The sequence below is a fragment of the Epinephelus moara genome, chromosome 19 (assembly GCF_006386435.1).
Source record: "Epinephelus moara isolate mb chromosome 19, YSFRI_EMoa_1.0, whole genome shotgun sequence".
NCBI classification, from domain to species: domain Eukaryota; kingdom Metazoa; phylum Chordata; class Actinopteri; order Perciformes; family Serranidae; genus Epinephelus; species Epinephelus moara.
In genome coordinates, this window is record NC_065524.1 from 29,878,170 (window position 1) to 29,939,445 (window position 61,276).

The following is a 61,276-nucleotide window of genomic DNA, read 5'->3' on the forward strand; positions in this document are numbered from 1 at the left end:
GTGGTTTAATTCAGTGGTGTTGAAATACTGAAGTGTGTGACTGAATAAAGATGCTGCTGTAACCAGAGCTGAGCTGTCAGACAGACGGCCCTCATGCAGGTGGATTACATCTGAAGAAAGGCATTCACAACCCCCATGGCTCAAATATACTGAAAGTACTGTTGTATTCATGCAGACCATTAGTGCTAGTTAAATATGACTAATCATGGTGACGTGAGTCAGGAAATATCTAAGTCCTTAGTCAACATAATGTCTGCATTAGGTGAGCTGTATCACTGCTGTTCTAACATTTTGACTGCTGCTTTTTTAGGTCACACTGTTAGCTGTGATGCTAACGGATGTGGACTGACTAGTGACACATCCTGTTTTGACATTTTAGTTTTAATAAAAGCTCAAGCTCACCCTCTGTGATTCTGCTTGAACTATACATCTTTGTTTTGTATTCAAGTCCCTGATGAGTCTCTGCTGGCCGTCACTCCACCATAAAAATATGGGACATCCATGTCAGAGGTATGCTGGTATCTTCCAAAGTTACAGTTAGGGTTGAGTAGAGGATTCCTTTTTTGTGTTTCCCTGAACAGTCTCTGCACTGAGCTGCTGTGGAGGAACAGAAACACAAAAAGGGTGAACCGCTAAAGTTTTATTTAAACTTTGGATAAAGTTTGGAGTAAAGTTTGTACACAGAACGAGGACTGACTCCTGACTATTGTGATCAGACTCCAATACATTCCTATATATTGGCGTAAAGGTATTTACTCCAGTATCTATGTATTTCTATGTCCTAAGCATTTTCAATGCATTCTCACTCCGACCTCATCACATATCGACGTTTGGTCACGGACTTTCCACGTCCACATATGACGTGCAAGGTTCCCTGGGTGTGTTGGTTGTTGACGTTCTAGGACGTTGTGTCAAGTTCTGCCTGTTACATGCATTGTCTTCTCTCAAAATACACTTCTGTTTTCACAGGAAACGTGTATATACAGTCTCTTTCAAAATAAATGCACTACGTCTGTACAACGCAAATTGATTTTTTTTCCCTTCAACAACAAAAACACGTGGTTAGGTTTAGGAAAAAAGAACAGGATTTGGCTTTAGAATCTTATGGGACGTGAACACCGCTCTCACAGGTGAAACTCGGTGTTTGTTGGACCCATCCGCCACAACTCCCGCCGGCCCCATTCTGACTTTAGCCAACTTAACTTTCGTCCTTGCCCTGCCATGTTTCCCCCGATGTTCCCGGGCGCCTATAACGGCAACCGGCTGCGTATCATGCCGACATTAAAGGACACCTTTTTTCGTTGGTTTCTGAAGCTACAAGTCACTGCCCAAGCCCCGGATTTCGACGACTTCAGAGTGAGACCGGACTTGCATTTTGGATGGCTACTTCATTATTACAAAAAAAATCTGAAGGTTTGGTGAATCAGTGGTTCTAGCTAGCAAGTTCATTCACAGGTTAATCACATAAGACTACACTCCACGCGACAATGAGACCGACTTCATGATGGAAGTGACTGTGTGTGTGACTGCTCCACTGCAATGTGTCGGCCCTGGATAGTCAAAGGTTTTCTTTAAAGCCTTTAGGTTGTGAAGACCTTATTTTTCATCAAGTGTAATGTATGCTCCATTTTTATGACTTTTTGCTTGCTTGCTTTTTTTAATTACCAGTTTTACTTGTACTTTTACCTTCAATACTTACTACATATATTATAACAGAATTGCTTTTGATACCCAAATACAGTAAACATCAGATAGTTCAGGTATCTGAACAAATGGTCAATGCTGTTGCTTTTCTTGTCATCTAAGTCCTAAAATTAGTCTAACAGTGACAACTGACTACAAGGAATAGTTATCTTCGAGCATATAGGATAACAGACCATTTTCAAAAGTTAGATTTACATGCAAAGTGACACACAAAATGCACTTTTAAAATCCATGAAAGTACTCAGGAAAATGCTAAATATTTTTATAATGTTAACACTAAAAAGCAGTGGGGACAATATTGATACAGAACGAAGAACTGAACATGTTATTTTGTCTGTTTAAAGTCATCACTTCAGGTACTTTGCAGCCGCAGCGGCAGAAAACAACTTCAAAACAACAAGAATAAGGAAGCCTGGGGTCAGAGGTCACGGCATCCTGACCTTCTTACAAACTTAACAGGATGTTTAAAGGGAATTTAAAGTTCAGCCAGAGTTGAAACTGAAAACAAATTTAATCCTTAAAAATGCCTCAAATCCCTTCATTCAGTTTGTTTAACAATAACATCTGTCATATGATCAAAGCTCTGATTTAAACCTCTGCTCACTGCGGTCCACACAGCCCTTAAACTTTATAATACTCATTCAAAGGCTTTGTCTAATAATTAACTGATAGTCTGATCAATCAGATTCGTTTTAAATGTAATTATTGAGCACTTCAGCAGTTATTCACACCTCCAAATCACACACACTATAAGGATTTATCATGTGTTCAACAAGAAAGAAGATAACAAAACCTATTTTGGTTTTTGTGACAAAACCGAGAAGAAAATAAAAAGTACGTTTTGAAAACAAAAATGATGAAATAGGTTTCACTTTTTTGTCAATGCGTAATAATTGGGGTCCATGTCATTGGTCCGACAGCCCATTGGTTCGACATCCCATTAGTCCAACTGTCCTTGGTCCGACAGCCCATTGGTTCGACATCCCATTAGTCCAACTGTCCGTGGTGCTGAATGGCTAGCGGCGGGCGTATGGTGCGCCGCGACCGGCTCTGGGTCAGCTGGGAAAGGCTTGAGGCGAAGCAGGCTCACAGCTTATGTGTTTGTCACTTTCTTTTTCATTTTAACCCACACCATGATCTTTTCCTGACCCTAACCAAGTGGTTTTTGTGCCTAAACCTAACCAGACCTTAACCACAGGGCATCATGATGATTTCGGAACGGACTTCGGAACAATGAGTTTAATATGGCCGGAACAATGGGATGTCGAACCAATGGGCTGTTGGACCAATGGGCAGTTCCCAATAATTGAAGCCATGAAGCCAAATTAACCAATCATTGTTTAAATGCAAAGTCTTTAACGGCCTGCGTCTGCACAACCACACATTGCTACTCCTGAAAAGATTATGAACACAATTTTTATAGGCAAAAAAACAGCTTCTTCAGGGACAAACTAGGAGGACATGCAGACGAGCACACAGATAAAAGGTAAGCTAACGTAACATTAGCGAGGGCTGTGCATGTTCAGCCCTGTCTCCTAGAAACGATGTTTATATACAGCTGTGAATGTGAAACACCAATATGTTTTAGACAGAAATGTAACGTCGAGTTAATGACATTTTCTGTGAACATAATGAGGGAACGTTGCTTTTATAAGATAAGATAAGATAAGATATACTTTATTGATCCCCCAGAGGAGAAATTCAAATATCTCAGCAGCACAAGACAGAAACAAAAAAGACATTAAACAGAATAAGATAAAAGAGAAAAAAAAAACAAAACATAAAAATTAAAAATAATTTATTAATTAATTAACGTAATTAAAATTAATTAACGTATCTGGCAAGTCGCAAAAATGTTGGTCCTGAAAGTATCAGGAAATCACTGACAATGTATTTTATTTGTTTTCCACCAAAATAGGCAATCGTACAATCTAATATTCACTTGAGTGACTACAGCATTATTTTTCAATTATTATCTTTTTTATTAACATTAAACTGAAATAATGTGGATGTTGGCATTAACATGATGTATTTCAGGTTGTTCTCAAACACTGTTCGGTGTTTTCCTTTAAAAAGTAATGCACCAAAATTCGTACATTCTTCATAATCATTAGCCAATAATTTGTGCATAACCCACATATTTTGGAGGGCTGCGATCATGTGACCATGCACTGATGGGAGTAAGGAAAGAAGCGGCTCAGAACAGTCCAGTTAGGAGGCAGATTGGGCTGGTGGATGGGTCACAAAACACAGGACTTTCCCCCAGAGACTGGGGTTCAGAGTCATTTTAAGGTACGTCCTCTCCATGTTTCTTTTCCTCAACCTAACGACAATAACTTTACTTGCCAAAACCCAACCGGTAACAACGTAACTTTCCGTTAAGGACGTAACATCATTCGTGAGGCACTAATTCATAGGATATCATATGAAGGGTTGTATGAGGATATGTTGGACTGTAACATGTCAAAATGTCTGCTGTTAAAAAAAGGCCTTTAAACAATTAACTAAGTGATTCTGTTTTAACAGTTTGTGAGCAACAAAATAAAGAATAAACAAAAACAAAAACAAAAATTGACCAAATGTGACTAAAAGACTAAGATTAAAATTCAATGAAAATAAGATGCCAAAATTACCTCTGGGTTTGACTGAAAGGAGTCTTGGAGGTTGGATTCCAATGATTTTGCATCTACACTCCCAAATAAAATATTGAAGTTGGATTTACAATTTAAAGAGACAAGGTTTCATATGAATATACGCACTCTGTCGAGATGAAAAGGCATCTGAACTTGCAGTTAGTTCTTCATGAGACACTAAAACTCCCCCAAAACCGAGAACATGGTAACAACCATTATGATGATAACAATAATGTCTGTGGGCTCCACAGAATAAAAACATCCCCTGAGTTCAGCCCACATACATCAGAACACACACCGTGTGTCCTCCATCAATACTCAATTGTCTTTTGTCTGCCATCATGTCAGGTATTTCCGCCCGTAATCTGTTTGATAGCGACGATTTCAGAGATCAAAACATGCGCCTGCAGACATCGTCTCTGCTGCTTCCTCGACACTCGGCCCTTTCACGCTTCAGTGAGCCAGAAAGGCCTTCAGGATGGACACACACATCAACGGCACGACAAAGTCCCCTATAGAAGCCGAGGGACACTCACACACCACGAGTCAGGTGTGTGAAGTATAGAGAAGACAGAGATGGTGGTTCAGAATGAGGCTGCAAAGTTTTATAAGATTAGTTCAGTAGTTTAAAATGGAAATCACGTGTTCTGCAACATCAAGAGTTCTGAAATATTATGTTGTTTTTGTCTAAAAATATTGTCTTCGGTTGGTGTAAGTAGAAGCGGCCATGTTTTGTCTGTTTCCAAGAAACTGCCAACTGTTAGTTTTATAACGAATTTCTGCATCAAACAAATGTATGAATGAACTTTACCTGCAGTAGGAGAGATGTATTATATCATATTGTAATGTATCTTCATTCTAAAGTTGATATGTTATTATAATTGTGATGTGCAATATAGGAGAATGTGAGCTGTTTGAGATTAACATCATAACTGGTGTTCTGGTATTTGTTATGTATTAAAATTCAAGGACCCAGGATCCAAACTAACAACTCTGACCAGCTCTAAGACTTCAACTGCTTCATAAAATACTTGACATAACACTGTCTCCTGGTAATTAAGCTTACATGTTATTAATTTATAACAGCAAATAAGTTTAGAGAGAAACGTAATAGGCCTGCAGCAGATGGTAAGACTTGTTTTTAGCTGAGCTGATTTCTGGACAACATGCAGCCCCTACCACCTGGTTGAAAGGAATGAATCAGAATCAGAATCAGAAATACTGAACTGATCCCCAGGGAGAAGATATGATTTGCTACAGCTGCTCCGATGTAAAGAATAGAGAATTATAAGAAGTAAGGATAAGAGTATGAAACAAGAGTGTAAATATGAAGCAATAAATATAAAAGGAGTAGAAATTAAATTTGCATCAAAATAAAAACTCTCTCTATTTGCCAGAGAAAAAAATGAATATGTCCAAAAAAGCTGAGTTGGAAAATAGTAAGAAAGATAAGAAGCTATCGGGAGCAGCTGCAACAGACATCTTATCATGTTGGATCCTGCTGATACAAGAGCAGGAATTTGTTCCTCACTCTTCTCCTTTTGTGTTTAACTCAAACGAGCGTCACGTTGTGCGAAAAAGCTGCTGAATAAATGCTGTTACGTTTTGCTGCTTTGATGGAATGTTTTCAAGTGTTTTTTTGTGGCGACGCACATAAAGTGGCCCCTCTGGGCATCTGTACTTGTCGACTGGTGTCTCACGCTGCAGTCTCTGGTTTCAGATTGGCAATACAGTTTAAAAACACTTAATTATGAATATTGGGAGCTGGTGGTGGTGGAGCGTCTCCAGGGGACATGACGATGGAGCCCGACTATGTTTGACTACGTTGTGTGTGATGAAAATTTAAAAACTGAGACATGGTTTCAAACCATGTCTCATCTTTGGTGTCTGGTTTCTGTCACGCTCAACTCCCTTTTATTTACCACACAGCAGGGCCGACACAGAAGAAACACTTTGATATTTATAACATACACTTCAACATGGAGCCAAAACCTTTTCATACCCCACATGAATTTCTCCGCAGTTTGTCTCCTGAAACCCATTAAGACAAACCGCAAAGGCTCTCGATTTCACAGAGATCCCTGAGCAGGTTTGGGGCCAGTGGAACAATGCATACACACCTGGACGTGTAATTCCTCCATACGAGCCAATGAAGCACTGAGAAGGTTTTACCGGCTCATTTCGCCCTTCACTTCACTTTACTGTTGGTCACAAAGTTATTTTCGGTACAGCACGGGAAAAAGACTACGGTACACACTGTTAGCAGCACAGCATATTGGCAGACATCACATGCTACATAGCTGTGATCGGTTCTCAAAGGTTTTCCTGAGCTGTAGATTCTGTTAGAGAGAGGAGGCCATGGAAAATAAGGTATGTCATTACCGTGTTTCTTTTACTAAAACCAATCACAGTAACTTTACTTGCTTAAACCTAACCTCCATAACTTTACATTATGTTTGTAACACTATTCGAGGGGCAATTATTCATAGGATATCATACGAAATATAGGTTGACAGATGGTAGTAAAGACCAGAGGTGGAAGAAGTCCTCAGATCTTTTACTTAAGTCACAGTAGTAACAAAGCCGTGCAGAAATACTCTATTACAAGTTAAAGTCCTGCATTCAAAATCTTACTGAAGTACAAGTACAAAAGTATTAGTATCAAAATATACTTAAAGTACCTGAAGCAGAGGTACTCGTTATGCAGAGGGTCCATTCAGTATAAGATATATTTTGGATTATAATGCATTAATGTGTTCATCACTTAACTATTCCAGCTGGTAAAGGTCTTGGTAAAGACTTTTTATACTGTTGGGCAGATAATCTGCAAAGTTACTAAAGCTGTTAGATAAATATAGTGCAGTAAAAACACAATATTTCCATTTGAGATGTACTTTAAAGTATAAAGCATAAGTTATGATTTTCCTTAAAGTCCTTGTTAAGGTTTCCTCAAAATAAAATCAGTTGCACAAAACACCCTTAAGTCTTCTCCTTAAGGTATCCTTAAAATGGCCACTTAAGTATTTCTGGTTTTCTCCTTGTCGTGGTCTTATACTAAAGGAATCCCCAGACTGTTGCACAAAAGATCTTAGCAACAAAAGCAAGGTGAAAAAAAAAAAAGCTTAAGGTACCTCTGACTCGTTCTTAACTGCAGCATGACTGAGTTTATGGTGATAATGAGAAAAACTATCACACTCTGAGAAGAGCGTTCTGCGACCAGGAGAACCCAGTGGAGACACTTTTGATTTTACACTTTAGATTTGACTGAATTCATTTTCGTTGTAATTTCTTCCTACAATTAGTAGTTTGTGCTTTCTATGATTGTGTTCCTCCAGAAGTTTAATCTTTTCCTCCTCTGACCAGTGTGGTTTTCTTGTCTTCTTTTCTTCTGCAACTTTTTCACTATCTAACTATAAGACAACTTTGTGAGACGATAACAGGCATCACAACTGTGAGTCCAATCTCCATGGAAACTTTTAATGCTGTAAAATCTCTTTCAATGCAGAAAGTGAGTTAATGTTTTTCCTTAACTAAGAAAACCTTTGAAGGGATTCTGTGCAACTGTGTAAGTCCCTCAGCTAAGGAGAAACTAAGCCTCAGTGTCATACTACTGTTGAAAACTTAAGGTGTTTTGTGCAACCGGTCCCAGTACCTTAAAACTGTACTTGAGTAAATGTACTTAGTTACTTTCTACCACTGGGAAAGACTGAGTCAACACCTGCTTCAAAACAGACTTATCTCTCTTTCAGGATGTTTGTTTGTTTCCAGCTGTGCCTTGGAAGCTACATCTGATGTGGTTAACTGCTTCGGCCTCCTTACAGTCACTCAATCACTTAAAATGACAGGATGAATATAGATGGATGACATGTTGGATGTCAAAGGACTGTTAAGGAAAGGTGAGTCAGGAGACTGTCCCTTTAACATGTGCATCTAGCCTACATCTCCACAACACTTTTATTCAAAATTCAAACCAGTGTTTGAATGTGGGAAAAATGTATTCAGTCTGTGCTTATGTGTTGAAATGAAACATTTACAGTGAATGTGAACTTGGGGCATTGCCGTACAAGAGCTTAATGCTCAGCCAATTTTCCCTTAAAAAAACAATGTCTTGAACTGAACTGATAACATACCTATGATGTCAGTTTTGGGGGTCATGCTACTGACACACTGCCACTGTATTTAATGCTAATAACAATATATTTTAAGTGGTATATCAATGTAATCTTTAGAGGACGGTGTCCTGATAAATACAGGAAACATTAATGTTCATCTACCTCAGGGTGACGTCTACAGCGCCCATTGTTTTCTTGCCTTCTTGGAAAAAAGTTTGTCTTTTGATCAGTGAGACTTTTAACTGGTTACATAAAGGAGAAGAAAGAAAACAAATGTTGATTTAATGTTTTCAGAGAAAAACTTGCACTTTACTGTGCATATATTATTAATATCATCAACATTATTGTGCTGCTACTCACCGTGAGTTTACATCATGAAGATTCAGCCTGAAACAGAAGAGCAAACACGTCTCTTAAAATGAGATCATCTTACATGAAGCAGATTCAGTCGACATGGTTTAACTTTTTTGAGGTAAATCAAATTTGTTCACATATAACAAAGTCATTAGGGTGCACTGTTGATATACAATAAACCATTTAATCTTAGGAAAGGATCACTGTTTATTGACTTGGGACTATTACGCTTAGCTTAATTTAGAAATCTTAAACTCAGAAGTATTGAAGTATTGTGGACGTCAAAAACTCTTAGCTTCCAAAACGTATGTCAGTCTCATAAGAGATTGGAGCAATTGTACTTCATAAAATCATCCAGACATTGTTTAAAATCCTTAAATTCAAGTGCTAATACATTGTCAAAGTTTCTGTACTAGTGTGAAAATGCTTCTTCTTTTCTTAGTTTCTTAGACTGAGAGTTTTTCTACAAAATCCTTTATATAACAAAAGAATCCAAAGTGTTGAATGTGTCAGCTGAACAAGACCTTTGCCCAAACAAAATCTGGCCTAAAATTAAAACTACCTAAAGAAAAGCAAACAAGCTCACAAATCTGCATAGACAGTGAACATCACGTCATGATTCTGGTGCTACGAAAACATTTCTAGCCAAAGTGTTGAAGTTGAGCCCATAGCCTTGCAACATGTTGAGGTGTAAAGGAGTAGGACACGTTTTTTTGGTGGCGTGCCTTTGTGCTGAGGTTTATTCTGGTCAGTGGCCTCTGAGCCTATGTATTAAGTGGCATCTAATCTGCTGCAGAGCTGAAGTTTAAAGCGCGACTGCTCGGGCCGCTGACCCCCGCGCTGCTAAACAAAGACCTTCACAGGTCATTAGCACCCTGGACTTCCACTCAGCTAATCCCGACCTGCACAGCTCGCCGTTCTGACCGACACCAGGACGGGGAGGAAAGAGTGGACGAACATTTGAGGGTCAAAGCTGCGAGCCAGAAGAGTCTGCATCACCACAAACATGGAAAAACTCCTCAGGGCTTCGTTAACAAAACACTGATGAAAGTTTCTTTCCAAAAGTAAAGAAAACAGCTTAAAGATCAATTCCTTATCAAATATTAGTGAAGTTAAGACTAAATAATCAACAATAAACATTTAAAAGTATCATTAAACTGTCGTGGACTGAAATCTGGATGATGAATTTTGAATTTTCTCAGTTTCAGATAAATTATTTAGCTGGATGTTAAATGTTGACTTGAATATGTTTGTTATGTTTGTATCCTCTCTCATCAAATACTTCATTTATACATTTTCATACACTTTAGCAGGGGCTGCTCATTCTTAAAAACTCCAACAAGTCAAACACTAAATGATCCTACAAAGTGCTGTTGGAGATCATGAGTCGAGGTCACAGCATGAAACTACAACCTGGATCCAGCAGGGCAGAAAATCACACTTGCTGCTGATATAATTAAAGCAGTTTCACATTATTCTGTTATTAACATCGTCTGTTTCTCGTCCTGCAAACTTTTATTAGCACCACATCACGCTGCTGACACGAGCAAATCCTGAGGACTGTTCATCGTCGGTTTGCTACAAGGACTTTAATTCTGCTCGTCACAATAGTCATGTAGTTAAAATGCTGTTTGAGTGCCGGATTAAATATTAAAAATCAAATATATTCAGATTTTTTACAGCTGTTTCTGTATGACTTTGTGCTGCAGAGCTCACGTGTTTAATATCACAGTTATACAAACTTTCAAACCATTTTAATCTTTTATGCTCACTGTAATGATTTTGTTTCCCTGAGGATGGTGGGAATCATCAACATAATGGCTGCACTGTGAGACTGGTGGAAATAAAAAGAAGTTAAAACACATAAATATATAAATATTATCAGTTGTTAATGTTCTATTTTATGTCTTACAACTTAAAGCTGCTCTGCATGTGTCCAAAATATGGTTAGAAATATGTGCTGTTTGTATGAATTTTAAGTACTTGTACTTTGAGTATCGTCCTTTTAGGAGAGAAATATTGTTCTTTTAACTGCACACTCATTTCAGATGTATTAACTGGTATCAGATGAGTGTTTTAACATGTAAAACATCAGTTTGTAAAATATATATTGTTGTAGATTAAACTATGAAACAAGTTATACTATGACATTAAATGCTGCTCACATGTGCACATGAATGAATCAGTATTCCAATAATAAATAAATAAATAACAAAATATAATTTACAGTTTTGCATCATGAACACTTTTATGTTTGATACTTTAAGTGCATTTTGCTTTGATTTAGTCTGATTTTAAATGCTGGACTTTAATATAACAGTTTCTTTTTAATTGTGTTGCTATTTTTACTTTAAAGATCTCAGTTCTTCCTCCACCTCGGGCTGTTTCCTCAGATTGCCTTGCATGGCTACACACACTGGAGAGTTGATATTATAACATTTGCTGGGTCCTGTTGCTCTGCGTGGCTCATGAGCTGGAGAATGCTTATGTTTGTATTTTTAAATCTGTCACTTGATCGGTTTTATACCACTGTGGCACAGACTGCAGTTGAAACCCGAAACGCTGGCATGTTTACGGAATTGTTGATTAAAGTGTTTTGTCCTTATATATAAAGAAAATATGGCAGAAAGCAGACAGACTCTGGTGCTTCAGTCTCGGACTGCGTTCACACTCGTAAAAGTCTGGCACATTCTCTTGTTTATTTTATTCAGGATTTGTTTTCTGTTGAAGCTTCACAGAAAATAAAAATCATCACCTACCTGTCACTGCTGGTGAACACACACATCTCCTCAGTCTGGGTCCACTTTTTAAAAAAACGTACTAAAAATGCATCAGCTGGGTTTTTCCACTACAGTGGCCGAAAAAGGGACAACAACAACAACATGTTAAATTTGGACTATTTCATTTCCTAAATCTTCTGGAAATTAATTACGGCCATCGAGGGACGTTAAAACTCTCCTCTGAAAGCAGACTGCACCTTCAGTTCAGTCACTCAAGTTTCAGCTCAGTGCCGACTTAAATCAGAGCTGATAACCTGATGATGATAAAACATTCATACAACTGTTTTGGATTATTTGTACAATTTTAAATGTTCCATCCTGTAGCGTCTTTACAGGCCGAATTCAATGTGTTTGTGTTGTTGCATCATCTCATTGTCCCTCTGTGATATATAAAGTCTCACCATTTAACGATCAGACGGTGTTTTTGGATGGTACAAAGCCACAAGCTGCTCGAGGAGCAACAACAGGAAGGAAAAATATGCAAAAAATGACAGAAAATACCTTGAATATCTGCAGCTCACACTTTTTTCACATCACATGAAGCAAGTCTGAGACATCCAGGCTGAAAAACAACTGAAGACCCTCAAATCAGCAGCAGAGTATATTTGGGGACTTCAGAGCAGCTCTGAGGGTCTCAGTGACGGTGATGTGTTTTTTAAAATTATACAACAGGTTTTTAAAGGGTTTCATAAGCCCGAGGGTTCACATGAGGTTTCCACCTGGAGAGGGGGAAAAAAATAATCCCTCAATTTTAGCCAAAACAAGACAAATCCCCAAAGTGGGAGCGACTGAACAGCTGTGAATCTGGAAACAGAAAAAACAGCAGAGAAACTTCTTTGCTCTCAGAGAGACACAGACCTAAAACAATGACAAGAACTGATCATAAAACTTAAAAGTCTGTGTTGCACTTTGCAGCGTGACAGAAAAAGTGTGTGAAGGTTTATCGTCTTCATGTTATTTCAGAATAAAAGTGATGGTAAAACACTGAACTCTGCATCACAAACATCACTGTGAGGAGCAACAGGAGTGCCAACACACTTCAGGTCGAGCTCATCATCATTAACACACAAGCACACAGTCGCTGACAGCTTGTGTCACATCATGTAATCTCCACGTTGTTGTTGTTGTTTATGATTGACGTCTGCGGAGCTGTAAATACCCGGATGGATGTGCTGCTTTTCAAAGATGTGAAAGTCCAGAGGAGGAGAGGAGGAGAAAGAGGACAGGAGCAGGATTACTGGTAAGACTGCACATCTACTGTGTGCTTCTCAAAACACGCTGCAGTAGACATTTAGTCCCGTCGCAAAAAGTTTTCTGAGATCATTTTAATTGTTTGCATGTAACTATTTGTTTCTAGCTGAGCAGGTGTTTGAAGTTTCTGCCTCATTTTAGCTCTGTTGTACTTTGTAGACAGAAAAACTAACCAAAATATTCAGTATCAAGTCTCTAAACCTGTTTTTGTTCAATGACAAAAGCCAACAAAGATTCATTTCAGATGTTTTTCAGTTATTATCTTAATGTGGGTGAAGCAAACATCCTTTCTGGGGCTTAAAATATCTTCACGTGTTTCAGAAAAACTTCTTAAAATGGACCCTCTGAGAATAAAATAAAAAGTTAACTGGTAGGAAATCTCTTTTAGGTTCTGATGCCAAATATGCAGATTATAATACAGCCATTTAATCCAGCAGTAAATCTAAAATTCTGCCTGCTGGGTGAGAGTGGGATTTGACTGAAAGCAGTCTGTTGTAGTTTCCTGAATCAAGTGAATCTTACCTCTGCAGGAGTCAAGTTTTCGTCAACTTGTAGCATCTGTCCAGTTTGTAAATCTGTTTTCAGAGCAGCTAGAGCAAAAGAGAAACACAGTAACAGGCAGTGAGAAATCAAATGTCAGTAATCAACGCAGGAAATTCACTCTATGTGATGAAAGTTATTCAGTTTTCCACCTTTTACCACCCAGAGAGGTTTTAAACAGCAGAACAGGACTGTGAATAAATGCTTCACTGGTGAACTAAATGCATCATAACATGGGTATTTCCTACCCTGCTAACAGCCAGTGAATGCAGCACAGTGTTGTTGCAGTAGGTCAGATTAAATGAGACTGATGTTTGTAGTTTATTACATTCAGATTGACGTTTATGTCTAATATAATATATAAAGTATTTTCGTTCCCATCAAAACCTTTTAATGATTTTAACTGTTCACTTTTTTGGGTGAATTTATTATGAAGTTAAAGAGAAATGTGTCTTTTTGTTTTTGGGGAGGAAATTCTGACCGCAATTGTTCCAAGTATTCACTTTTCAAAATGCTGAACTAAAATGAGAAAAAAAAAAAACACTAAATACACAAACTCCCTAAAAATCACCTGAATGCCAATTTAACCTTTTCCTGCAGTAACCAGATGAAATATTTCCTCCTCCATCATGTTTGTTACTGTGTGGTTTTTTTCTGTTGTTTCAGTGGGTGGAGCCTGACGCTTCACACACTGCAGACATGGAGTCAGTCAGTTCTCTTTAGAGACAATAAACACACTTTAACAGGAAAGTTTCATCTTTATCTTTAAGAAACTCGTACAGCTGCAGAAACAAGCAGTGTTGCAAACTCTGCAGGAATCTAACAAAAAGAAAAACCCCTTAATTAAATAATTAAATATATGTTAGTCTGCAGCGTACAGCTAACAAATGTTAACTTGTGAAGATATGAAGTGATTTTTAAAAAGGCCACCAACACAAAAAGATGTAAAAATGAAAATTAAATCAAGTTTTAAGTCATAATTGTATTTACTTTACTAAATAATTTTTGTATAAATAATTGTCTGTTATTATTTTTGGCGATAAAATGATTAACGCAAAAACAATGAATTTTTTCAAACTCACCTCCCGTCTAAACCTGCTAATTGTATTGCAAGTGGGTTTGAGGCATTGAAATCATGTGTTTTAGAAGAAACATAAATAATAATTCCTCCAAAGCTGCAGCTCTTTTTTGTGTTTTTGTCCGCAGTTTAAAACATTTAATTGAAAATTAATAAACATGCAGCAAAAACAGATTTGATGATGTGACAGAGAACCATTTATACATAGAAATAAATATTAAATTTGATACCGTACATTTGCAAATGATTGTAAAGTTTATGACAATTTAATGGGATTTTGTAAAATAAATATGTGTAAATTTATTTCAAATCAAATAAGATATTAAGTATATAAGAACATTAACAAATACACTGCAAGCATTATGTAAAAAGTGTATGTATATGATTATATATCTACAAGAGATTGCACATCTTTACATGAATATATGAAAGAATCTGAACATGAAATCTAAATGTTGACTGAACTAATGGGCATAAAAAAAAGAAAATCAGGAGGAATGTGGAGCAACACCAACCCCCCTCTGTCTCTCTCTCGCTCACTCACACACACACACACACACACACACACACACACAGCTCTGCTATTTACAGAAAAGCACACACATGCTTTAACCTTGTGAAGGCCACCTTTAAATCACGTATAGCTGCTTATTCTTATATGAAAATAAATGACTCTTTGATCACAATATGTAGAAATCAATTTTTAAAAAATGTCCAAACTTTGACCTTTTTATAAATATAATATGTGAGTCCCTACACCCAGTGGAAACACAGATATTCTCTCACACCTTGGACTACTTTACACAATATTTTGGTTTAAAAATTCAGCTATTTGCATAAAGCCATGTCATACAAAGAGGAAAAAAATAATAATCTTGAATATATAGTATGATGACTGTTTTTAAAGTGGTTTAGAATTTTCACTAGGGGGGCAAAATGTCTTAAAAATGCTGAAAATTGCTTTGAGTTCACCCTTAATTTGGAAGATTATGGGTCACGTAGTTTGAATAAACCTTAAATTAAGTTATCAAAACCTTTTATTTTCAACATTTCAGACTTCACATTCAGTTGTTTGAACACTTAAAGTTACTGATTCCTTGTTTGCTTCACCTGAAGGTTAATATGAAAAGTTTAAAGGGCTGATGTGGCGTAAAAAATTAAAGCGCTGTGTTTCTTAAAGTAAAAAGGTTAAATGTGCATTTGCATCACACTGGAGCAGTTTTGACACATCAGAAGGATTTTGTTCCGTCAGGAGGAGCACTGACGTCCGGGCGGCGATGCCGTGACTCGCCTGTTTTTGTTTTATTTTTGGACTTCAGTCAATTGAGCAGCGGGTCGATGTATTTTGGCCTTGAACTCTCCGTGTCCTGATTTAAGGGCATGAGCTTCAAAATGCAGCAAAACTGTGCTGCAGTATTTTCAAACAAACAACGCAGGAAATGAAAAAAAAAAAGAAAAAAAAAAAGAAAAGAGCCGTGACCCGGCTGGCTGCGGCGCCCGGCGCTCTCTCCCACCCCGCCCCCTGGTGAAGATCGCGTGCAGAATCCAGGCAACCCTGAGCGTGTTGAGGGAGCGCTCGCTGCTGCACACCCAGGCGACGTGACCTTCCATTCGCCAAACAGCCCAGTGATGCGGGGGCTGCCCGACTCACTGAGCATGCCCAGTAGCATCCGCAGTGTTTCGTGACAACACTAATAGTCTGCATGGATCACTGGCACGCAGAGTCACTTCTAATTAGAATTATCTCAATCTTCCACCAGGGTTTTATGGGGTTTTTTCTATCGTAGAGCGCCGCCGCCTGAGTGGCTCGCCAAGGTGCCAGTTTGAGCGCCAACTCCGCCCCTGATCCCTCCTCCTCTAACCTCCCCTCGCTTTCACCTCTGTCAGAAGGCCGGACTTCCCTCCTCCTCGGACCCCTTCCCCCCTTTTTTCTACAAACGAAACAAGAAAATAAAGAGGGGAGGAAGGGGGACATCCCGACCCGCTCTTCATCCTCACCTCGTGGCTTCACGCTCTATTATGTATGCATGCTTTCATTTCTGCTGCGTCTGTCGTATGTTCTTTCTCTTTTCCTTCCTTCCTTTCATCCTTCCTTCCTCCCCTTCCACCCTACAACCCTCTGCTCTGAGAGGCTTTTCATGGAAATCGCCGCACGTTCTCCAGATGTACAGTAAAGGCGCAGTCAGTGGCCTTCCCTCCCGCTGACATGCTCCTGAGACGACGGCCATTTTTAACCCACTTTCTCCTCCTGCCTGTTGGGCCACAGAGCTAAGCTGCTGCGGTGGAAGCCGGCGGGGGGTTGAATTTTGAGGGGAGGTGGAAAGTGATGGATGTCACCCAACCAGCTCCGATTATAACCGTTACCTCGCCCAGTAATTGACTTCATTTAAGAGAGGAAGGAAGCGATTTATCCTCGTCCGCTTGGCCGCCGCTCGCTTGACGCAGCCACAGATTTAACAGGATAGTTGCGGAGCGAAGTCTTCGCTTCCTTTGAAAACACTTTAGCTCGTTCTTTTTGTTCAGGTTTAATCTGCGTTTCCGTCGCAGACACTTTAAAGTGACCTGCAGCCAGCGTGAAATCACAAAAAGCTCCGACCTCCAGGTCTCCAGCTTTACAAGCAGGAGGTCAAAGGTCAGAGACACAGCCAGAATCCTGTGCTGGAATTTCATTCATGATGCAGCAAAAACAGACTGATTAGAACGATTTGAGAGCAATAAACATTTAAATATTGGTTTTTATTTATGTTTCTCTGAAGTGCAAGACATGTTTTTGTTTTTTATTGACAGAAAAGTCTTTAAATCATTCAAAATGACGAGACAAGATCTGAGACAGGATAGGGGGCAGATAAAGTTCAGCTGACTGTCTCTGATTTTTACAAAATATACAAAGAGGCAGGAAGAGTTCAGGAGGGAAGGTGAGACCGGATTTAAACTGTCCTTCCACAGACAGGCAGACAGACAGGTTGGACAGGCCGGCGCGGCCCGGATCGACAGACGGGGAAGAGGAAAGAGACAGAAACGAGAAGAAAGCATCAAGTCGGACAGACGGCCAGTCAGTCAAACAGACAGAGAGACAGACAGGTGTGTGAGCCAAACAGACAGTGGGATTTAAACAGGCAGGCGGACAGACAAACTGCCAAAGAATTCGACAAACTAACCGAGAGACATCCGAGAACAGTCCCAACAAAAGCACTGGTTTACTGCTTCAAACTGGTCATTTAGCCTAAAAATATTCAGGTTTATCCCGAGAGGAAGCTGTGGTGCGTTATGGTGAGTTTGTGTGTCACCAAAAGTCAGTTGAGAGTTGAGTTGGTGAAAATTTAGCCACAGTAAGGATGTGAAAACCAGGGACACACTGACCAGAGAGGACACTGAGGTCACGTCCTTGAACTGTCCTCCCAAAGTCCTCCTGAAACTAAATTACCTGATGACGGTTCAGTATCTTCTCTGGGTTCAGACGAGGAACCGACAGCTCTGACGAACGTTGTTGCATGTTGGAGAAACAGACACGCGGGCTGAAAGACAGAGAGACACGGAGACAGACAGACGGGTCATTCTGAAGTCAAACAAAGAGGCAGAGCTGCTTCCTGGAGGAAAATGGCAAAGTGACAGCAGGAGGTGAAGGATGTCGAAGAGGAAGAGGAGGCAGCAGGTTGCACAAGGTCAGACAAAGTTCTCGTGAAAAGCGATGCCTCATTACATCGATACCAACTTGTATATTTGATTATCAAATTAAAATACAAGAATTTGGGGTAAGATCTGGGTTAGATCAACCGATAGGTTTACGGTTGTTAATGTTAATGCTTTGAGAGACGCTAACAGGTTTTAGCTTCCAGTGTGAGGCTTTTATCTTAAATGAACCTCTGGATTTGGGACTGCTGATCACACAAAACAAAACATTTGAAGATGTCACACTTGGCTTTTAAAATCATGATCCGCATTTTTACCATTCCTAACATCACAAAGAAACAATTCATTGATTTCTCGAGACACGGGCAGCGGGGAATACACAAGGCCACGAGGAGAAAGAGTAGGACGAGGATAGTAAAGATAGTAGGCGAGGAAGAGGAGATGGAGGATGGTGAGGGTGGAGGAGGACGAATAGAGGCAGTAGCAGCAGGAGGCGATGGCTGTGGAAGAGATGAAGATGGCGAGGAGTTGGAGGAGGGGGAGAAAGAAGAGTAGGAGGTTCATGAGAGATGGCAGAGGAGGAGGAGAAGCTGAATAACGAATAGAGGAGGAAGGAGAGGTGAGAATGGAGGATGCGGAGGTGAAGGAGGAAAGATAGGATGACAGGAGAGGCAGGAGGTGAGAGGAAGGTTCTGGAATTACTATAATAATAATAATAATAATAATAATAATAATAATAATAATAATAGTAATAATAAATAATAATAATAATAATAATAATAATAGTAATAATATTAAGAATCATGTTATGTTATGGACACCAGTTTAATTATTTCAGCTTCGTTTCTTCGGATCTAAATTCTACATTATGGCGAGGAAAAGCAGCGCCCACAGCTCCAAATCTTAAACCATGTTTTGGGTGTGCGGCTGTGACAAAGATCAAAAAAAGACATGATCGGCAACAACAATATCCATGAAACTTGACGGCCGTTGTTATGAAGAAGAAGCTCGTTGGAGGCGTCACACGAGAGGCAGTAAATTCAAAACGGTTGCGATCAAAACAAGCTGCCACGGTTATTGAATTCAGGCAAAACTGATTGCTTCAGCTGGCCATTAGCGGAGCATGTCACAAGATTTTAAGCTCTGTGATTGGATGTTTCTGCCTAAATGCACCTTGGGAATTGTAGTTAACCTCTACCCTGAAGTTCTCATGTCCACAGTCTTGTACCTTTTACTTTTTAGTCCAAAAACCAGTCCTTCATCGTTTGTTCTGATGATTCAACCAGGAGAGTTTCACGTCGATCCGAACTGTGAAAGAGCTCCAGCTGTGCGTCACCAACATCCTCTGCGGGAACAATAAATGGGACTGTGACTGAAACAACTTTATACGTTAAACATACTCAGCCCTGCTTCCTCAAGATTATGTTTTTATGTGTTGCCAGTTATATTCTGAACGCAGAGACGTGTGTATTTAGGTTTAGGCAACAGTACTTTGGTTAAGGTACGGTGAAGATTGTGGATTCAAATAAAGGGACAGTGAGAAGGATTCAGTGTCATCAGGCCATACGGATAACAGATTGCAACCAACTGAAACTGAACTCCAGGTTAAGATTCCTTCAGTGTTCGTTGTTCAGGAGGTTTTTACAGGGACTTGAATTATCCACAGAGGTCTCCTCCTCTACAAAACAAACGGACCAGGTGATTTAAACCAGTAAAAACACTGAATAAACCAGTTTCACGTTACAAAACAGTGTGTCTTTGATGTTGTTCAGCTCATCGCAGACAGCCGTTAGCCACCTGCTAATGTGTGCTCCAATTATTTCTCTGAAAACTTAGGATCCAGACGTTTAGGAGCCGAATTATCCACAGAGGTCTCTTCCTCTCCCAAACAAACAGACCCGGCTGGTGCAAAAATGCGAATGGCCCTATCTTGAGCCAGTGTTTGGTTTGTCTGTTCTGGGCTACTGTAAAAACATGGCAATCTCTGAAGATGAGGACCTGCTCTCTATGTAGATATAAACGGCTCATTCAAAGGTACAATGATTCTTATTTTCAGGTGATTATACACTAAAGAAAATATAGTATTATATACAGTATGTACTGGTTTCTAGGAGACAGTTAGAGAAGGTGAAAGAAAAGAAAACTGAAAGAGATGGGGTGAAAAGATGAGCTGTTAGGAGGTGCAGAACTAAGAGGGGAGGAGGAGGTGGAGAAAGAAGGAAAGGCAGGAGGCGAGTGATGGCTAAATAAGGAAGAGATGGATGATGGTGACGGAGGTAGAGGAGGAGGAAAGAGAAATGGAGAGAGAGCAACGACAGGAGGACGAAAGAAATGGAGGACAGTGAAGATGAGGAAGAGGAGGTGGAGAGGAGGAGCTGGTTTGGGAGGCTGCGGGGCTCCAGCAGGAGGAGGCGAAGCAGGGGGTCAACACGGGATAAACACTAAAAGCTGCTGAGTTTTAACGGGGCGTGGCCTGTTTGACCTTCCTCACCGACACCTCCTCCACCACCCCCACCTCCCTCCAGCCCTGGGTGCTCCTGGGAACCAGCACCAGCCAATTACAATCTACTGGGAACCGGCTTGTGAGCCAATGAGCGGGAATCGTCCCTCCCTGCACTCCTCTTCACCTCCTTCCTCCTCCTCTTCTTCCTCTGTGTATTTTAGAGGCCCATTGCGTGACAACTAATCACCTCAGAGGGCGAATCGACGCGAGCAGCCGGCCTGCCGCAGCAGCTGCGATCAGCTGATCCGCTCAGCTCGGCTCGTGGTTAATAATGCATCAGCGAGGTGTTTTAAACCGAAAGAGCATCCACTTTGCTTCTGCAGGAGTCGCCATCTGAGGGGTCAAAGGTCAACACCGGAGCTCAGACCTCGTAGTAAACAAAATCACATTTACTGTAAATGTTTGTACAGCGGCCTGTGACACAGCTGAACCTCTGATGTGACAGGATGGGTTTCATAATGTACAGAGAACTATTACAGGTAGAGCTACTTTTTATAAGGAAATATAATAATATAAACTACTTCTCTTTCATCAGATCCCATTTTTTCATCCTTAAATGCCCATCTTGGCCTGATAAAGTATATTGTTTGACCTAAATGAGATTTTAACTCCTGGTGAAACACAAATAAAACTTTATATTAGTGCTTTGTGATGTTGAACATTTTATTTCTTCATTTAAACAACCAGCATGCTTTTAAAACATATTTCTGTATTTCAGAAATGTGGATGTATTTTCTTCTACCGTTCCAAGCAGCTCTTTATTTCTGTATAATCTAAAAGTTAATTTGCAAACTGTTGAAACTTAACTCAAGTTGTGTTGTTCCTCAGAGGCAAAATTAAGTCTGCCTTAATTTCTATAATAGTATTATTTCTGAGTGGTAATGCCATGCAGGGTTTGCAGGGTAACACTGCCAAAAGTTAACACACACTTAATGTTCACTGTGACAGATCAGTGACAGATTTTCATACCAAAGCGTTAAGAAACCAGTGAAATCCAGGAAACCAAGAAAAACAAACACCCACATTACAAAATGTGAAACTGAACCAGCCTGTGTGTTAAAATGGCATCAATGTAAAATCACATGATCTTTATGAAGAATTTTCCTTAATTCTTGAAAAAATATTTATTTGTTAGAAACAGTTGAACCATGTCACACACACACACATGTGCACTCACACAAACAACTACATACCTATAATATGTATATATAATAATGTTTATAATGTCTTACTGTTCACATTTCTATTACTGCGTACTGTTTAAATATTTGGATAAATTGAATTTTGATGCCTTGGCAACACTGGTCTTAAAACTTTCATGCAAATAAAGTCCTTTGAAATAATTAAAATAAATTAAATAATCCTTGAAAATACTATTATTAACATTATTATTATTTTAGAAGCAGAAGTGAGGCTAAAACAAACTGAAAATCATGTTAATAGTCCGCCTAATAATGGTATTTATTTACATTAAGTTTTAACTTTTTTAATTTGTATATTTGACTTAACATATGTACATTTTGTGCAGCCACCATGATAATATAATAACACACTGTTCCACTCTATTTTTATAATTAAATATCATCTAACTCACTGGTTATTAAATCATTTTCAGACATCATGACCCTTTTTTATCCCATAGTTATTGGTATATAGAGGCCCTGCTATTAGCAGCCTGGTAGTTTAATAGTTCTAATAGTTAAATACTGCATGTCCTGTGTGGATGAACTGTATCACAGATAAATAAATATTTTTCTCTCATATATTTTTTGCTATAAATATAAATATATTTAACTTTATATTCATTAATCAGCTCAGAAGTAAATTAACTCTTCAGGGAAAAGTTTATGTATACAAGTGTTAATAAATATTTTGTTTTTGAGTATTTTTGGCGGAGTGTCTGATCACTGTGGAGCCGCAGAGAGGAGCGTTTAGTTAATATCGCTGTTAAGTTGTTATCACCTAATTATCGCGAGGCTTCATGTCCATACAGCGATGTGAAGATTTGGGTGAAGTATCTAGTTCTTTCACATTGTTTGTGAGTCAGTCTTATTTTTTATTTTACCAATTTAAACGAACCGAATTTTGTTTTTAATCCTTGGCATTTTTATTAATTTAATTTTATTATATTATGGGCTGTATGTATTTTTTATTTCCGTTGTGGTCTTGACCCGCCAGCCTCTGCGTGGAGTAAAAAGATGTTATCATGTTCCATCTCTTTCTCTTTCAACCTCCAAAACTTGAGAAGTTTTTTTCTCCCAAGTTTAGAAAATAAATAAATATATGCATTTAAAAAAAAAAGAAACACGCTGTGAACGGAGGCGCGGCATGTGGCGGATGTTCTTCTCTTTTAGTTTTACCGCGTCCAAAATAAACTTTAAATCATTAATCAGCGGAACAAAAGTAATTTTTAAAAACTAATTATTTAATATTTCAAGCAGAGATGCAGAGCATTAATCAGGATCGGAATCAGAGGCACAAAAACAGTCCGGTTCATGAGATATTTAGATTTCATCAGAAGCCGGTTTGATCAAAATCCAAACAAAAAGCGCAGGAATAATAACTTGTATTAACTTTATTAAGTCCGTCTAAAGTTGGGCGTGTTTATTCTTTAGTAGGCCTAAAAATAATATAAAGTTTATGAGGTTTGTAAACTTAGATTAAAGTGTCGGAAAATAATCTAAGAATAAAGAATAAAACAGAAAACAGCTCTAAACTGATCAACGCATAAACGCAACGTGACGCAAAGTTTAAATAAAACTTGTAAAAGAAGAAAACACAGCAGATAGATATCAAACATTCCTCTCACCAATAAATAAACCTTATTTATTTACCCTGCAGATAAAAGCTGGAGAGATTCAGACGGAACCTTTTTAATATTTCAGAAGATGAAATCAGGATTTTCTTTCTGAGCTCGTGGGAATTCTCCCACATCTCCATCTGATCACTGCAGATTAATTCACACAAATATAAAGGCTCACAGTCAGCAGACAGCACAGCGACGTGATGCTGGTATTTTTAGACTTTAATCAACATCTCTATGTTGTTTTTCCAATAAAAACTAAACAGCAGATGTTCCCTTATTTCTAATATCATACTGTATGCATTATCCATACAGATGCTGGTTGTTCTGTGTCCACACTGCAGACATAATAAAAAGTTATTTCAACTGAAGATGAGTGTCTAAATTTTATTTATTTTATTTTTTTATTTTAAATTAATAATTATTGAACATCACATCAGCAGGTAAAACCAAATCTCACTGCCTAAACAATAAAAATACTGCTGGAATCTTTGTTATTATTATTATTATTATTATTTATTAAGTAAACTACACTTATTCAAAAACCATGTAGGCTATTTTAAGTGATGTTCAGTGGTGATAAATGTGCTGTAAGTTTCACATTTTATGGATTAAATACAAAGTATTAAATTAAAAAATTAACCTACTGAAATTAAAGTAAGAATAAAAGTTATACAATGGGAATAAACCTACAAAAAATGCATTTGCTTGCAGTGAAAAAGTGTTCAGATCCTGATACATGTAAAAGTCCTGCATTTAAATTATACTCAAGTAGAAAAATAAAATAAATACAGAAAAATGTGTCCTGTGAAGTTTTCACAATTATATTAATGGTTTGTTATTACTCATATATTAATGTAAAAGCAGCATTTTACTGTTTTAGTTGATTATTATTAATTATTTAACTACTTTTATCTATAATAATACATCACATTTTTATACTTATCACATGCTTTATATACAAAATATTAATATGTTCAGTAACTAAAGTAGCACTGATAACTGTCACAATAATGCAGCACAGTAAAAACTAGGCCACAATATTTTTCTATACATTTTATACAAGTTTAAAGTAGCAAAAAAATGGAAAAACTCTGCAGAGAAGTTTTCAGGATGTAACACTTAACATAAAACTAAAATAATAAAGCTTGTACGTTATCAAGGATATTTACATAAATAATCTTGTGTGCTTATATAGTTCCATAGGTCAATATAGAGGGTGAAACACTGCAGTTAAGTCATTATGTTCATTTGTTATTCAAATATTGTCACCAGTAATCAGAGTGAAACCAACATGTGTCCAAAAAGCACCTCAACATGTTTTCACATGACTTTTATTTTGTAGAAGGCGCTGTGTGGCTCTTGGCTGCTGTTACTGTCTGCAATCACGTCTCTGGAGCTTATTTTAGTGTCACTGTGGATTAAAACAGCATCAGCTACATGCCCAAACTGTGAAATGGTGGTGAAAACGAGAAGAAGATAATTAGGCAGCATGAGCAAGTGACCAGCGGCCGTTTACTCACATCTGATTTCTTCTCCTCAGCTCAGTGTAATCTGAGAAGACACCTCGGGCTGCACTTTACAGTACGAGACGACGCTCAGAGTTTGCAGAGGGAATAAAGCTCATAAAAACAACCTGTTATCAAACGCTAGCCGCCGGTCTTACAGCCAGTGAAATCAATACATGAGCCGCTTTTCTGCCCGCAGCCATGACACTAATCTGTGATGTCATCAGGGTGGCATTCAGCCAGTGCAACCCTGATGACTGATATGGCACATACCACCATCCGCCCATCCATCCATCCATACATACAGAGTAGTACTGAGAATGAGCTTACAGTAAAAACAGTGCAGAGAAATGGGAGGTGCTCGTCTTTATGCAGAAATAATTTTCCCTTTTGTAAATCTACACACACTCTGTGGCTGAAATTATTGAGACACCTAAGAATTCCACCCATGATGCTGTAACAACATCCACCCTTCTGGTTTCCATTTCTATATTCCCTTAATTTCATTCAGCCACGTAAGCATCAGCAGTACAACGCTGTCACCGGCCTCCTAATGTTGCCGCGGGGCACTGTTTATCATCTTTGTGAGACGCACTGGGCTTGCCGCCTGCTCCAAACTAAACCCATCCACATCATTAGACACTTGGAGCAATGTACATAGTTTAAAGAGCGTGAAAGTCTGCTTAGGGTGGATGGGAGGTGAGGGTATGGGAATGGGTCTCATAAATACACAGGGCGATGTTCAAGACCAGCGACGTCGGCTGAGGTGTTTGTGCCACATAAAGCCAGGTATTTTCTAACGACACATCGCTGCCTTTTTAGCCACATCTGAGCCACTTATGGCGCATTCACACTGGTGCTATTTGGTCCACTTTAAACGAACCCTGGTCCACATCCACGGAGAGTTTGGTTCGTTTGGAGTGGTGTGAACGCTCATTTGAACTCTGGTGAGGACCAAACGAGCGAAACCTGGTCCGCTTGAAAACTGGGGGTCTTGGTTCACATGCAAGTGAGGTTCGATTTGCGTTTTCGGTCCTGGCTAATCGATGAGCCTAGTTTTCTTCTTCCTCATGCTTTTTTTCTTCCTGGTCAGTAGTCAATTCGGGCAATACCGCCCCCAAACACGCAGGTGTTGTAACTGCGTGACGTTGTCAAAGCGGTTTGGTCCGCTTTAGAAAGTGCAGTGTGAAAGTGAACCAAACCAAATGAAGCTGCGAAATTTTTCTGTATTCCCTGCCCAATCGAACCGAGTCCCCTGGACTATCCTGGTGTGAATGCGCCCTTAAAGCCGGATGTTTTGGCAACATGTAAGATCTTATTCTAACCATAACCACGTAGTTTTGTTGCCTAAACCAAAGTGCCAACCCTTCTGCATCAAGTTATAATGCACAAGGCACCATTTTAATCAGGCAATTCTCGTGCACTGTTTTCCTACAAAAAGTAATGCACCAAAATTCGTACAAAACCTTTGTAATCATGTAATTCATGTATGACACGTATTTTGGAAGGCTGCGATCATGTGACGAATGGGCTGATGGTTCCTAACAGCCCAGAAACAGGGGACTTTCCCCCCAGACTTCCACAAGGAGACTGATGTGTGAACTTCAAGTGAACTCTGACTCATTTTAAGGAACGTCGTCACCATGTTTCTCTTCCTAAAAATAAGGCTATCACACTAACTGTTGTATGAAGACATGTATTTTTAGTAACGCCTGTGGGGCAAAAGAGTACGCATGAGATCATGTTGGCATCAGTGAGGTCCAGTACTGATGTTGGGTGATAAAGGCTTGAAAGGAACAAGTTTGTAAGACGTCTTTGTCGGGCCACGTTGGAAGGCAACCAGCCACACTCGAAGGTTTGGTGAAAAGTTATCCATCATGCAGAGTGGGGAGATGGGGTACAGTTTAAATATTGGGACAACAGTGCACACCAAATCTTTCCCTGATGACATCCATAGTGTTGCACTCAGCTGTGCACACAGAAAGTGCCAGAAATATTTGTGTAAAAAATAAAAAAGAGGTGATAGAGAAGTTGGCTCCTTTCTCACCTCTACACAGCTGACTGAGACACCAGCAGCGTGAAGTGGGTGTGAATGTCAGACAGCTTGAGTTTTTGGAGGGAGTGAAAACCCAGTGGGGAAAAAAAAAAATCAATTCCAGCATGTTTGTCCTCTTCAGGGAGGAGGGACAGAAAGCCACGGGTTTGATGGGAAATGTGGTCCTAATGTGGAGACACACAAACACTGATAGTACAGCGAGTGTGAGCAGAAGCTGCAGGTTGTCTTCAGCATTTCTTTACACCAACAAATGTAATCAAATGTTAGATAAACATGTTCAACTCAGAACCTTTAACCTTCCCTTTACCCTGACGATTAAACTGTGAAACCTTCACCTGGACTCACCTGAGCCGCCCGGTGTCATGGAAACAGCAGATCCCTCAGTTTATTGTCTATACCGAGAGACGCCGTCGTACGTTTGCTGACCACAAACCACCTGAAGCTGAGCGCGGTGCCAACGGAGGCTTACAGGTCACTAATGTTAGGCACTGCTGAGGGATAAATGCTCAGTAATAATCTCCACAGCAGATATAGACCGACTGAACACAACACAAGTTCAGCTCTGGAGGGAGAGTGATTTAAAGATGTACGGCTAACTAAAAGAGTGAATATACACAGACCACTGGGGCATTAATCCAGCTGGCATGTGGTAGCTTTATCTATAATTATATATCAATTTTTTAGGTTAGTCATTATATTTTGTATTGATAATCTAAATCTGCAAAGTAGGGAAAAGTTCCAGATAAATAAGTACAGTAAAAAGTATATTATTTCCCTGTGAGAGGCAGCAGAGTAGAAGCAGAAGTAGCAGAAAATGTAACTACTCAAGTTAAGTACAAACACCTCAAAATTGTTCTTGCAGTAAATGTACTTAGTTACTTTCCACCAGTGCCTTCTAGGAATCCAATCCTTCAGTAAAACTTGGGCTGAATCCAAATGTCCCGACTTCACCGTACTTGCAGACTTGCGGACTTCGCGGGCACGTTTCCAGGAAGTCTGGGAGTGCTGAGGGCTCCAAATCCTCAATTCAACCAGTCAACAAGGGGTCTCAAGTGGATTTCCTGCAGACTTCCAGAGAGTACGCCTGGGGTGCAGACTTCAGCATGCTTAACTGATTTAATAACCCAAATACTTACTATCCAAATATACTACTAATTGTGCAGGCCAGAGATAATATTAAACCACATTGTGATAGAGAAATATGAATAAGTATAAGCTATAAGGGGGGTCAAAATGCTATACATGGGATTTATATTTTGTTATATGCGGGAACAGATGAAGTTCAACACTGTTCATCAACTTATATGACAGTAAAGTCGTCACACTACGTACAACTGAAGTCTGCGAGGGCTCAGTCCACAAGTCCAGAGGGTGGATATTTGGATTCAGCTCTTATTCAACAGAGATTCAATGTTTCTGTTTGTATGTGGCTTCAAAAACCATAATTTCCTGTAAGACAGAGACTGTTGAAAACTACATATGTTTGCGTTCACATGACAGCATCCTCTCGTGGCTGTAGCGATTATGACTGCAGCACAAGAGGAAGTCAGGTGACAATGTTAAAGAGACATATATCGCATTTTAACACTACAGATTGCTGTTTGTTTAAAGAATACTTCAACCCCCAAATGATCATTTATATATCAGTTTCACACCCAATGTTACATTGAATTCATGAAGAAAATTTTGTTATTTTTTGCAAATGCCTTCTTGGTGAACGAAGAATCCAAAGATGGAGAAAATTCTTGATGAATTGAAGTCATAGGTGACTGCATTTAACAACAGCGAAACTATATCAAAACATCCGTTTACGAACTCACAGACAATTAGTGCCGTATATTTTAAGTCTCATTCATCCAATCAAATGCTCAGTACTTCACAAACAGACAGCCTTTTCTGATGGGGAACTGAACTAAAGTGACACTTCTCTATGGTCTCTTCAAGGCCAGACTCCATTGACAAAAACAGTACTTTTACCTAGCTGAAAACAGGAGCTGCTGGTCTACGACTGCCTCGATGAGCAGTGTTGTAATTTGTGTAGTTTGTGTTACAGTGTGACTTTGGTGAATCTGAACTAACCCTTTAAAACACCAAAGTCACACAATAACACAAACTAACTAACTGATCGAGGCAGCGGTAGACCAGCAGCTCCCGTGTTCAGTGAGGTAAAATTATTGTTTTTGTCAACGGAGTCTGGCTTTGAAGAGAGCATGGATACATTTCTGCTTCACTTCAGTTTTCTGTCAGAAAGGGCTGTCTGTTTGTGAAGCACTGAGCATATGACTGGATAAATGACACTTGAATTATACTGTATGACTTGTGTGACAGTTGATGGATGTATTGATACACTGGATTTTTCATTTACTGTAGAGGGATGCAGGAAAAAGTTTTCTTCACAAATTCAGGTCAACACGGGGTGAGTATTTGATATACAAATGGTCATTCTGTGGGTGAATTATTCCCTTTAAACATGACCATGATCTCCCCCTGACCTTGACCATGTGGCTATTATGGTAACCATGGAAACAGTATGTAAGTGCTGACGGTAAAAGTACCTGTACGGTGACCAGTGGGTCGGTATCATTAGAAAGCAGTGTATCGTGAATGATGCATCATATTGTCTGTTTACTGCTCATTAACCTGCAGAGTGGCTGCGCTCCAACATACAGGCTTACAGGTCACTAATGTTAGGAACTCCTGAGGGATAATGCTGCCAGATAACAGGAGGCTTTACTGCTCAGCTTAATCCTGTGGACCAACATTAAGAGCTGCATTTGGCCAAATGCAGCTGCGCTAGCACAGCACGGCTAACGCAGGGCTAGTGAGGAGTTGGTTCTTATCATCAGGCACGACAAACATGAATCAACAGTAATTAAAGTGTTAATGTGCCAGATTTGGGTTAAGACTGTAGTTTTATCTACACACCAGCAGTGGAGACTGTATGGCTCTAATATAAAGCGGATTCACAAGATACAAATGTGAATGACTGAACACATTGTGGGATTTAACAGCTCTGTGGACAGCTACAAAAAACAATCATGCTTTGTTAAACTTGACTAAACTGACAGTAGATCAACATGTTTGAAGCTTTCAGCTCAATACAGTGACGCTTCTATCAGACTGAAAGAGGCCCCTTGTTTTCCCAACCTGACCCTGACCTCCCGCCCCCCATTACACAAACGCAGTCGCCATATTTAGCTTTGACCGTAACCAAACCTGCGCTGTTCAGAGGAGCTTCTTTAAACTTTGGACAGAGCTAAGCTAGGCTAACCTGACTCTAGCTTTGCTCTGAGCACACAGACATGAGATACATTTCCATCTGTTGATTGATTGATTTTTTAAAATTGTAAATCGTTTAATAATTTATTTTAACCTCTACACTTTTTTTTACTCTTTACTCTTTTATTGTAAATCTGTATCCTTTTTCATTTTTCATATTTTATTGCTCTGGTGTATGAATTGTGCTCCATCTCCTAATGTTAACAAAAGTGAAAAATAATTTGTATATCCCGTCAGTGATCCGAATATGCTCCAAAACTTGATGGGTTCCTCCTTGGCCCATGCTACACTATTCAATTGAGTTTTCTGAAGATAGGTCCAGTAGTTTTTCCGTAATCCTGCTGACTAACAGACAAATAAACTAATCTAAAAGCGCTGCCTCTTTGGCTGAGGTAATTCGCATACTTCCCTAAATGGTTAACCATTCTGTTTAACTGCTTTATAACCTGGGTCTTCAACAGGGGGTCCATGAGCCCTAAGTGGTCCTCAGAGTTACTGCAAGTGGAAGGGCGCCAAATTATTGTGTGATAATTTAGCTTTTAAAAAAACTTTACCCCAATACCCCAAAACATCAGCGTAAACCAAAACATAGAGACCAGATTTTGCAATTTCATATTTAACTTGTTCAGTAGTGCTGCAGTACTCAATATAAAATAAAAGCTGAATAGGAGAAAGAAAACCACTTCCATGATTTTAACTGCTTCTTGAAAATCACAAGATTTATTTCCTATCAAAAACAAAGTCTTTGGATAAATCCTTTTAAACATAAAATGTAAGCTGAGTAACGTCTTTGTCCTGACACCACTAATACGCAACATACAGTAGTACTACAGTATATACTGTCTACATGATGCCAAAACGGACATAAATTTAAATGTTTATCTTTACTGAGACTTTTTATCAACACATGATCAGTTGTAATTTAAACTCTGGTAGTGGAGAACTGGAGATTAGGATTACACACACATACACACACACACACTCATATAGTCGACCATACATCTGGCACAAAGCAAAAACCCAACCAGCCCAAATCCGTGGCGTGCTTGATGACGTGTGATGTAATCGAGGTAACGACGCGGCGTGGGAAGCAGGAGGAGGAGGGCTTAATGTGACTGGAGGAGGGTGGGAGGAAGCAGCAGGAGAGGAGACGAGGGAGAAGAACAAGAAGAAGAGGAGGACGAGGAGGAGGAGGGCCGACCCGGCTACCCTGACCCCCCCTCAGGGGTCGGGTGAGGAGGTTAAGCAAACAGGTCGTCGGCTTTGACAATAATCCCAGCTGGTCTGCCGTTCCTCGGCCTTGGGTGTCAGCGTGCAGCCCGGCCGCTATTCAGCAGCTCTCATCAAAGACCACTGTTGTTCTAAGGAAGCTGGGAAGGAGTCTGGACGCCCCCCACCCCCTCACCTCCTCCCCCTGACATCACATAAACACTGTCAGTCATATTTTTCAGCCTCTAATGGACGACATGGGCCACTGAGTCCAAGTCTCCAACCTCCACAAAAAGTTCTCCTGAAGGTGGTAGCTGAAGACCTTGTGGACAGAGGGTTCAGCCAGATGTTCCCTCACCCTCACTACATGTTTGGGTTTACCCGGTCTGTCCAGAAGAAGCAGAAGCAACCCTCTCGTTTCCCCGAGAACTCCAGCCCAGCGCTCAGCCAGGAGCTCCTGAGTATCCCCACAACCACCCCACACCTGCCCTGTGCCTCTCACCCTGGGCAACTCCGGTAAATGAGAGAGTCCAGCCTCTCCTCTCCAGGAGTTTGGGTCCAGAACCAGTGCTATGTGTGGAAGTAGGGCTGGCACCACATCAGATTTCACTACACGATTATTGTGGCCCAAAGAATTCACGTTAACGATATTATCGCAATATCTACTGTATAAAATTTCAAAAAGCCCCCACACTGGCGAGCTAACCTTTTTTTCGTCATCATCTCGTCTTTGTGCAGCAGTAGGCACAGACTGTGGTAGTAGCTACTACCTCGCTAGTTGTCAGGTGTGCGTCTGTGGGGTCGGACGGGAGGGAGACAAAGCGAGAATGGAAAGAAACGGAAATTATTTAAAAGGCACTGGAATATTTATACGATATTATCAAATGTCTATTATTAACATGATATCAGTATTTCATTTTTTTAAAATATCACAATTATCGTCAATACCGATATCAATATACTGTGACCCCCTTCGTGGAAGTGAGCCCAACGATATCTAGTCAGTACCACTCCAACTCACTTTCCAAGCCAGAGAGGAGACGTTCCATGTCCCTCGAGCCAGTCTGTGATGCCAGGTGTCAAGACGCCTGGATCCCCGCTTTTGCCTGCCGCACAGCTGACAATGGACCTGACCCCAATACCTATTCCTAAGAATAATAGGCCTACAGAAAATGGGCTCTGTGTAGATTTAACAGGCTGTGGGTCAAGGCCCAGCCACTAAATCCTCGCTGGTGAGCTCCCCTCCCTGGTCTGGCCTCAAGAGGGGTCTCAGTTTCCCTTTTCTGGATGATGCGCCACAACTCCTTTCTGGACGATTCAAATAGGGTTAGAGAACGATTGAATCTTAGTCTGGCCCCTCGCCTGGGACCATTTTACCTTGGGAGACCCCACCAGGAGCCATCTCTCCTAACAACACAGCTCCCAGGGTCGATGAGACGTGCGAACCCCTCTGCCACTTTAAGGTGGCGATTCTTGAAGAGGTGTTTTTAATAGCTTTGGACGATAATGGAGCTCAGTGCACAGAAGAATAAGATATATGAGGCTTTGATACACATACAACTCTTTTTAGTAGCTACAATGTTGTTAAGGGTCGTCCTTGCAATCAGAAAACATTCATGTGTCTCTTTTAAAGTCAATAAACCATGATAAAAAGAGATTTTGCGGACAGATAACACTTTGGTTACAATAAGATCTTGTGAATTAAATTAAACCGCATACAAGAAAAGACGATAAAAGAAAAGATGAATCGTTGCTGTATCTTTTCAACACCCGGTTAGTCACTGTATCAACAACTCAATGATATAATACTGTAACACTGAACACTTGAGGCCTTTGTTCTGGTTCATCTTTCATGTCTCCACTCGAGGCCCGGCTCCTACCCTCATGGATTCCTCCTCCTGCCTGTTGCAGTTTTTCTCCCTCCCTGAACTGGAGAGGAGCCCCAACACTGCTGCACCAAAGGTTAAAGGCAGGATTGTAAAGCGGGTGAAATGTGAGATGGAGTTTTTTTAAAGGCGTATTGTCGTTACGCTTCACTGACCAGACTAACTTTGCTAATGGTCTATTTGGCCTCTTGCCAACACTTTCTCTCCTCAGCCGTTTCCCACTTTTCCAAAATTTCTTTTAGTTTAGTCACTCTGCGTTTCGAGGCGTTTAGCTTGACCTCTGCTGCTTTTTTTCTTCGCCCCTGTCTTTGTTTGTCTTTCTCTTGATTTGACTTTCTCTACCCGCCTGTCTGGTGTTGTTCTTCAGCATTACATTGCATTAAGTTTGACCTTTGCCTCCTGTTTTTTCCCCTCTGTCAGCTTTCTTTCCTCTTCTGTCTTCGTCCATCTCCCCTTCCCTTCCTTTGCCTAATTGGTATCTGTTCATCTGTCTGACCAGAAGTGGAGGAGGTTAACTCTTCATGGATTAGGGACCCCTGCGGTTCAGTGAAGACATGAAAGACTGAGGCAGAGATACAGCGATAGCCGAGAGCGGTGATATTTACCTTTGAGAGACTCATTCAGAAGCACAGATGTATGTGTGAGCAATGTATATTTCACTAAAATAGATCAAAGAACAGAATCCTGTGTTAACATATTAAGTTGTCTCACTCTGTAATCTGAGTTCAGGCGATTTTCAGAGACAAACATGTTGGTTCAAAGCTTTCATGAGTGAATCTGACCTGTGAGCTGAAAGCCTCGCCGTCCAGTGATCATGATCTCTCTGTCGGGGGTTCGTTGAGGGCGGGGCGGCGGTCACGCATGGTCAAACCTCTATACCGGCCTTCCTCCTGCTCTGTCAGTGGGATCGCTGGGCCGTTTCGTTGATGGTTCGCCCCTGTTTTCGTCAGAAAGTTATCCGCATTTAAGAGTCATTCTAAAATAAGACATCGACTGTTGCATGTGCTCGTTGTCAGACGGTCAAGCTGCAAACTAAATCAAACACTTTATATTAGAAGTCTGGGTTCAGGTTTTTGGTTGTGACAATGTAAGAACAACTTATTAACTTTTATTTAACCAGGAAGTCCCACTGAGATTGAAAATCTCTTTTACAAGAGAGACCTGACCGAGGTAGAAGCCAATCAAAAACATTGAAATTCAACAAATACAACATACGTATAATACAAAAATCCACAATAAAACAACAACTATTCAAACACAGTGGTCTCTCAAGAAAAATAAGCACGTCTCTGTCACCACATTCTTTATGATGCCCTTAAATTCACTGAATAATGAATCTTATCTAATCTAATTTTAGATCTTTTTGAAGATTGTTCCATATCCAAGGTGCAGAGTAGGAGAATGCAGTTTTCCCTTACGACCAAGACCAACGCACAGATGGTGCAGAGGTAGGCTGGAAGTTTCCCCAGTATTGCTTTATAGAATTGAAACTGAGGTGAATTTCACTCTAATGCAGTTCCATCGAAATGCATATTGTTTTCTGTAGTTTGATTTTGTAAGTTAGTGACTGGACAAAAAACTTTTGTTTTTACTCCCATTTTTCACAGGTTAAAGTTAAAGATCTAAGACTTTTTTTGTGCACACAAAAGACTTAGTTCTTTCAAATTTTGCTCACAAATTTGTAAAATCTGTTAGTGACCACTCATTTTCCAAATAATCCATCCACCTGACAGGTGAGACATATCAAGATGCTGAATAAACATTCATTGTTTGCTTGCAAGCCTATACCATAACCCCACCGCCACCATGGGGCATTCTGTTCACAGTGTTGGCAACACCATACACGATGTCTATCATCTGCTCGGTACAATATAAACTGGGATTCATCTGTGTGGAGAAAATTTCTCCAAAGTGCCAAACACCATTGATGTTGAACAGCTGTATGAGAATACGTAGGTATGTCACAACTGTCAGGGGATAAATTATTTTGGAAAAGGAGAAGTGGTCACTCACACACTTTAACAATTTTGGGACCAAAATTATTTTTCTTTTGTGTGTTAAAAAGTCTTTGATCTTTAACTTAAACCTGTGAAAAGTGGGAGCAAAACCAAGTGTTGCAGAGCGCTGTAAAGCTTGTATGCATGCTGTAGCAATATTAATGTAGAAGTAAATAGGACTTTTGAGCAGAAGTGCTGTAACAGAAATGAGTTTCATATTTCAAAAGTTGCCACCCCCACAGGCAAACACAGTCGTTATGTGAAAATCAACAGCAGAAATTGATTCAGCAAGAAAATAACATCAAACATTTGGAGCACGATGCAGTTTGTAAATATCACTTTTAATAATTTAATAAGAAAACTCTTTTTTTAAGCTTCTAAGTTTATTTTTTAAGGGTTTACAGTTAACTGGAGGGAGGCTTTAATAATAATAGATATTATATACTCTGATACACAATAAACTAATACAACTACACACACACACACATACACACAGGCGCAGCTGATGTCAGCGGGTCTGTAGGTGGTTTGGCCTGCATCCTGCTTCCACTCGTCTTCCTCATTTCCATAAAAGTGACTTCACCTCTGGCTGTGTGTTGATGGTCTGTTAAGAAGAGATGAATTTCTGCCGCACTGTTTCCAAACGTTGGTTGACAACACGCACATGACGCTCCGCTTCCAGGAAAAAACCACGAGGAGTGTTTAACGCTTTCCAAAGAGAAGCAGACTGAGAGAAGACATTAAAGGCCTGATGTGTCGAGTCGCCCTGATGTTAACAGATGTTTTCTTTTGATTTGAAACTCTGATGAAGCGGATAATGTCTTCTCTACTTATTTCAGTCTCAAAAATTTGGAGCTGTATGTACAGTTGCTTGTCATATCTCAAGGTCACATATGACTTGTATTATAAGTACAAACTTGAACTTGAAACTAGCTAAAATAGCTAATAGTTCCCTAACTGTGATTCTGTTTCAAAATCCAAACTAAAATACCAAACCTCTCCCTGTGACTCCTTCCATGTCATTTGCGACAAATTAAAAATCTCTTTGATGAAGCAGAAGACAATTTCATCCAGATGGTGAGAAGCATCTTTGAGAATTCTGTTAATACTTTTTTCCATGTACCTGCAGTAATGTTGCAGGATAAAACTCATACATTTATTCTTTGTGGATTATTTACGACACTCACTGACATGCATCACAGAGAACTTCTGTACATCAGCCACTAACCAGCTTACAGCTGTGTGATGAGTTTGTGAGGCTGTAAATTGGTTTATATTAAGTATGTATGTAATATATGAAATTGAAATGATGTGATAAGAGACGAGCAGGTTAAGAGGACAGATCGACAGGCTATACAAGCTAGTGTCAACACAACAAATTGTATTTTTTCTAATATATATAGTTATACACCCCACTGGGACTTTCACAAAAATAATACTACATGCTTACATTTCATTTCCCAGCTTCATATCAAGAGGGTTTACATCAACACGGGCAAGTCCACGAGAAGACAGAGACAGGAGGTTTAACAGATTAGAAAACAAACAACAACTTTAAATTTCTATTTTCAAAATGTTATGATTATGATTAAAATGTCCCAGCACATCACTTTTACATTTCTGGTTGCATAGTGTTAAAGCGAAAAAGGTTCAATGTGTTAAATAGTGAGCTTTAAGGCCCAGACAAACTAAATCAACATCAAAGAACTAGTGGTGAGAAAGGACGACCGTTGCATCACCTCACGTTGCCTGTGTCTCTGCCATAAAGTTGCACTTGAACACACTGCAATACCTACAGCTAACAGCCAACTAGCTTGTATGTTCGGCGCCTGCGTGAGAGGAAACAACCCTCCATACCAGCAGGAAGCCTATATTCGTCATTCAAAAAGGGAAACCGGAAGACAGGATGGATTCAAGACGCTAGTTAGCACATCAAGAACACAATCCGAGGTTGAAAGAACAAATTGTATTTACCGTACACTAGCAAACAGTAACACAATTATGAACTCTTTCTGCTAAAGAGTTCAATGGCTGAAAAAAAACTTACCTAAGAGAACGTGTGTTTTTTGATGTCACACCTCTTGACATTAGTCATTTGTTTACTTTCCTCATTTCAGTTTTGTTTCTCGTGCACTGAGCTAAATTGACAATCAGAGTGATTTCAAACAAAGCTCTGATGCGAATTCTGCCAAAAAGCCACCAACAACAGAAAGCTAATGTAGAAGACTGCATCGGGATTGGGATCATGCTTGTACTGCAGGAACTAGGGCTGTGCAATTAATCGAATCTTGATCGTGATTTCAATTTTGGCTCCAGACAATCTCAAAATTAATATAATGGTGGAAAAACGATTATTTTCTATGTCTTATTGTTTTTTATCTATTACTTGTTTTCAAGAGATTGAGCGCACTACAATAGTTGATGTTATATATCTTTTTTTTACTACTACATTAGAACATATTTTTCATGTATTTTTATTTTAAGGAGACCTCAAAACATTTGATGGGAGAGTGTTTTAAAAAAAGAAATGTTCAATAAATGCATTCAAGACATAATCGTATAAATAATCGTGATTTCAATATTGGCCAAAATAATCATGATTATGATTTTTTCCATAATTGAGCAGCCCTAGCAGGAACCAACACAAATCTCGCAGGAACAGGCGGTTTAATCTTTGCTGCAAGTGGGAGCAGGTGGTTAAAAAAAGTGCAGGTCCTGGATATGTTTTAACACGAAGGATAGAGACATCAACACGTTAAGTGGAAAAGCAGGACATTACAATACAAACGCAAAAAAAAGGCAAGTCGGGCATATGGAGGAATTCTTATGGAGGTCGACTAGAAAAATTCTAAGTTGTGGCAACCCTACTTACCTGCCACATTTTTCCTCTAATGAACAAATAGACACTGTAAATGTGCGATAATGTGTCATTAAAATTGCTAAATTGAATTAAAATTCAAAGTGTTATTGAAGTCATTTACAGTTATTCCTTACAAAACTGAAGACTGATTTTGAAGGTGTTGACTTTTTCTAAGTTGTTTTAATCTACATGAATCTAATATCAGTAGAAACCTGAACCTGTCATTCTGTTATCATGCTTTACTCTCTACCTCCTGCTCTTTGCTGCTGCAGCGTCCCATTTGCACTTCCGGATCAATCAGGTTCATCTCGTCCTCGCTGTGTCTCTGAAACCAGTCGAGAACATTGTGTCCTCTGGTCTGTTCTCTACTTTATCCGCTGTTCTCAGTTGCCTCTTTAGTTTCCATCTGATTGAAAACACATCAGAGAGGCTTTAAGCTGTTAACCCTGTGGACCTACATGTACCGTACATACATCGCTGACATATGATCTGTCTCACAACTGCTTCGCTCAGCAGTAATCCAGACCAGGGCGGCGCTCGCCACTCGACCAGCTGCTGTCCAGGGAAACCTCTTAAGTTCAAATTCGGGTGATTCCAGTGATGGAAATAAAGGATTATGTGTTTCATCTGCTGCTCAGAAATCTCTGTGAACTCTTCTGAAAACATTTACACGTTTAAGGAAAAATAAGTGTACACAGGCTGCTGCAGCCGTCCTGGAGATGCAGGGTTTTTCCACTGCACCTTGTTCTGGGTCTCAGTGTACGATAACGCCTGACCTCCTGGGTGCAAATCCCACAGAGACACACATCTGGATCACACACAGTACGCTCTGTACACACAAACAGGCAACACAGTACATGTGCTCACAGCCAAGTCTGTTCTCTGTTGGTTCGGATGCATTCCCTCGGGGAGGATCTGATGACTCCCTAAAATCTACTGATGTGCACAGCAGCGGTTAACTACATTTTATTACAGACTTTTTCACAAAATGGACCTGGTAAAAATAATTTGGCACAGTGTCATTTCTATGATGGAGGCACACAGGATGGTACAAATCTGAAGCTGTTTGCCCTGTAAATCCCCAAACCTTATGTATTTATTTATTTATTTATTCATTCATTTTTTTAAAATCCCAACAGCTCTTGTTGTCCCCAAATTCCCAAATTTGCTTTAGTGCCTCAAAACTTTATGTATTGTTAAACAAGCTAAACAAGTTGTTCACCAAGTCAAATTTAAGACTTTGTTGTGGGGATGGCGTTGTGTTTGTAATTGTTGTAATTTTAATTGTAATTGTTGAAAAAGTGAGACTTACTGTGACGGTTTTAGTGAGTTTTATTTTGTTTTGTTGAGTTTGAATGACGTTTCATAATGAGCCAACAAGGAAATTAAGCAGTGGTGTAATGGAACAAAGTAAAAATAATTTATTACAATACCTCAGTATACTTTACACTACTTTTTTGGGAGTATCTGTACTTGAGTTTTTATATTTCTGACATATATATCTTCACTTTTACTCCAATGCATTTCCTAAAATATAAAATATATTACTAATAATAACAATATAAAATAAAACTCTATTGACTTTTACTCCAATACATTTCTATGTATTATCTTATTAGATAAAACAGATGTTAACAAAGTTTTTGTTTGGGGACACTCTACGATGAGACCGACTTCATGATGCAGGCAGAAAATGGCGTCTCACAGCAGAGAGGGCGAGCAATGATTGAAGGAGATAAAGATTTGTGACAGGTAACTGTGACTGCTCCACTGCTGTGTCGGCCTTGGATAGTCTAAGGTTTTCTTTATATCCTTTAAGTTGTGAAGAAGACCTTGTTTTCCTTTAAGTGTAATGTCGCTCCATTTTTAAAGTGGTGTTCATGTTAAGAAGCAATTAACTTCATAACTTCAGAGTTCTGACCGCTTGGTTTTATGTTTACTCGTACTTTTACTTTCAATACTTAATAATATTTCATATAATAAAATTACTTTTGATACTTAAGTACAGTAAATATCAGATACTTTAAAGCTCAGTTCAGACCAAAGATTTGCGACAAGACGAGTTGAGACAAGCAACTACTTGCAATGCGCTGTTCTGTAAGGTTCTAAAAACCTGCCGGTTCACACCAATGCAACTAGATGAGACGGTGTATCATCTCTATGCAACAACTCTCTTAATTCTGTTCTGTTTTCCAGCTTTTCAGGCTTATTTTGTGGCTGAATATAATTTGTAGCTTCTTAAAATATGAATGAGGATAGTGTGACATACTGAAGCACATACAGGGAACAGCAGTGTCGTCCAACACCGGCACACCGTGAGGACAGAAACAGAGGGCTCAGTGGGGACGGAGCACCTGCCACAGCAAGCGAACATGCCGTCTGCGGTCGTTGTGACTTGACCAGCAGACTTCACTACAAGGTGATTGGCTGTAGAAACAGGTGACAATATTGCTGTTCTAAAACCAGCCTGTGGTGATTTGACCAGTTGAGTTGCAGGTGACAGCATCAGCCGGCTTGAGTCGAGCTCAGACGGCCAGTTCACACCACTGCAACTTTCTAAAACAGTTTAGTCTTGCTGCGAATCTTTGGTCTGAACTGGATGTAAGACTTTCACTTAAGTAATATTGTAACAGGTGATTTTTAACATCTGCCAAAGTCATTTTTGGTAAGATACCAGTACTTCTGTTCAAGCATGGCTTTCAGGTTCGTCCACCACTGCAATTAAGCAAGTTTTCCTTCTGTAAAACTGAGAAACTTGATTTCAGGTGTATTTTTCAGGTGTATTTTTCTGTTTACTAAGGAAAATAGATGGAAGAGTATTTCCTTTCTCAACATTTTGTGAATTCATTTTGTCTGTTAGACTAAGAAAATCCAGAAGAGATTGTGAACAGAAGAAAACTTGCTGCTTGAAGACGTTTTTGTGAATATTTTGGCAGTCTCTGGTTGTTAGGCTGACGGTGGCTGGCTGGAAAACTTTAACATATCGCCCGACCCTTTTCGTGATCTCAGAGAAAACAACTGACAAAACAGTCTCATCTTAAGATCCATCTAATAGCTCTTCTGGAGCTTTCCACCATATTTCATAATCGTCATCAGCTTTGTTATGACTGATATAACTATTTGTTCTCTTCCTCAGCTCAGAAATACTACGTTGTTCAAAACTTTATTATGGAGGCGGGGAGTCCGTCCAAACCATCTTCTAAACATTTTGTCATGAGAAGACAAATTTTCTCCTTTAATATCATTAAATATTTACTTCATGTTGACGGGAACAAAACATGAGAAATAATTGTCTCTTTGTAGCTCTGTATTATAGACGTGGATATTAAATTGGTAATGCTGCTGTTTGGTTTCCTTGGCAGGACGGAGGCATTATTTTACCGTCTCTGTTGCAGTAGCGTTCAGTACAGAGCATTAATATCACCATCTGTCCCGCAGGGATTAACTGTGGTCTACTGATCAGGATTTTACAGTCTGTTTTCAATAAACATATTCAAACATTTTCAAACAATGCACCTCCAGCTCTTGGTTTATAATGCGTCCAGTGAAATGCAACCTAATGCGTCTGCGGGCCGAACCGACCGCTGAATGTCGGTGAGTTTCTCGGGTGTAATTACAGTCGTGTTTCCAGAACGATCGTCTCCGGTTTCAAAGTGCTGCAGGAAGCAAAAGCAGCAACTAATCATCTGTAATACAGGAAAGAGCGGCGCTGCAGATTAAAGGCTGTTCATGATGTATAAGGCCAACATTTTTACATATGTTTATACATGTCATCACTGTCAGTGGAAACCTTGTAACTCCACATCAGGGGTTTTTTCTGTCTCAGGAAAGATTTACAAGCCTGAGAATTTGTTGCTGGAATAAATTAAGTGCGTTTTATCTCACTTTAAAATGTCATTTTGGAGATACAAGAGTTTTAACGCAGGTTGAGAATTCATCTGATGACTGCAGCATATGGAAGCAAAACAATGGCTGATTATTAAAAGATACACGCACAGCACACACACACACACTCTCACTCCCAACTTGTCAAATACAGAAGCTTGGTCAGTGGCTGTCGGCATCAAAATATTATGTATTAAGTACTCTCCTGCCTCAGTTTTGGATGTTCAGGGATACATGGATTGTGTCTAGGGCTGCCCCCTAACAGTCGACCAAACACTAGTCGACCAGAAATGTCATTAGTCTGCAAGATTTCATTAGTCACTTAAGCCCTATTCGCATGGGATTAGTATTACCTGGGGACATCTGGTAATTTGTAAATTACCCCCCCACGTCTGTGTTTCTTGTGGTGCATTTGCACGAGATAAGCGAAGTCTGTATTTTACTGGAATTTACTGACATTACGGCCCGGATATGATGTCAAAGCTGTGCATATCATAACATCCGCTGCTGAGTTGTCAACCGCCAATAAAATCCGAAGAAGAAGAAGACATCCGCTGCTGCTGCATGCTGCTGAGTCACATCCATGTAACAACGCTATTGTTAGGGTCTTGTTAGGTTTAGGCACAAAAACCACTTGGTTAGGTTTATGGAAAGCTTATGGTTTGTGCTAAAATGATCACATTTAACGTGGTATGTGTAAGTCGTCATGGCAACAGTAAATAAAATGTCAAAGCAGCAACGGGACTTTGGAACAGTGGGCAGTTGTTGTCGGGATAACGGGCTGTCAGGGCGTTTGTATTAAGCCTGTTGAAAGATAGAAAAATGTTCCTTACCACATGCTGCTACGTATGTCATCCATCTCAATATCTTACGAAATTTCGCTCTTCTGATGGATCTGAGCTTGCTGTTTCTGCGAACGGGTCTCCATACTGTGTACCGAGATGATGAGGCTCTTGCATTTGCACCTAAAATGCTGTCAAAACTGTTATTCATAATTTCCACCGCAGCCTCCATAATTCAACTGGGAAAGAGGTAGAAAAAAGGCGCACAATAAAAACAACAATAACTAAAACCAGAGGTCTCCAGGTAATACTAATCCCGTTCGAATAGGGCTTGAGTCACAGAAAAAACAAAAACAAAAACAAAAACAACAAACATGAAACTCTATTAGGAGCTGCACCTTGTCAAAATAAATCAAAACCTATAGGACTGGACCATGACGGCATGTTTACAGTCCCTAATTTCCAGGGCTGGTCCCTGCGGTTATTCCACAGGCTAGTTAATAACATGTCGGGCAGGAAATCCAAAGTGTGGGATCATTTTGAGAAGGTGAAGGACGAACCCAAGGTGATATGTAAACTCATCTTCATTGGTCGACTACAAACATGACGTATCATCTGAAACATGGAAGTAGCTACATGCCCATTAGCCCACAGCGTCATTAACAGGCGGCTCGCTCAGTGTGTGACGTGCACTTGTAGATAAAATATAGGCCTATATTAATGAAGGTTCATTAGTACGGTTTTGTATTTCTCTGTAATGTAGCACAGTGTTAACAATGTTACTGATACTATTCTTTCTCACACCTTCAACTCAAACCATTGTGTTGCCCCGCCCAAAATATATCATCTAATAATTAAATTAATATTGTTAACATGCGGGCGACTAGTTGACTAGCGGCCCTAAATGATGACTATTGGTTGACTAGGAAAATTTTTAAAGTTCAGTTTTCACAGGAAATGTACAGTGTTCGCTAATTAAATGTATGCAGTCTCTTTTTCAAAATACACTCAGAATATAGATTAAAAAAATATATTTTTAGGTTAACTTCCTTCGGTTCAGGCAGCAAAAGCATGTGGTTAAGTCTTTCTATTTTTTCCCCATTATAGTTCTTTTTGGGGGAGTTTTTGCTGATATGAATCAAGGGTCTAAAGACAGAGGGTGTCGTATGCTGTTCAGATCGTAAAGCCCCTTGAGGCAAAGTTGCGATTTGTGATATTGGGCAGATAAATAAAACTAAATTAAATTGATTTGACTTGACTGCTGTGCCTGAACAGAGGACTAAAGCTGCTGCTGCTCTGCTAAATTTCACCATGTGGGTAGTGTACGTAGAAATTCAGTCCAGAGAAGCTGAAAAGACACCAGGAGCACAAACTGTCTTCACCAGGCTGAGTAACCTGAGAATTTACAGGACAAAACATAGTTTTGCACAGAGGGGAAAAAAAGGTCCAGTGCAGGTTTCTCTTCACCACTGGCAAAACAAAAGTTTGGGGACAAGGCTTTGCAGTAGCCATCAATACTTTGCTTCCATTTATTTCAAATTATAAAAATAAAACACGTCACTTTCTGTTGATCAAGATGCAGCAACCAGACACAAAAATGACAGGATGTGATATAAAGCTGCTGAACAAGAAGTTTAGCTGACGATCAAATCCTGTGTGTGTGCTGCAGATTGATTTGTCCATTTATCGAACACAGGCAGTGTTTTACAGTCTGCCCGGTAACTGACAAGTCATCAGTGGAAGAGGGAGCGTTCACTGATAATCAGGCATCTGGAAACCATGACAATCAGAGAGCAGGAAGAGCTCAATCAATGAGACGGGACACACACACACACACACACACACACACACACATTATAACTGTACATCTGCACACAGAAAATATATTAATATGCATGAAGTACAGCAGACACAGAAGCACAGACATAAAGAAAATCTGTTCTATGTGACACACTAAGTATATTCACTTCGTACTGCAGATACACACAGTATGAAGAGATGCGGGTATTTGTACGCTCACACACAGACAGTATGGAAACAGTGAAGTAATATCCTGTCTGCCTTCCAATCAGAGCTCCTCATACTTCAGTCCTGATGGTTAATAATAATTATAATGAGCCAGCAGATCAGTTTCACAGACCGGGTCACATGATCACACACTCAAATCACTTCAACCAGTTACAGTAAAAAAAAAAAAATAACACCGGAAACATGACGGCACGTTTATCATAAAACCTACAGCTGTCAGAGTCTGAGTCAGTTTCAGAAAATACTGGACACAATCACTACAAACAGACTTGGTATTTACCCCAAAGTGAGATCATATCACATCACCATAAATGATTTTTGTACTGATCTGTGTCCCACATGCAGCTAAAATTAGATCAAACTTTATTGATCTGAGGGGAAAAGAGGTCTGAGGTTCAAACAGGGACAGAGTTGGTGTAAATAATACACAGTCAAAACTTTGTTATTTTTACTAAAAACTGAGGGGGTATATGTAAAAATCAAACTTAAATTGCATCAACTTAAACATAAGTTAAATTCTCAGTAGGCACAATGACAAACTGAGATAATATAAAAAGGCTAAATCAGGGAGCTAGACCCTGATCTGAGCACATTTAACCCCAAAATCCAGTTTGTTTGATTAATGTGAACACTGTGTACTGTACCAAGGCATGCGACACCTGCTTGAAAAGGTGGTCTCAAGTATGGTTCATGTGTGCTTCAGTATCTTTCTCATCAGGTGTGAACACTAACTGTACCAAAACATGGACGTGGACTGTTATTTTAAGTGAGTAGCAGTCTGTGAGTAGAGCTATCAATGCTGCTGTCTCCTCCGAAATCTGCATGTGCGTGCAGCAAACGCTGATCTCATCCTCTGAACTGCACGGCCATGGGTGATAAAGTAAGAAGGCAGGCAAGAGAGTCACCCTAGACATTGTCTCCAAAAAAATAAACAACAGTACGCATAAAGCAAAGGTTGGCTCCAACGTAGGCTTATGATCTTACAATTGGCGCTCTTTTCTACACTGTAGTTACAAGAAAAACAGATGTCACGTAGATGATGACACAAGTGTACTCGAGTATGAAACAACTTTACTAATGTGGAAGCTGAGCAGCAGGAGAGTGGAGAGGGAGGCCAGTCATGCTTGAGCCAGTGCAAAGAGCCCGTTCTTGTACCCAGGTCATCAAATACAAACGCTTTGTCAGGCCCCTCTGCGTGTGATATCGACGCCAAAGGCACTCTTTAGTGTCTTTCTGAGACACACCAGTTTTTCAGCTAACTCCAATATAAACCCATCCGCAACAACACAGAGCGGGAGGCAGGGAGATGAGGTGGAAGGGTCAAACAAACCTGGACTTTCACCAACTTTCACCCCAGAGACTGCAGTTTGTGTCCGATGTAAAACCATAAGAAATACAGAATATACATATGGCTGTGGCGCACTGTCACTATTATGTTACGGAACAAACATGCTTTCTTTTACCCCAAATCTAACCTGGTAGTTTTGTTGCCTCAACCTAACCGTGATCGTTTCACAACATTAACCATGTGTTACACGAGCCCTGTGCCTAATATAAAAATGCCTTCAATAGTATTTTGGTAAAAAAAAAAAAAAAAAAAAAAAAAAAAGGCATGAAAAGGCATGAAAAGGCCAAACCAATGTATCTAAGAACAAGTATTGTGTGTGTATAAAAGTCTGATGTATCTTCCTCTTCTGAGCCACAGAACTCCACTTTGTTCAAAAACTATTACAAACACACCAATGAACCAAGCTGTTGCACTGGGTGACATGTTCCTTCATCACCGTGAACAAACACTTTGTAGTTTATTTTGACCCAATCTCACACCATCCTGCTACAGACAAGGACGAAGACTTTACTGATGATATAAAGCCCTAAACCTCACCAGCCTTTTCCTTTAATTTCTGCCAATATATTTTCTTTATCATGGAGACTGTTGTCAGCACAAAGATGTGGATAATTACAGCTGTATTACTGCACGTACTACAGTAAATACTGTGTAGTTCTAACACTGATGCTACAACAGATATCATCTCTACTACCAATACAACCAACAGTTGCAGTACGTTCTATTATAACTGCAACTACTGCGGCAACTTCTGCAACGCTACTACTGCCACTTCTTAAACTGCCACAACTACCGTTTCTTCCAATCCGGTCTCACTCCAATGTTGTCGAATATTGGCGCTTGGTGAGTGACATCTGATGTCAGAGACCAACAAAAAAAGCCACCTTTCATGTTGGCATGTCGCTGTTATTCTAGTGCCTGGTAGCGTCAGGGGGAAAGTGCAGCCGGGCAACAACGTAAGTTAAGGGAGCTATCTCTTAGTAGGGCGGCAGAAGGGGTCGTGGATGGGTCAAACAACCACCAACTTTCACCTGGGAGGACGGTGTTCGCTTCCCATAAGAATGTTAAGCCAAGCCATGTTCTGTCCTAGACCCAACCATGTGCGTTTGTAGTTGAAGGAAAAAAACGTCAATTTGCAGTGTGGTACTGACGTAGTGCATTTATTCTGAGAGAGACTGTATATAAAGGTTAAATTTCCTGTGAAAACAGAAGCGTATTTTGAAAACAGACAATGCATCTAACAGGCTGAAGTTAACATGACGTCCTAGAACATCAACAGCCTACAAACCCAGAATACCTTGCACGTCATATCTTGACGTGGAAAGACCAAAATACATATGGCATCAATGTATGACGAGGTCGGAGTGAGAATGTGTTGGTTTCTTCTTGCACTGCTATGAGTACTACTAGAACCGCAGATAGTACTACAGCTGACATCACTACACAGGTCATGACTGCTGACACTGCTGGAGCTCATTGTCAGAATTTAACAGAGCATTGTCGTGTGTTCAGGTTCATCAATCAGTTTGAAAACTTGAGAACCAGCCGGACATGCAAGGCTTCAACCTGACAGACGTAACGGACATTTGGAAACAAGGACGAGTGCAACAAACAAACAAACACACTCATACATACACATGCAGATGTTCTTCACCTCAGGCCCAGGGGAAGGAGACACACACACATTCGATTGCTCATTTGCACACAGAGTCATTCATACACACGAGCGTGACGTACGTGCATACACATTCGCTTAGTCATATATACACAAAAAAACCACACTTGGTCACTCCAGTCATGCAGAAAAACATGGATAAAGTCACTCACAAATCTTACACACAGCCTCAAACACTAACACACACACACACACACACACACACACACAGCAGCGGGCGTGATGACACACAGCATGTCTTATCTAAACAGAAGAAGAATTGTAGGCCAAGAAATAACAGATGAGTCCTGTGGGGCAAAAACAGACAGACCAACACTGAACAACACTCGACTAAATATAACTACAAGTACTACTGCGAATACGACTGTTAACACTGCAACAACTACGGCTCCCACTACTACTACTGCTAATACTCCTACAACACAACCAGACCGTATTCATTAGACATATTTCAACAATTTGGAAAATACAATTTCTTTCTGGAAACGATGCTGAGATGGAAATCAGTCCCAGAGCTGCATTCAGTTCATGGTTAGCTTAGCTTAGCATGAAGACTGGAATCAGGGGGAAACAGCTAGCATGGCTCCATCCAAAGATTAAAAGTACACCTACAGTAAACACCTTAAATTCATTAACTAACACGCTGTATCTTTTGTTTAATCTGTACACAAATGGAGAACGACAATTTGTGTTTTTAAAGCGTGAGTCACCATTCACTGATGACGTAGGTGCGGACGTTTCCAGGCTCCTCTCTGTCAGCTCCTCTAAATTTGTGCCAAATTTATGCTCTTAGGTCTATTTTGCTTTTTGTGGTTGGCTTTGGACGATGGAGGCGTATCAACTCCCCATTCTGTAAACTCTCCTTCTTCTGACTTGCAGCTACCAAGTTGAGGTTTTTTTCAACATCAGTAAACATCGAGGAAAGAGGGAGAAGATGGCACCAGCTGAACTAGCATCCTGCTAGCCATTGTACGGGTGTTGGAAAATGAACTGGATGACTTCAATGGTGCTTCAGTTTCTGACTGGATATGAGGAACTGTAATCTCATTTGATTCACCAAAACTTGGCAAAATCCTGGACAGCACCATCCAATCAGGAGGCTCTTTTTCCATCTGCCGATCTGTCAGTGCAGAGGACCGCACAGTGAGAAAAGGAGAGAAGGCATGTGCTTTAAAGTGAATAAGGACTGGTGTGACGGTGGGATTGAGAGGTGCTGTCCTGTTCCTGCTGTGGATCACTACTGTATGCCGTTCAGAGGTGGCTGCAGTGGGGTTCAAAAGGAGCGACCATCACTCCATCTTATTGAGGTTGGGATGTGTGGACAGTTAAATCTTTCCAGAAACAGAATCTATAGATGACCAGAACCACCTGGAAACATTGACAATTATAAAGCAGCAGCCAATAATGTAAGAACACTCAAAATAGGACTAAAAGGTTTAAAGTTATACTAAAGTTGGAACTCGTTCTTGACAAACAACAGCATTTCATCCACCCAGTACTACTGGCTAAAGCGCAGGCTGCCAGATTTGGTCAGGAAGCTGCATGCAGTTACTACACCGACTGTTGTTAGCTGACTACCAACGCAAACAATTCAAAATGACAAAATTTTGAACAAAATCAGTTCATTTCAATGGGATTGCTGCGATTAGTGGATTAGTTCCTAAATAAATCCACAAATATTTGTTTGTGTCAAGTTCAGCTTTGGGGGACTTAAACTTTGACCTGCAAATTTGTGCCATTATAGCAAGATGTCTTTAAAGTCCTGACTTCTAATGTATGGGGAAAGCCAGGGAGTCAAAAATGGAGTAAGCTATGACAATTTAAAAACTGTGTTGCACTATGCACTTTTATTTTAGTATAAACTCTACATAAGTGGAAAGGTGCGCAGACAGTTATGAGACAGGACTCAGTCGTAAAACACGTTTTGAATAGATTGTAAGGCATATCATCTTGTTAGTGTACAAGCTAATAAGCTCTTTATCAAGCCGCAACCTCTGAAGCTGAAAAATGAAGCCAGCACAGAAGTGCCAAAAACTGCAGTTCCGCTAACGGCCACTTGAGGCTGGCTCCAGAGGACAGTCAGTCCCCACAGAGCGCCATGTTAAATGCCCAACTTTACATTAGAAATAAACATGTTTACAACCTGGTACAAAAACAATGTTGGTCTCTGTAGCTAATTTCCCCCTTCATGACAGTTGTGCAGGGGTGAATGTTTACATAACTCACCCATTTACATTTTATTAAACCTTAAGGTTACGCATATTTAAGAGCGGGGCCGCTTTGAGTGACAGGCTGTCTGTGGAAAGTGTCTTCAACTTCTCAGTCTTATCCACCCCTCGCTCTGGCCCAAATATGGTCACTTTTGGCTCCAAAGAAACCAAGATGGTGACGGCTAAAATGCCTAACTCAAGGCCTCAGAACAAGAGTCCACAAACCAGTGGGTGACGTCACGGTATCTACGACCATTATTTCTACACTCTATGCTTTTTATACATATTTAATGAGCATTGTTGGAGGACGCCTGAGATGTAAGAGTTTCACTGTCAACAACTGCTTCTTGTGCATATGATAAATAAATAACTTGAAAGAACTAATTTTTTTCAACAGTACTCTAGAAAAGTCATGTGATCATCAGAGTCAGTAAGAATTATCTTCTGGAGAACAAGAATGTCTAAACCAAATTTCATTACAATCCATTGATAAAATTTGGACATACAGACCAACATTGCCACCCTCTTTGTAACACACACACACACACACACACGCACACATACACACACACATATATAGAATTATGGCTCAGTGCCAGAGTTTCCAGTCCTACCAGCCGTTAATGACCAGTGAAGCGCTGACCACCAACGGACTGTTAATCAAATCAGAACTGACTCAAACAATAGACATCGCTTCTGCACACAACAACCCCCAACACACACACACACACACACACACACACCCACACACAGTTACACTACAGTCTAATGAAACAAGATGGCCGCTACTATAGCATCAACAAAGAGGTCATCGGGTGTGTGGAAGCTGTTGGAAACAGTTGGGTTAAAAAAATGAAAAGAACAAAAAGAAAAGGAGCCTGTCAGGGTGAAAGAGGGAGGAAGGAATGAAACCACACACACACACACAAAACATACACACACACACACACTCCTGGGGTGTGTTTTTAGGCAGGTGTCGGCTCCTTTGCCTGCAGACGAAGGCGAAGATCGTGGTGAACACAAGAAGCTGCTTCCAGTCTGTGAAAGTTTATTTTACAAGCAGATAAACTGTAAATAAAAAAAGCTCGAGGACACAAAATGGCCGCTGTGGTTGACGGTGTATTATTGCCATGGTAACATGGGAGGAGGTAGGTGACACTGTAGCTGCCTGATGCCTGTTGTTTGTTTGTGATGGTTAAAAAAAAAAAATACTGTCTTCCTCCCTCAGTTCTCCGTGTCATCGAGCCTTGTGTGAAACTGCATTTTTCTAATGTGCGTTCAGGATCAACCTCCTCCGTCTTTGTTTTGATGTTGCACAGTGGTTGATTCACTGTGTGTGTCTCTCTCAGAGGCTACAACATCACTATTGGGCTGGTTTTCGAGATGCGTCAAAGCAGCAAAATCTCAAAAAAACATAAAAATAACAGTCGTAATTTTGTCTGTTTCTCAGAAATCATACAAACAACAAAAATAAATAAATAAAAAAAATGTAAAAAAAATAATTTTCAGATTATGTCACCAGCTAAGTAACAGTTCTGCTACATTTAAATGTCATTTTCTTAACCGTGATGTGGTGATTATTCCTCATTTTGTTTTGGAAACATCCTGAAACTTCAAAAACAAGGAGACATATCTCAACCTACTGACCAAATTCTCTCTCATTTTAATAAAAAAAAAATTCTCAGCAGCAGAATTAGACTACATGTCTTCACTGTTTAAACTAATTACTAAAATATTGTGGTAATAAAATCACACTGTGCAGGTTTAAACAGCTGAAATACTGTTGAAATAATGAAAAAACTAACGGACACCAGCAGTGACATTGTGTAGATTTACAGAGTCAACTGATTCATTATCATTATTATTAAACTGTACAGTGAACGCACCACCCAAATTATATTTCCAACACACATATATGTAACACCGTGACTGTTTACACCATCACAAAGCTCACTGCTGCACTTTAACAAATCACTGTTTTGTCTCTCAGCGACAATCATTCTTAAATTTAAGATAAAATATTAAAAACTGATACGTAGTTTAATTTACAGGGATTTATAATGTAGAATTTTAACGACTGTGAAAACGTGAGTAAAATTTTGGCGACAGACATCAAGGAAATCTACAACAAAAAAGACCAAGCTCAAATTTGTAATTTTAAATGTCCTTGTTCTTATTAAAACACAAATTATAAGAGCCTGTGACATTTAAATTTTGTTTCTACTGCAACATTTTACATCTGAAATTTAATGTCTAATTTTAAAAGGAAATGGTCTTATTAAATAAATTGAATTAAATTCAAAGTAAACACGTCAATAAAATATTTAATTGCATTTCCATAACAGAGGCATTTTGGTCTTTTGTTTTGTTTTACAACAGTAAAGAAAATGTGAAATATTAATCAAATAATTGTTAAAACCACATACATAATAATATACGTAAATAAAACAATCAAACTGTAATATCAACATGTTTGTAGAAGTGGACTGGGCAGCTACGTCAAAGATTTTTTTACTTATCCATAAATACATTTTTTTCCTCAAATCAAAAAGATTCACGTTTTGTTTTTATTTAAAATCAAAAATACGATCAACAAATATTTAATTACCTGCAGGCTGAATTATTCTTTAATTTCTGTTTTTGCATATACAACCATTTACAGGTGCAAAAATATTTTACATACCACGACCAAGCTTCAGAATTACTGGAAATATTTTACATGTATACTGAAACTGATTCACCTTTTCTTAAAATTACATTTTACTGATCCACATGCAGATTTAAATTTATACGTATCTATGTTAATGAACTTAAAACAACACTTTCTCCTTTTAAAAAACTATTATAAATATCATATACACAGCATGTCTTATAATATATATATTACCGCTAATGGTGGACACGTGTGACTGTGTTGCCTTTAACAAACAAAAACTACAAGAATTTATTTTATTCAGGCCTGCTCAGCAAAGTTTTCAGTTTTCAAAAACTCAAATGCCTGTGGGCATTTTCTAGCTGTCACACAGGAAAATTAAAATGAATTTTTTTATGTTATTTTGATTCTTTTTTAGTTTTATTGACTTAAAAAAAATCTGTGTATGATCGATTCCTGCAGTAATCAGATATTACTGCGATAATATATTTTAAAAAAGCATAAACAAAACATCGCCAAAAACTGTTAAAAAAATATTTTTGATTAACAAGATTAATACGGAGCCTTTAAATGTCAGGATACTGACTGATTAAGGAAGGCAACAACACTTGAATTTTATAAACAGGAGCTGGTGTGTAATGACAAAACTCTACATTAAAATAAAGGGTGTCAGTTTCGCTGAATATTACAGATCAGAAGAATTATTACTTTTGGTCGTAAAAACTATGTAAATCATTGGCTTAGGACGTATTATATGTGTAAGTATAGATGTGTAAATAATAATTAGACAACACAGTAAATGAGAAGAGAGATAACTGTCCATTAGTCAGAAAGCCACTGACATAAGCCGTCCTGTTTTATCCCCAACTCACTGAGAGTGACACAACAAATATATATTAATATGATGCTTCCTCACCAATAGTTGAGTCAACAGCTGTCACATGTGTAAAAACGTCTCTGTTAAAGTCACATTTTTACACGAAAAACACAAAGACGACACATGAATCAGCTGTGAAATAAGAAACTAACACAAACTTCCTGCTTCGAGCTCAAATCAGCAGTTTAACAAGAGTTCTCGCAATTTAAAACCTGTTTGACCAATCAGATCTCGTCAGTGACCGTGTATCAACCTGTTTAAGTAAAGATTAAAAGTTGAAGAATGAATATATTGACAGGGAAGTTGTGGTTCTGCACTGTTACTTCCTAGAGACCACCTGTCAATCAAATGTAGTGGGCGGACACAGTGATGTCATCATCTTTGGATATTACTGTTTTTATGTCACAATATATTATTTAAAAAATTAGCTGTGCACCAGATATTATTTACAACTTCTACAAAACATCTGAATGTCAACTCTTTTCAAAGGCCTTAAAAAGTTTAATTAGTTAGTTGATAAGTTTGTTGTTTAATATAGGTTTGAAATAATACAAACATACAGTTTTTTATTTCAAAATACGGCATGTGCTACTATGAAACACTTAAATGTTGTGCCGATGGTTGGGACAGATTTATTTGCAGTTAAACAAGTGTTTCTGTTTTTTTTCTCACAGGCCTCAGTAAGAGTCAAAACTCCGTCCCCACATTGTTTAAGTGCAGATAAATTTTGAGGTTTTAAATGTTTGCATGTGTTGCTCTGTGAATCTGACAAACTATAAAGAGTGAATGTAAAAACACACAGGGCATCAGTGTGAGTAACAAACCTCCCTCCTGCCTCACGTCGCCCCCTGCATGCACCAGAGAGAATAAACTTCGTTTTTTTAGTTTTAGTTTGGGAGGAAAACTGAAGCTGCTCATGTTTCTGTGCAAACTTCATGTCCTGTTTTTAACGTTTTTACAGAGAAGCTGTGAAACTAGTCTCCACTCCAGCTCACTTTCAGACTGGGAGCTGCCCAGTACGAACACAGACTATGGACTCAAACTATGAATCAGAAATTTGATTGTGAGATTCATTCAACAGCAAGAAGTCAGTGAAACTTGAGAAAACAGGACGTCAGTGGTCGTCAAACTGAGGCTGAGTACGATGAAGGTGGTTGACAGAAAACAGAAAATAAGACATTAATTTATTAGAAACTCTATTCATTGTACACAGAAGTGATTATTCTTTCAAATTTAACTCAATTCTTTGCTTTTAATCTTATGAAATAGTGATAATTTTACAGCCTTAGATATCCGACAGTGCAGGAATGTAACAGGTATGTTTACTTAAGTACAATTTAGACGCACATGTACATATTTCTCTTCACTACTTTATGCCTCTGATTGAATGACCATGAGCTCCTAATTGCTCCCCATGTGGAGATAAAGTGTTTACATTGCTGTTCCTGCTACAAATGTGATGTTACGTTGTCTACGAAAAATATAATAAGCTTATTAAATATGATTAAATACGACATTACTATATAATCACTACATATTGAAGTATTAGTATAAACGTATAGGCTGTACTGTAGATTACTTTTGAAAGTAGTTACTTGACCTCAACCAGGTGAAAAAATAATGCTGCGTACATGTTCATATATTAATATTATAGTGGAATAAATACATATAATCAAAATAAAACATGTAACAATAAAACACAGACAGAAGCCAGTGATTACTTTCTATAATTTCAGTGCATTGGCTCCTAATTTTTAAACATCTTAAACATTTCATACGTCTTGCCTTTGCCTACTTTTATCAGTGGTGGAAGAAGAATTCAGATCGTAAGTAAAAGTCGTAATACAACAATGTAAACATACTCTATTACAGGTAAGACTAAGTTCTATGCTCACAATGTTACTTAAGTTGAAGTATTACCAGCAAAATGTATTGAAAGTAACAAGATGACATTGTTTTTAATTATAAGGATTGTGTGTGTGCAGTAGACGTCATTTTGTATATATTCCACATTAATTATTGTCTTGATAAAAGTCATTGTGCGCACAGTTTATTATATGACACTTCTCCACAGTCTTTGTATTAAATATAAAACTTCAGTGTATTATTATTATTATGTTTAATAGGTTAAAATGTAAACAGCATTTTGTTGATGTGGAGGATTTCAATAACCCGTCGGGTATTTTAAAGACTTTGCAGACTGATGAAGTATGTACAGTCATGTTGCCTGACTGTGTGGGTGCACACAGACTGGACTCCAACCTGATCATGTCTAATCAGAGACAACTTCCTATGTGGGTGTCACCACTAAAATATAAAGTATTTCACAATTAATGCATTAAATTGATCATGTTTTGTGTATAAAATAAAAAATAGTAACTACAGCTGTAAAAGTAACTCAATACTGTACTTAGAGTACACTGTGTACCACTGATGTGCTGCTGCTGTGACCTGAATATGAAAATGAGACACATCAACACAGATCAGCCGGAAAACAGCGACTGCAGGAAACAGCAAAGGATTCTGGGATCATGTGTGACGGATCTATAGGCAGTAATTTCTACATGCTTCATGCAGGGCGTTTAAATGCGAAGATTAACCCTGACTTCATGGATGTAATCCAGGAAAGTAAACATCATCCAATTCTACAGGGTCACTGACAGCAGCAGAGGTGGGTCTGTGAAATGAGATTTACACCTCGACAAGGAGTGTGTGTGTGTGTGTGTGTGTGTGTGTGTGTGTGTGCTGCTGTTCCTTCTATTAATCTTTCACCTCCTGATCGAGGCTAAAATAATAAAACACAAAAACATGTTGATACGGTGGCAGCAGCTCAATGAGATTCGGTAATCTTGTTACGACTGAAACTGAACGACCTCAACTTGGATTTTTTCTCCCCTCTCTTCAAACTGTTTTGGCTTTTAGGGCCATTTTAAAATATGTTTTATATGTTTTATGTTCTAATCAACACTGTAAGACACTAAACACCACAAGTAACCATCAGGTCAAATCAACACCTCCGACAGCCTCAGCAGCACCAACCACATGAGCTCCAACACACAGCATGGGTGCTGTTACAGTTTGTACTTTTTGGACCCTCAGACAGAAACACCCTCTGACCAGCAGACAGTCCAGCAGGGACTCTACTGCCCTCTGATGGATCCCACACTGAAACATTCACACACACATTCACACTCACAGATCAGACTGTGAACACAGAGTCACGTTCCAACATATCAGTGGTGCCAGATTCATTCTCACCTGATGGCTGTGTGAAACATTTATATATCTATAAAGGCCACAAATGTCACAAAGACTGAAATGAATCAGTCAAAACCTCGTCACCAAATAAGACTTGATGAACAAACAACCACCAAACAAGTAAAATCAGTACCAAAGAAAAGAAGTCAATGCAATAACAGTTAAGATATTACACACACAGACTCACCATATGTTATACAAATGAGAAAGTGATGTAACTGACTAGAGATTAATCAATTATTCGATTAGAGAAAAGCAATCAGCAACAAATTTTATAATGGATTTGTTTATTACATAACTTTCTGTGCAAAAATGCAAAAACAACCAGCACTGGTTTGTTCTTCAAAATGTGAAAATTTGCAGCTTTTCTTTGTCGTCTACAGTGTGATTATAAACTGAATATTTTTGGTTTCGTGACCTCTACTATGACAAATACTTTAAGTTTTTTAATACATGTAATGGGCATTTTCACCCCCTAATTTTACTGTTTTTATTTATCTATCTATTTTTTATTATTATTATTTTTTTTTACATTTTATAGATTAAAAAATGAGTCCATTATTGGAGATACAGTAATTGTCAGATTAAATGATAATGTAAATAAATGTCAGTTGCAGAGCTACAACTGACTATAAAGCATATTTGACTCAAACAGTAACGTGTGTGTTTCACATGTTACGCTGTAAAAGCGTGACATTTTTTCGGATTGTTTGGTTGATATCAGACGAGGTGTGTTCGTGGTTAACTGACTTTGAAAGTTTTTTAAATGGGAACTTGAGTTTTCATATGAAGTCATAGTCAGTCTGTGAAAACAGCTGTAAAATACCTTCAGTGACTCAGAAGGAGCTTTCCAAAGTCTTATACATTATGTTGTCTTGCTGGGGCTGAGAAACCTTCATTTTAACTGTTGTGAAACTGTGTTTCAAGGTGACACAGAGGGTTTAATGAATGTAAGTTGAATTATGGGGAATATGAGATGCAGTGGTTTTAGAGCTTTAGCTGCACTGGAAACTTAAAGTCAGCACATCTTTACCTCTGATACTTTGACTCTGAACATTGTTGTTTTTTTAATCTGTTTTTATCTCTTGTGAGTCCCCAAACTTTATACAAGTATGAAACTGAATCACTGGAGTGTCTCTTTAACATGCTCTCAGGGTGCAACAAGGCGTTGGAAAATGACACAGTTTGTGTCACTGGTGGTTGACACCTGTAGGGGGAGGAGGTCAAGTCCATTCTTCAAATGTTCTTTGTGGAATAACATCGCTGATTCCCAAAATGGTCACCCTGTCGCATGTGCTTTATGCCTTTACGTGTTCATACATGTGTGTAACACATACACAGTAGAATCAGGACACACCCACAGTACTTAAACACCTCACTGGTCAAACCTGGAGGGTCGTCATGCTCAGAAAGTTAATCTCAGATCTACCATTACGTTTAATCCCATCAGCGAGGCGATGACTTTACACACTCACACACACACAGTAGTACTACACTTCACAGGGCCCAGTCACAAACTATTAAGGAATACTTCGCCCTCCCAAATGACCATTTATATATCAAATACTCCGCCTGTGTCACGTTTGTAACTTTTCTCACGTGGTGAACAAAGAATCTAAACACAGAGAATTTCTTAATGAATTGAAGTCGAAACATGTGTTTACAAACTCTCTCACAACTCACACAGTACAATCCACATCTCATTTCTCCAGTCATATGATTTCCAAACATTTTTATTAAAACCTTGTAATTTAAAACACTTCCACAAAAACAGTCTCAAATGTGGACGGGTTGCACACCTGCTCTGTTTATACTGAAGTGTTTTAAATTATAAAGTTTCAGTGAAAATGTATATATGTCTGTATGTATGTATCTATGTATATATAGTCCAACGTCATTGTTGTACAGCGCTCTCTCACCAAATAAAAGTTATTTTTGTAATATGGTATTGTATGTTTTTTGCTCATTTTCATATTTGCATTCAACATAACATAATAACATAATGGGATTGCTTTAAAGTTACATGATCAAGTTGGAGGTACAGTTAAAAATCAGGCACCCTGGATATCATTAAATTATTTTAACATTACATAATAAGATGGTTTTATAGTCACTGAATCATAATGTGTAGAACAGGGGTCTGCAACTTTTTCAGGCTAAGGGCCCCTCAGCTGAAAGAGAGATGGAGCAGGGACCCTCCTCTACTGCAGTGATACTCAACTCATGGCATGCTAGCCAAAGCTTCTGGCCCCCGGTAGGATGCCGGGTGGTCCACCACTATTTTCTCATTCATAATGAAGAAAAAAACAACTGATACACACAGACATATAAATAAGGAGCCACGGTGCATAAAAAAAAGCATAGAAATAGAACTTTTTGACCAAAAGAAGTGCCAGAAGTGAATCCCATGGACCCCCAAAAGAGGTCTATGCTAAGCCCCAAATGTCCTAGAAATCCTAGACACACCCAAACAGTATAACGTGAAGGAAATATTTTGGTGTGACAAGCGATACGTAATTGAGAAAAATGATGTCAGCTGACCAAAATCTGATCATGTGGGACTGATGTGCACATTAAAATCAAGTTTATTCAATGGACTTCTTTTTCAGTGTAGTTCCAACATGTTTAATCTGTTTTATTTATTTATTTATTCATGTGAGTGTAACCGATGTATAATTGTAAAAAGTTTATATTTCACCAAATCCATCTTTCGTATTTGTTCACATTTGTTTCTGTATTTATTTTGGGGAGCTTTTATTTTGGTAAATTCGATTTTTGTTGGGTGACGACATTTCGGTGAGGTCATATCCTGTACATTTGTGCTATTCTCCTCACTCGTTTTCAGGACCCTGTGAGGAGAGGTGTGTTTGTGACAAGCTGGTCATAAGAAGTTGCTGTACTGATTTGAATGTGTTTTGCACAGAGAATAAATCCCTCTGGTTAGCAAGGCAGAATCTGTCCTCATCTCCTTCCTCATCATCCACGAACACAACCCAGAGCTTGTTGCAAACCGAAGTGTCAGGCCAGACCGGTTACATGAGTATTTTTATCTTCTTCTATTGTGGTGCATTTTGTCGAATCCATATAATTTTTAAATTTAGACTTTGCAGTGTAAAGCATTGTGTAACTGCTTTAAAAGTTGCTGTATAGATAAAGTTTTTGTTTATTATTCATTTAGTTATTCCTGCAGCTGTTTGCATTTTATCCTAAACATCCCCACTGTAAGCCCCGCCCCCACTTTCTGCCGCATTGCATTGTGGGACAAGTTTTAGTGTGCATACTGACTGGAACCTGCTAAGAACTGTTGTGCAGAGTGAACTTTTGTCTTACCTCAGAGTTAAATTTGCAACTTCATCCTCTGGTCTTGATTTGTTTTCCATTTCCTGTTGGACAGCCAATCAGAGTGAAGCTTCTGGCAGGTGGCTCAGCTGGTGCGGCTCGGTCCATCAGACGATTCGGTGGCCACGTTTCCTCCAGCGTGCTGCCGCTGCTCCACCACAACGGACTGAAGACACACAGAGAGGAAGTCCAAACAGAGACACCCTGCCCTGTCACACACACACACACACACACACACACACACACACACACACAGAAAGAAAGAGGCCCAGTGATGACTGAGTGCTTCAGCATGGAGAGGAATGTCTTAATGACTGCCAAGTTTCTGCTCCTTTATGACCAAAGGTGTGTGTCAATGATAATATGATGATGATTTTGTGTGTAAAAGTATTCAAAGGTTTATTTTAAAGGTCTTACATGAGGTGTAAAATCCTGTTAGTGCCACCTACAGGCTGCAGTGTTCACTACAGTTCATTTAGGGCCTGTATCGACTTTTTTTTCTCAGCATCAACATCTTTTTTCAGTTGTTCTCATTGAGAAATAGGCGAATACGGCCGCCTCAAAAAAAAAAGCCTGCGCCCAGTGTCTTTTTTCAGAGCAGTCTGACACCAAGCGCTTCGAGCTGAAAATCTCGGAACTTTTCAGAAAGTTGCTGGTGATGTCACGCTGCTCCTTTAGCTAGGCTAATGTCTCCAGTCACAACAAAGACAGAAAAGTCCACTTAGTTCAGACACTGTTGTTGGTGAGTGTTGTGCTATTATCACTGTACGCTTTGTTAGCTTGTTGTTAATCTCTCAAGACAGATTCTGCAATTTACATTGTAGAATCTTTCGGCAGCCCTGTGTGAAAGACGACTAGGGGGGGGGAGGGCGGGGCTTTGAGTTTGAACGATGCTGCACGTTAGCCAATCACATTGGAGGGGGCGTGGCCGAGACGTACAGGTGTCCCCAGAAAATGTGTACCTACAGAAACAGCAAGCTCCGCGTCCATAGCGACCGCTCCACCCAAAACGCCGTCTCGTCAACGTGAAAAAAAAAA

At 39.3% G+C, this 61,276-nt stretch overlaps 1 long non-coding RNA gene across 1 annotated transcript; it reads right to left on the bottom strand.

Moving 5' to 3' along the window:
- Window positions 1–13,355: 13,355 nt before the first annotated feature.
- Window positions 13,356–60,364, bottom strand: LOC126407265 (uncharacterized). Its single transcript, XR_007571764.1, has 4 exons — window positions 60,230–60,364; window positions 34,109–34,263; window positions 17,877–17,967; window positions 13,356–13,424 (listed from the first exon to the last, which is right to left on the bottom strand). It is a non-coding gene; the product is annotated as an uncharacterized LOC126407265 (long non-coding RNA).
- Window positions 60,365–61,276: the final 912 nt, after the last annotated feature.